Source organism: Cololabis saira, chromosome 15 (assembly GCF_033807715.1).
Source record: "Cololabis saira isolate AMF1-May2022 chromosome 15, fColSai1.1, whole genome shotgun sequence".
In the NCBI taxonomy this organism is placed as follows: domain Eukaryota; kingdom Metazoa; phylum Chordata; class Actinopteri; order Beloniformes; family Belonidae; genus Cololabis; species Cololabis saira.
Window position 1 is genome coordinate 38887516 of NC_084601.1, and position 53432 is coordinate 38940947.

Consider the following 53432-nt stretch of genomic DNA (forward strand, 5'->3'; position numbering starts at 1 on the left):
ATATATATATATATATATATATATATATATATATATATATATACATACATACACATCTATGTGCCCTCAGGTGGTCTTTGTGTCTAAAGTGGATGCAGGTATTTATCAAAAATCAGATGGAAAAAACGGAAAGGAGGCACAAAGAAAACACACAGGAGATAGAAAAAGACAGTCCAAGCAGATGCTGCCAAATGTGCAGAACTAACTGACACTCGTCCCACAGCAGGACCTTCACCAGCTCCAAAACCCCTGTTTTTCTTTTGTTTTTTTTTGTTTTTTTACATTTTTCATATCTTACCACATTTTACTTATTTGGGTTTCTAAAAAATTTTGGCTGCTGTCACTGAATTTATTATCACAACAAGAGGTTGTGCATTTGCAGAGGTAACACTTAATAACATCTTGTAGCAGGGCCCCGACCGACAGGACAGAGAGGACACGGAGTTTCAGTGCACAACCACTTTATTCACCAAACACCCAGGACACACGTGCTTCAGCTTCAGCAGCCTCTCCAACAGCCCCTTTGCTGCTGTGCAGTCCCTTCTTATGAAGGCAGGCAGGGTGGAGAGGTTGATGGGACACACCTGTGTCCCATCACCTGAGTGGCTGCTCCTCCACCCTGCCACACATCTGACTTTTAGAGAGACTTCCATTTTGACTGTATTTATGTGGTCAGCAGTGTGTTTCCCAGACACTTTATTTGACCTGGTATAGAGAGACAGTGCAGGTCCTGCATAGAGCTAGACCAGGACATCTCCTTACGGACGTGTTTTGGGAATGTCCAGCAAGGCAGAAGCCCTGAGGCAGACCCTGGACCTGCTGCAGGAGTTATATCTCGGATGGTTCGGGAACGCCTCAGTAATTTCCCAGAGGAGCGGGACGAGGTGGCCGGACAGCGGGAAGAGGTCTGGGCGTTGATCCTTTAGCTGCTTCACCCTGCGACCAAAACTCGGAAGTTTACAAATGGATGGATAGATGGAATGCTGGTTAATGTCCAAAACACAAACATGAACAATACTCAAATACCGTACTTTCTGGACTATAAGCCGCTACTTTTTTCATAGGTTTTCAACCATGCGGCTTATACAAAGGTGCAGCTATTCTGTGGATTTTTCTTCCACCTCTCGGGGCGCTCTAACCGGAATTAGAATCAAAACTAAGACAAAATAAATGCAAAGAAGAATACGCTACTTCTTCTTTAGCAGATAGAAGCAGGTAGAAGCAGATTTCAAACAAATAAGTCCCGTTTTAATCAGCAAAGTTGCTGCCGTGTTAAAAGACACTGTTAGGAAAAGATCTATTTTGGTACAAACATGTACATCATTTACAGTTCAAAGTCGTTCTGTACATGTATTAAATATCTAATCTAACAACATAAATATCTGCGGCTTGTATATCTTTTTTTTATAGTTTTTTTTTTTTTTTTTAAATAGAGCAGATGCAGCTTATATACAGGTGTGGCTTATAGTCCAGAAAATACGGTAGTCAAACTAAATATATTAGTCATAGCTGTTTAATTCAATTATTTTTATTCTTTTTTGTTTTTTTATATGTTGACTACTAATTTTCTTTCATTATTGTGCTTTAGCTTAAAAAACATGAAAGAAAAAATTATTTTACAGTTATTCTACAAAGAAAGTGCCTACAAAAATAAGAGATTTTTAATTGTGTTTGTAAAAAGTGAATTAATGGAGGGACTTTAAAGAAACAATAAATCAAAGGTGGCACCATCAGGTTATCTCTCTCTCTTCCTATCATTAGAGAATATTTTGTGCTCATGTTGACATGTACAGTAACAGGTCAAGTTTTATTTACAGGTCATTATTCAACAGTAAATAACAGTCACCACAATGCTTTTTTGAATACTATTGCATATATTTTAGAGCTTTACTGGGCTTTCTGGGGATGACTTAGCGTGACGGTTAAAACAATAACAGTTAGGCAGCTGGTAGTTCGTCTCTGTTGTGCCATAAACAGAATAACAGGGATCACAGGAGAGGAAAAGACCTGGATTTAGCTCGGCAGAGGGTTATGAGGTCAGCCTAACAGGATTATGAAACATGCTTACTGTAGGCAGAGCAAGCCCAGACCTGCATTAACCTGCTAAGTTTTCTGACGGCTATCAAGAGACCTGCATTTGACTCATGAACTGATGTCAACAGAAGCCCAAAACCCATGAGTCGGCCACAGTCGGCCTATGTGTCATTCCCTTAAGACGTGTTACAGCAGTAGAAGGACTTCTACTGCTGTACTGACTCAGGCAACAAACCACATATCTTGACTTCACACTTCCACACTTTCAAAATGTAAAATACAACCTGAAATGTCTGTGTCCAATAAAAAAATAGGTTTTAGTCAGTTTGCTTTAGATGAGCAGGTGTTTCAGGAGTAGGGTTGCCACCTTTCAGAAATAGAAATAAGGGACGCCCTGATTTCAGCAGCGCAGGAGCAAAAAAAAAAAGCCCCAAAACTTCTAAACTGAATAAAAATGTGTTTATTTTATATGAAAAAACAAAATGCTTTGATTTAAAGTTTAAAGTGCTTTAATAGCATTGAACTTTCATGACTGTAGAGACAGCCAACCATACTAGCAACTGAAATATCCTCCTATGCTACGTATGTCCACATCAGCCCAGATGTATAATATACATACAGGTGAAGAATATGGTGTAAAAGTTAATTTATTTCAATAATTCAACTAGAATATGGGGTAAAGGTTCATTTATTTCAATAATTCAACTAGAATATGGTGTAAAAGTTAATTTATTTCAATAATTCAACTAGAATATGGGGTAAAGGTTCATTTATTTCAATAATTCAACTAGAATATGGTGTAAAAGTACATTTATTTCAATAATTCAACTAGAATATGGTGTAAAAGTTAATTTATTTCAATAATTCAACTAGAATATGGGGTAAAGGTTCATTTATTTCAATAATTCAACTAGAATATGGTGTAAAAGTACATTTATTTCAATAATTCAACTAGAATATGGTGTAAAAGTTAATTTATTTCAATAATTCAACTAGAATATGGGGTAAAGGTTCATTTATTTCAATAATTCAACTAGAATATGGTGTAAAAGTTAATTTATTTCAATAATTCAACTAGAATATGGGGTAAAGGTTCATTTATTTCAATAATTCAACTAGAATATGGTGTAAAAGTACATTTATTTCAATAATTCAACTAGAATATGGTGTAAAAGTTAATTTATTTCAATAATTCAACTAGAATATGGGGTAAAGGTTCATTTATTTCAATAATTCAACTAGAATATGGTGTAAAAGTACATTTATTTCAATAATTCAACTAGAATATGGTGTAAAAGTTAATTTATTTCAATAATTCAACTAGAATATGGGGTAAAGGTTCATTTATTTCAATAATTCAACTAGAATATGGTGTAAAAGTACGGTACAAATCGTGTCCCATATTAGTTCAATACGGGACGCAACATTTTTTTCTCAAATAAAGGACAATTCCGTATTTTACGGGACGGGTGGCAACCCTATTCAGGAGGCAAAGCTGCAGGGCGCAAACTGCCACCGTTTGGTGAGTTGAATATCACAAATATTGTCAGGAAAGGTTTTAGTGAGGACCCAGATGCAGGAGAGCAGGAGGCAGGAGTTCCAAAAAACGGAGATTTATTGCTCACAAACAGAACCAAAAACGCTGCTAAGCAGGATACAAAACCCAGAACTTAAAACAAGAATCAAAAACCATGAAAACCTGAACCTGAAACATGGAGGGAGGAAACAGGAAGGCCGAGACAGAACTGCAACACAAAGACATGGGCTTTCAAAATAAACAGGAAAATGTCAAATCCTGACAAATATGTTCATCCACCATTCTGCTTTAGAATTATTACATACCATTGTTTCATATTTTGTATTTATATTGTACATATGCTATTGTACAATGTGCTATATTGTATTTTAACTGTTTGATTGTATTTCTTATGAATATTGTGCTGCAAATTTCGGGGAGCTACCAAACAAATGCAATTCTGTCTCTGATACAGTGGCAATGACGTACAGTATTAACTCATTATCTTACTTTTAAACATGTTTAAATTAGTAGTAGCTTTACATGACAAATATATGAATGTGCATGAACATGTAAAGAAGCATTTCAAACAATTTTAAGATTTATTTTGTTCTTGTTTGTATGCTAAAATGTGTTTTTTGCTTTGTTGGCTCAACTAGTTCAGACAATAGCATCATATGGAACTGCTTTTAGTAACAAAATAATGACCTCAGTCATTTTTCTTTGAACTTTTATCACCAACCAACACCCTGAGGAGATGGATGTAAGAACATTGTATGGGTGGAAGGAGCATGATTGAGAATGAGGATGAAGTTATTGCAGAGGACGATGCTCCACAGCTTCCCCCATGGAGAACCTCTCACAATGCACGTCAGTGTTTATACAGAATGACGAGGTCTTTCACCATCCTATGATATCATGTCCCCCTTTACTTCAGGAAGTTCTTCCCAGAGGATCTAGAGCAGGGGTCGGCAACCCAAAATGTTGAAAGAGCCGTATTGGACCAAAAACACAAAAAACGAATATGTCTTGAGCCGCAAAAAATGTCTTTTATAAGCCTTAGAATGAAGGCAACACATGCTGTATGTATCTAGTTATAACTGGGGGAAGATCTTTTTTTTCATTATGCACTCGAGATTAATGTTGAAGTAGAATCTCGAGAAAAAAGTCGAAATGTTGAGAAAAAAGTTGAAATGTCGAGATTAATGATGAAGTACAATCTTGAGAAAAAAGTTGAAATTTCGGAGAAAAAAGTCAAAATGTCGAGATTAAAAAAGGAAAAAGGAAGAAAAAAGAAAAAAAAGAAGAATAAAAGAGAAAAAAAGGAAAAAAAAAGAAGAATAAAAGGAAAAAAGTCGAAATGTCGAGATTAATGTTGAAGTACAATCTCGAGAAAAAAGTCAAAATGTTGAGAAAAAAGTTGAAATGTTGAGAAAAAAGTCAAAATTTCGAGAAAAAAGTCAAAATGTTTAGAAAAAAGTTGAAATGTCGAGATTAAAAAGGCAAAAAAAGGTCAAACATTTTTGAAAAAGCTCCAGGAGCCACTAGGGCGGCGCTAAAGAGCCGCATGTGGCTCTAGAGCCGCGGGTTGCCGACCCCTGGTGTAGCACCTTGGCTCTTTTCTGTTCTGGACGTTCTGTTATAAATCTATCGGCATCTTTAGGATCATTACCCTGTTGCTTGACTCATTTTCAGCCAAGATTTAGCAGCATTTTTTTCTTAGCTCTTACAGTTTGGTATACAGAGTTCATGTTCAACTCAGTGACTGCAAGGTGCCCACTTCGTGTGGCTACAAAACAAGCCCAAATCATTAGTCCTCCACCACCATGCTTGACAGAAGGTATGAGGGTTTTTTTTCTTCCAAAATGCACTGATGAGACCCAAGTAAAAATGTTTTTTCTTAAAGCCCAGTGCCAAAGGACATTGATGCAGATGTTCTGCAATTTATTAAACCAACGTAGAAATCTACACTGTCCTGCCAACATAGTAGAGAGGCCTTCACCTGGTAACTGTTTCAAACAATCCATACTTGGGAAGATTTTTTTTTCATTATGCACTTAGAGAAAAAAGTCGAAATCTTGAAAAAAAAGTTGAAATGTCGAGAAAAAAGTGGAAATGTTGAGAAAAAGTTGAAATGTCGAGAAAAAAGTCAAAATTTTGAGAAATAAGTTGAAATGTCAAGATTAATGTTGAAGTACAATCTTGAGAAAAAAGTCAAAATGTCGAGAAAAAAGTCAAAGTTTTCGAGAAAAAAGTCAAAATGTTGAGAAAAAGTTGAAATGTTGAGAAAAAGTTGAAATGTCGAGAAAAAATTTTAAATGTCGAGAAAAAAGTCAAAATTTTGAGAAAAAAGTTGAAATGTCAAGATTAATGTTGAAATACAATCTTGAGAAAAAAGTTGAAATGTCGAGAAAAAAGTCAACATTTTCGAGAAAAAAGTCAAAATGTTGAGAAAAAAAGCCAAAATTTCAAGATTAATGGTGAAGTACAGTCTCGAGAAAAAAGTCGAAATGTTGAGATTAAAAAGAAAATGAAAAAAAGAGAAAAAAAAAGAAAAAAAGGAAAAAAAAGGTCAAACATTTTTGAAAAAGCTCCAGGGCGGCACTAAAGAGCCGTGGGTGCCGACCCCTGATCTAGAGGCTAATATCAGAAATCAAATATCTATGCCAGTGTTCTTCAACCCTGATCTGCATCATTTAGATGTTTTCCTGGTGAAACACACACAATTACATCACCATTAGCTTCACAAAGCTCCCACAAGCCCACTAACGGAGAGAGTTTACAGGAAAATAGTAGATATTAGTGGGGAAAAGCATGTAGCAAAGGCCTCTTATTTTAATTGTGTATTTAGAGGATCTACTCTAAACCCTACGGATCACTTAAACTGTATTCTGCTGATGTCATTGTGCAAAGGAAATGACACCACGAGTTTGTCAACAACCAATCAGGAAAGTGGGACTTTTCCACTGCGGATGATCCGCCAGACGGATCCTAAGTCGCCCTAAATGATGCAGACAGATGGACGTTTGTGGTCACTGGGCCAAAGCAACAGGCTCAGCTCAATTTTTAACTTCAGTTGGACGTGTTTTACTGTTGAAACAGAACTGTGTTTCAGGATGTGACCTGGTTAAAAGAGATCAAGATGGAAATCAGATTCACATAAATTCACATTAAAGACTGATTATTCTTTGTGCCTTAGTTCAAAGATTTGAATCAGAACTTCTTTTCTATTAACATTTTAAAGATACAAATTACGACCACTTTATTTTACGACCTGGCTTTATCGGGGTGGAGTCTGCCACTCAACTTGCACCCCTTTTTTTCTTCTTGTGCACATCTTTTGATGAAATTAAGTTTATATATAAGTATATATATATATATATATATATATATATATATATATATATATATGTATATATATATATATATATATATATACACACATAATGATCGCTTTAAGTAGAAATGTTTCCCTTTTTATTCAAATTGTTTGACTTCTTGTTTTAAATACAGGACTGTCTCAGAAAATTTGAATATTGTTATAAAGTTCTTTATTTTCTGTAATGCAATTAAAAAAACAAAAATGTCATACATTCTGGATTCATTACAAATCAACTGAAATATTGCAAGCCTTTTATTATTTTAATATTGCTGATTATGGCTTACAGTTTAGGATTAAGATTCCCAGAATATTCTAATTTTTTGAGATAGGATATTTGAGTTTTCTTAAGCTGTAAAACATGATCAGCAAAATTAAAATAATAAAAGGCTTGCAATATTTCAGTTGATTTGTAATGAATCCAGAATGTATGACATGTTTTTATTACAGAAAATAAAGAACTTTATCACAATATTCTAATTTTCTGAGACAGTCCTGTATATATATATATATATATATATATATATATATATATATATATATATATATATATATATATATACTGTATATACTGTATATATTCTGAATATATTCTGAAAAAAGAACAATAATAATTAAACAAATATTTTAGAAACATAAACCTAAGTTTGCATAAACCAGGTTCAGTGACTAAAAAAAGTTTCGTTCTCCATGCAGAGGAGGTAAAATTATTCAAAGCCATAAAATTATGCATTATTATTGGCAGTTTCTTTGAGTGACAGCTGCGTAGAGGACTAGTTGTTGTTAAGTTTACTACCTACTGTAGCACTTCCAGCGGACTGTAAGCAATGACGTATTAGAGCATTATATTTTTTATTGTAATATTGCTTGTGGCAATGGTAATAAACAGATTCCCTGACCTGGAAGGGCTGAAGACTGCTGCTGGAACTAAACGGGAACATGGCCTCCCCATGCAGGGCTGCAAGGCCTGGCAGGAGCCAGAACCGTCAGCTCCTCAAGCTGAACCATCCTGCAGGTTGGACTGGATCCTTCACCAAAATCTCTGCAGGGACTGAGCTCCAATGGAACTCCGGGGATCCCAAGACGGCAGTCAGATTGAGCTTCAGCTCGTCGAGGGTCCTGGCAGGGCTCGATTGATGCTGCAGCTGGCTGCGTTTTAGCCTTGGCAGCACTTGTTTTGGATATCAGCATCGTGATCAGTGAGAATGGATGCACACATTCAATTCACATTCACATTCAAAAGAAACCCGCTATGACCTGAGGGGCAAACTCATGTTTGAGATGACGACAGCAAGAACTAAGATTAAAACGAGATGGACATCAATTAAGGCTAGAGAAATTTGGAATAGTTGTGATAACGACCTAAAAATGTGCAGTTCTATCTTCAAGTTTAAGGAAATGTTTAAAGAAAATACTGTAAATAAATATAAAATGCTATAATTATAAAGTATATTATCAAAAACATTCTAGAAAATGAAACGTCAATTTTATATTTTGTCTTACTTATTTTTGTCTTCTTTATGCATGGTTTGTTTCCACGGAGTAAAGCTAATGTCTCATATTTAAGCTAATCATAAGATAAAAAGGGTCGGCACTATAAGCTACGGCTTCAGCCAAAATAAAAGATTTGTTCGTTCGTTCGTTCGTTCGTTCGTTCGTTCGTTCGTTCGTTCGTTCGTTCGTTCGTTCGTTCGTTCGTTCGTTCGTTCGTTCGTTCGTTCGTTCGTTCGTTCGTTCGTTCGTTCGTTCGTTCGTTCGTTCGTTCGTTCGTTCGTTCGTTCGTTCGTTCGTTCGTTCGTTCGTTCGTTCGTTCGTTCGTTCGTTCGTTCGTTCGTTCGTTCGTTCGTTCGTTCGTTCGTTCGTTCGTTCGTTCGTTCGTTCGTTCGTTCGTTCGTTCGTTCGTTCGTTCGTTCGTTCGTTCGTTCGTTCGTTCGTTCGTTCGTTCGTTCGTTCGTTCGTTCGTTCGTTCGTTCGTTCGTTCGTTCGTTCGTTCGTTCGTTCGTTCGTTCGTTCGTTCGTTCGTTCGTTCGTTCGTTCGTTCGTTCGTTCGTTCGTTCGTTCGTTCGTTCGCTCGCTCGCTCGCTCGCTCGCTCGCTCGCTCGCTCGCTCGCTCGCTCGTTCGTTCGTTCGTTCGTTCGTTCGTTCGTTCGTTCGTTCGTTCGTTCGTTCGTTCGTTCGTTCGTTCGTTCGTTCGTTCGTTCGTTCGTTCGTTCGTTCGTTCGTTCGTTCGTTCGTTCGTTCGTTCGTTCGTTCGTTCGTTCGTTCGTTCGTTCGTTCGTTCGTTCGTTCGTTCGTTCGTTCGTTCGTTCGTTCGTTCGTTCGTTCGTTCGTTCAATCACAATGCATTTGAGGCAATTCAAGTTAGCTTGCTTGTGGTGAGTGAGGGTATAAATCAGTTGAAGTTGTTTCTTACTCCACAAAAACAGAGAAATTTGTTGTTTTTGTCGAGGTAGCAAAAACAAAAAACAAAGTTTATTCTGGCCAGGACATTTCAGACTTGATGAGAAACTCAAGTAGAAAATTGCTGGAAGCTCAGAACCCTCCGACTACGCCCCCTGTGTGCAGCTCATGAACAGGGTTGCCAGATTCTGCAAGAAAAGTAATCTGGATAGATGGATGGATAGATAGATAAAAATAATGATATCAGGTGTGAACTGGCATGCTAAGAGTTGTTTTCTCGTGATAGTCCAAAGTTTGGGTTTTAGCTGATGCTGATAAAGAGAAGAGGGAGGAGGCCACAACAGATAGATGACACCTTTTTAAATTAATCAAATGTAATTGAAACTGAAAATGTCATGAAGTTATGGATGTTGCCAGAAGAGAGATGTGAGCAGAGGTGTCAAGTAACGTAGTAAAGTACAAATACTTTGTTACCTTACTTAAGTAGAAATTTTGGTTATCTATACTTCACTGGAGTAATTATTTTTCAGACGACTTTTTACTTTTACTCCTTACATTTTCATGTAAAAAAAAAACTATCCAGTTAAATTGCTCCATCCGGATAGAGTGAATTTGGTTGTGGTTGTTTCAGATGTTCTTGTCCAGTTTTGTTCTTACATCCGTTCCCTCAGATTCCTGCAACTAAACTTGGTTCCAATAAAGGTTAGGATAAATGATAACATGCCTCTGAAGTTTGACTTTTTGCACCATTACAATACTTATAGGCAACTAGTCATCATATCTTCTGCTCTCTGAAACACATTGTCACGTCTGGGGGTAAGGTGTGGACCCAAAAGCAGGGAGAGCAGGAGTTCAATGAAAACAAAAGTATTTATTCCATAAAGGTAAAAACAAAAAGCACTGCTTGGCAGGATCTAAACTTAACATGAATGGGGATCAAGAATCAGGAGCACATGGAGGAAAGAACAGTACGGTCCGACAAGGAACAAGGGAACAGTGGCGTCAATTCAGTGGAAGCTAAGTTATGGCAAGGTTACGAGTCACAGAACTTAACTAGAGTATCAATCAACACGTCCAGCAAATACTCTTCACACAAGTCTATGTAGTTTATCTGTGTGGTCAAGAAAATTTGAACTTTTTCAAATGCAGTCTCGCTCACTGCAAAAACTAAAAAAAAAGAAATATTTGTCTTATTTCTAGTTAAAATGTCTAATTTTTAGTCAAAAAATCTCATTACACTTAAAACAAGAGTCATTACCAGAAAAATAACTTGTTATTTGACAATGTTCACCTGTTTCAAGTAAATTTTCACTTGAAATAAGTAGAAAAATCTGCCAGTGGGACAAGATTTATCTTCTCATTACAAGCTAAAAAAATCTTGTTCCACTGGCAGATTTTTCAACTTATTTCAAGCGAAAATCTACTTGAAACAGGTGAAAACTTGTCTTAAATGTAATGAGTTTTTTTTGACTAAAAATTTGACATTTTAACTCGAAATAAGATAAATATTCTTGGTAAGATTTTTAGTTTTTACAGTGTGTGCACTAGTGAAATCGATCATGTTGTTCTGATTTGCATTTGTAGTTATTCTATATGTATTAAGTAATAGAATAATCAATACAAATAGACAGAGTAATTCCATAAATGTATTAAAAAAAACAAACATTTACATTTTCCCTTGAAGCCAAGGTGTGGCGGCTGCCGTACCCAATTGACGCCCCTGCAAGGGAATGACAAGACCAGATATACACAGGGGATAACGAGACATGACGAGACACAGGTGCAGACAATCAGGGCAGATGGGACACAGGCGGGGCAAAACAAACTGAAAGTTGGGGGGAACGTCAAACCTTGACACAGATGTTAATGTTCAATAGTACACATCTATGGTTCTTTAATATATTTGCATTATACTAAGATACATTCATTTTCAATGGCTTTTATCCTTAATGGCTTTTCCCCCTTACATTACTTTTACTTTTATACTTTAAGTAGTTTTGAAACCAGTACTTTTATACTTTTACTCGAGTAAAAAACAGTTGATACTTCAACTTCTACAGGAGTATTTTTAAACTCTAGTACCTATACTTCTACCTGAGTAATGAATGTGAATACTTTGGACACCTCTGGATGTGAGTAAGACTGAACTAGATTACTCATGGAGAGAGAGAGAGGGAGAGAGAGAGTTAAAACGGTTCACCAATCCACGTATCCAATCCTTTTCAAGCTGATCAGTGTGCAGAATGGACTAACCTGCTCGGGCACTTCAAACTTGAAGACAGGTAAGAAATCCTTTGGTTTTTTTCTTTACAAAATCAACTGTTTTGGAGAATGCTTACAAAAAAAATAATAATTTCCAACAGAAATGTTATCCTCCCAGTCAATCTTGAAAACAAGTGCAGAGCTGAACTTCTGAGCGTGTTTGATTTCCGTCATGTAGAAGTGTAAACGAAACTCCTGCAGTCTGATTGAGATGGCTGATTTTTGTCCAAATTACTTTCAATTCCTTGAGAACACAACTTGTTTTCAGCATGTTTTATTATTATGAATTGTGAATCCGTTATGTATGTTGTCTAAATATATCTTATATCCTTACGTAATATAGAGTGCTTGTTTGCGTCCACAGCTTACCAGATAACCAGATCACAAGTCGTAGCTTGAGTTGATATTTAGGACACACTTCGGAGCTAAAATATCAGTTAATCATCAATCTGACCGATTGCTCAATAAAATTCTTCAGCAAAACTAATTAGTTTACTGATCAGGGCTTTGATCCTCTCAGCATTTAACTAAACAACTCAAAAAAGGTCTTAAGATGTATTTTTCTTTCTTACTTTTGCTGTCAAAGAAATTTACCTCATACAGGTAATTTATCAGCATACTCAAGTAAAGACGATTTATGAAGTTGTGCGAAAATATTATTATATATATTATATATATATATATATATATATATATATATATATATATATATATTATATATTACTGTATATTATTATATATATTATTATATTTACCTCCTTTATGAATGACTGTTATATTTACCTCCTTTATGAATGACTGACCAAATTTGTTGAACTATTTTTCATTAATTCCATTTTCTGATTTTTTTATTTTTTTTTTCGAGGGGGCTCCGAGTGGTCCCCTTGTTCCTGTTTCCGTCTCTGCACGTGTTTTCAGCCTCATAATTATCTGAGAAGTGTTCACGAGCCTCAGGTCACGTGCAGCTCAAATCTCAGCGTCAACCCAACGTCGTCTCACGCTCTCGTGTTTGAGCGGCTGATGTTTACACATCCACGTGCAAACATACCGTTACACTTCCCTCGGTTTAAAAGTGAAGCCACTTTGATTTAACTTTTATTGCTGCTTGTTGGGGTTCATTCTAAAGAACAGCTGTACATTTACAATAAGAAGAAAATACAGCAGTAGTACTATAAAATAACTATAAAGTGAAATGTTGGCATCTAGGGTTCTACTGTAAGTTTACCATTTTTATTTTTTTTTTTGATTGATTGAATTGTTTATTTCGAACACATAAGGAAAAAAATATAAGATTTTAAAACAAATTCAAAACATACAGGAAAAAATGTGCCATTATTTTTTTCTTTTTCTTTTTGAAATGACTGTTTATGTCACTATTTCAGCAATGCAGATACATATACAAGACTGTCTCAGAAAATTAGAATATTGTGATAAAGTCCTTTATTTTCTGTAATGCAAAAATGTCATACATTCTGGATTCATTACAAATCAACTGAAATATTGCAAGCCTTTTATTATTTTAATATTGCTGATCATGGCTTACAGCTTAAGAAAACTCAAATATCCTATCTCAAAAAATTTGAATATTCTAGGAATCTTAATCTTAAACTGTTAGCCATAATCAGCAATATTAAAATAATAAAATACTTGCAATATTTCAGTTGATTTGTAATGAATCCAGAATCCAGAATGTATGACATTTTTGGTTTTTTTTAATTGCATTACAGAAAATAAAGGACTTTATCACAATATTCTAATTTTCTGAGACAGTCCTGTAGATGTGAAGTACAGAGAAAGTTCTTTGTTTTTGTGCGTGTGTACCTGTTAGTCCTTGATCTCCGTCTGGCCGGCCCTGCAGGGCGTCGGGCCACGTGACGCACTGAGTCCTTCGTTTGACTCCTCTTCATTGGCTCGACACGGCTTACAGAGGCCAAGCGAAATGTGAGGATGATCCATCACCCTCCAGATCACGAATTCACCTGCAGACAAGCGTGACGCCTGCTTCTCACGGAATAAGCGACAGAGGAGATTTTAAACTAACAATGTGTTACCGTGGGAACCCGTAACATCAGCCCCTGTGTTGATGAAAATCTAAAATGTATCTTTAAGTCAGTTTCTTATTGCACTGCGTGAGGTATTCACAGAAGAAAAAAACAACCACAAAAAAAGTAATTCAACTTATGAGGGGCCGTATGGAACAAAATGCATTTTTAACCCTTACACACTTGTGAGGTCATGCATATACTACTATAATCACTAGCACATACACATAAAGGGCTGTCTCAGAAAATTAGAATATTGTGATAAAGTTCTTTATTTTCTGTAATGCAATTAAAAAAAATAAAATATCATGCATTCTGGATTCATTACAAATCAACTGAAATATTGCAAACCTTTTATTATTTTAATATTGCTGATTATGGTTTACAGTTTAAGATTAAGATTCCCAGAATATTCAAATTTTTTTAGATAGGATATTTTAGTTTTCTTAAGCTGTAAGCCATGATCAGCAATATTAAAATAATAAAATCCAGAATGGATAATGGATAATGAATCCAGAATGTATGACATTTTTGCATTACAGAAAATAAAGGACTTCATCACAATATTCTAATTTTCTGAGACAGTCCTTATTTCTAGTTAAAATGTCTAATTTTAAGTCAAAAACTCTCATTAGACTTAAAACAAGAGTCATTACCAGAAAAATAACTTATTTGACAATTTTCATCTGTTTCAAGTACATTTTTGCAGATTTTTTCTACTTATTTCAAGTGAAAATCTACTTGAAACAGGTGAAAATTGTCAAATAACACTTAAATAAAACTTGTTTTAAGTGTAATGAGACATTTTTACTAGAAATAAGACAAATATTCTTGTTATGAATGAATCCAGAATGTATGACATTTTTGTTTTTGTAATTGCATTACAGAAAATCACAATATTCAAATTTTCTGAGACAGTCCTGTATATCAACTCTCACACACACATACATACAAGACACTCCATATGCATGAGAGAGGTTTTACACGTTGATGTGTATGAGTCGATCAGGTTATACAGTAATCCCTTGTTTTTCGTGGGGGTTACGTTCCAAAAAGAACCCGTGATAAGTGAAATCCGCGAAGCAGCAACCTTTTTTTATACAAGGCTTCAAATTGTGGAGATCAGCCCCGCCCCACCGCGACCCAAGTAATTGGATCTGAACGGTAGAAAATGAAAAATGATTATGAAAAAAAATACAATAAGCTCAGTAGGACAAATTGTGACTGGCGCATATTTCACTGCTCTTCTGACGGTGCTGCTGCATCCTGACTTTACTCCGCTCTGTAGCGTCTTTTTCTTCTAAAGCTGCAGTACAGGGGTGTTTTTTCGAGAGAAGAACATAGTTACACTGAAAAAAATAAAAAAATCTGTGATATTAACACAATAATTAAAAATGAAGTTTGTTGCTTTACATGAATACTGTACATCTAGTTTTGAACTTAATCTGCATTTGTTCAAAAAACAAGAAATTGTGCATTTTTTCCTTAACAAGATCAAGAAATTCTAGTCTTTGTATGAACTACTTAATTTTTAGTATGTACAAAATAACTTATTTTGATAAATAAAGTAAACTTAACACAATTAAGTTGACTGTACTTGCAAAATGTATAATTTACATACAAAAAATTAAGTAGTTTATACAAAGACTAGTCTTTCTTGATCTACATAATAATCTCATGCAAAAAGTTGATTTATTTTTTTTAAGTAGATCAAGCACAATATTAGTATCAGTGTAGGGGTCATTGTTATCGCTCTTTTTTCCTCTGGGCAAAAAGATTCTTATAAACCGACATGCCACCATTGATTATATTTGAGACTGTAATGAACGATTCATCAAAGGGTCCCGTTCCTGAACTGCTGCTGAAGCTCATTGGTTGTTCTCAGCTTGTTGCTAAGCAACCAACGTTATTGACACAGGAAGTGAAGAAGCGGCGAGACTGTTTAGCCAATCAGAATGCAGAACACAATGCACAATGCAAATCCGTGAAGCAGCGAGACGTGAAAGGTGAACCGCGTTATAGCGAGGGATTACTGTATATGTGTATGTTATATATATGTGGCATAGTAGTATGAACTAGAACATTTCTGGAAATATTAATATGGGCATGCCCTACTGCCCAATTGTAGCCTCTTGCTGCTTTTGTTTGGGTTGGTTCTGGTTCTGTCTGAGGCGATTCTTAAATGTGTTTAAGGATGATTCATGTTGACCATTAAACCACACCCCTGTGAAGGAGGGGTGTGTGTAAGGGTTGTTAATAAACCACACGCTTGTGGTAATGTTTGGGGTTGTTCTGGTTCAGTTTGCTCATCCAGAGCGTTCTAAGGAGGAAAGACCTCGAGACAGAGTCAATTGTTATGTAGCCAGTAAAAAACTCCTTTGTTTCTTAACCCTTGTGCTGTCTTCGGGTCAAGGAAGGAGGAAGGGAAGAAGGGAGGAAGGAAGGAAGGACGGAAGAAAGAAAAGAATGAAGGGAGGAAAGAAGGACGGAAGAAAGAAAAGAAGGAAGGAAGGAAAGAAGGAAGGAAAGAAGGAAGGAAGGAAGGAAGGAAGGAAGGAAGGAAGGAAGGAAGGAAGGAAGGAAGGAAGGAAGGAAGGAAGGAAGGAAGGAAGGAAGGAAGGAAGGAAGGAAGGAAGGGAGAAAAGAAGGAAGGAAGGAAGGAAGGAAGGAAGGAAGGAAGGAAGGGAGAAAAGAAGGAAGGAAGGAAGGAAGGAAGGAAGGAAGGAAGGAAGGAAGGAAGGAAGGAAGGAAGGAAGGAAGGAAGGAAGGAAGGAAGGAAGGAAGGAAGGAAGGAAGGAAGGAAGGAAGGAAGGGAGGGAGGGAGGGAGGGAGAAAAGAAGGAAGGAAGGGAGGAAGGAAGGAAGGGGAAAAAAGAAGGAAGGAAGGAAAGAAGGGAGGAAAGAAGAAAGGAAGGAAGGGAGGGAGGGAGGGAGGAAAGAAGGAAGGAAGGAAGGGAGAAAAGAATGAAGGAAGGGAGGAAATAATGAAGGAGGAAGGGAAAAAAGAAGGAAAGAAGGAAGGAAGGGAGAAAAGAAGGAAGGAAGGAAAGAAGGGAAGAAAGAAGGAAGGAAGAAAGAAAAGAACAAAGGAAGGGAGAAAGGGAGGGAGGAAGGAAGGAAGGAAGGAAGGGAGAAAAGAAGGAAGGAAGGAAGGAAGGGAGAAAGGAAGGAAGGAAGGAAGGAAGGAAGGAAGGAAGGAGGGAAGGAAGGAAAGAAGGAAGGAAGGAAGGGAGGAAAGAAGGGAGGAAAGAAGGAAGGAAGGAAGGGAGAAAAGAAGGAAGGAAGGAAGGGAGGAAAGAATGAAGGAAGGGAGGAAAGAATGAAGGAAGTGAGAAAAGAAGGAAGGAAGGAAGGAAGGAAGGGAAAAGGAAGGAAGGGAGGAAAGAAGGAAGGAAGGAAGGAAGGAAGGAAGGAAGGAAGGAAGGAAGAAAAGAACAAAGGAAGGGAGAAAGGGAGGGAGGAAGGAAGGAAGGGGGGAAGGAAGGAAGGAAGGAAGGGAGGAAAGAAGGAAGGGGGAAAAGAAGGAAGGGAGGAAAGAATGAAGGAAGGGAGGAAAGAATGAAGGAAGTGAGAAAAGAAGGAAGGAAGGAAGGAAGGAAGGAAGGAAGGAAGGAAGGAAGGAAGGAAGGAAGGAAGGAAGGAAGGAAGGAAGGAAGGAAGGAAGGAAGGAAGGAAGGAAGGGAGGGAGGGAGGGAGGAAGGAAGGAAGGAAGGAAGGGAAGAAAGAAGGAAGGAAGGAAGGGAGAAAGGAAGGAAGGAAGGAAGGAAGGAAAGAAGGAAGGAAGGAAGGAAGGAAGGAAGGAAGGGAGAAAAGAAGGAAGGAAGGAAGGGAGGAAAGAATGAAGGAAGGGAGGAAAAAATGAAGGAAGGGAGGAAAGAATGAAGGAAGGGAGGAAAGAATGAAGGAAGGGAGGAAAGAATGAAGGAAGGAAGGAAGGGAGAAAATAAGGAAGGAAGGAAGGAAGGAAGGAAGGAAGGAAGGAAGGAAGGAAGGAAGGAAGGAAGGAAGGAAGGAAGGAAGGAAGGAAGGAAGGAAGGAAGGAAGGAAGGAAGGAAGGAAGGAAGGGAAAAAAGAGGAAGGGAAGAAGGAAGGAGAGAGCAGGAGGAAATAAGGAAGGTAATTTTGACCCAAAGACAGTACAAGGGTTAAGTGTTGCAAGGATGAATTCCTACTTTAAATGACATTAAACTGTTGTTTCTGTGCAGGTTAGAGGTTAGACCTTTCTATGCAAAATGGAAGGTGTGAGACTCTTCTCAGGATTTTGGTTAACTAGGTCATTAGATGGGGATTGCCCTGATTGCTCAGGTTCTGGCATAAACTTGAAGACTTTGGTTATGTACGATGAGATCATTGGCCCAGCCAACTGAAAAAGGTGACAAAGCCAGTTTAGTGTTGGGATATGAAAGGACACCATTTTCATTTTAGCCAATGTTTTTGACAGTGCACCAGAGACAGAGTGGTGAGCCTTGTTCTAACTGTTCCCTTTGTTTTAATAAATCTTTTTGGAAGAAATGTGCGCTTGGATAAACGTGCCTCTATTGTGAGATTACAAGAGACTTTTTCCAACTTTAGTGTAGAGATAACAGCATGTAATCATTGTTGTGGTTCCTCCAGTTGGCGACCTGTGTACTATTGATGCTTGAACATGTGTGGCTTAATTTCTGAACTTGTCATTGTTTAAAATGTAAGTAATCTCTCAGTTTTGTTCATGCTAGCTTGGCCTGGATCTCTGTGTCCCCTACCTGTTCAGTAGCGGGAGTTATGTCTGTTAAAAGACACCCTGCATCCTCAGAAATGTAACCAATCAGAAGACTTTTCATAGCCTTTCATAGCCTTCACCTGCTCTACCTACTGTATCTTCTTGTCAAACCCAAGTATGGATTGTTTGAAACAGTTACCAGGTGAAGGCCTCTCTACTATGTTGGCAGGACAGCGTAGATTTCTAAGTTGGTTTAATACATTGCATATGCATCAATGTCCTTTGGCACTGGGCTTTAAGAAAAAACATTTTTACCTGGGTCTCATCAGTGCATTTTGGAAGAAAAAACCCCTCATACCTTCTGTCAAGCATGGTGGTGGAGGACTAATGATGTGGGCTTGTTTTGTAGCCACACGAAGTGGACACCTTGCAGTCACTGAGTTGAACATGAATCCTGTATACAAAACTGTAAGAGCTAAGAAAAAAATGCTGCTAAATCTTGGCTGAAAAGGAGTCAAGCAACAGGGTAATGATCCTAAAGATGCCGATAAATTTATAACAGAACGTCCAGAACAGAAAAGAGCCAAGGTGCTACACCAGGGGTCTGCAACCCGCGGCTCTAGAGCCACATGCGGCTCTTTAGCGCCGCCCTAGTGGCTCCTGGAGCTTTTTCAAAAATGTTTGACCTTTTTTTGCCTTTTTTTGCCTTTTTAATCTCGACATTTCAACTTTTTTCTCAACATTTTGACTTTTTTCTCGAAATTTTGACTTTTTTCTCAACATTTCAACTTTTTTCTCGACATTTTGACTTTTTTCTCAACATTTTGACTTTTTTCTCGAGATTGTACTTCAACATTAATCTCGACATTTCGACTTTTTTCCTTTTTTTTTCTTATTTTTTCCTTTTTTTCTTTTTTTTCTCTTTTATTCTTCTTTTTTTTCTTTTTTCTTCCTTTTTCGTTTTTTAATCTCGACATTTCAACTTTTTTCTCGACATTTCAACTTTTTTCTCAACATTTTGACTTTTTTCTCGAGATTGTACTTCAACATTAATCTTGACATTTCGACTTTTTTCCTTTTGTTTCCTTTTTTTCTTATTTTTTCCTTTTTTTCTTTTTTTCTCTTTTATTCTTCTTTTTTTCTTTTTTCTTCCTTTTTTAATCTCGACATTTTGACTTTTTTCTCCGAAATTTTGACTTTTTTCTCCGAAATTTTGACTTTTTTCTCCGAAATTTTGACTTTTTTCTCCGAAATTTTGACTTTTTTCTCCGAAATTTTGACTTTTTTTTCAACATTTTGACTTTTTTCTCAAGATTGTACTTCAACATTAATCTCGACATTTCGACTTTTTTCTCAACATTTCAACTTTTTTCTCGACATGTCGATTTTTTTCTCGACATTTCGACTTTTTTATCGAGATTGTACTTCAACATTAATCTCGAGTGCATAATGAAAAAAGAATCTTCCCCCAGTTATAACTAGATACATACAGCATGTGTTGCCTTCATTCTAAGGCTTATAAAAGACATTTTTTGCGGCTCAAGACATATTTGTTTTTTGCGTTTTTGGTCCAATATGGCTCTTTAAACATTTTGGGTTGCCGACCCCTGTGCTACACAGTCCACACCTTAACCCAATAAAACGTGCTGTAATCTAAAGCAGCTATGTAAAGAAGAAATGGGTCCAAACATAACATTACACAGAAAACAGTTTCTTCAACTTATTGCTAGTACAAGTGGTTCCACAAGCACCTGTAGTTATATCCAAGCCTTTAGTAATCACTATATCTTTATGGGGGACTGAGTAAAGATGATATAGTCACTTTACAGTTTTTGAGACTGTATTGTGAACCTACCAGAACTATTACAGTGTGACTTGCATAGTTGCTTCTACAAAGCAACTATGCATGTAGCCTACGTAATTAATTATTTTCCCATGTTACACCTATGTGATTAATTAATTTCCTTTCAGGGATCAATAAAGTATTTTAATTGACTTTAATTGTATGTATATTGTGTGTCATTGTTGACATTTATGCTTTTTTATTGTAGCTTGTGTGGCTGTTTTATTACACCACTAAGTGGTGGTGCAGGTTCTTGGCTGCAGTGTTATGCAACAGAACAAATAGAGCATATCTTATGTGAGTTAAAACCAATAAATGTTGAGCATTTTTAAATTGCACCAATCTATCTTTGTACGCAGCTTTAAAATGACAGAGAAATAGCAAGACATTTAAAGAAGAATAAAAATAATTGTACCAAGTACACCAATCACATTTGTTGCAGCCCTTGTCGACCCAATGCATAGTTTAGTTTGTGGAGACGTGCACGTCAGGCTACAGTGTAGCTCACTGCATAGGGTTCACCCTTAAAAGAGAATTCATTTTTTCAATCAATTAATCAAAACTTTATTTATAAGGGGCCTTTACATGTCATAAGGCAACCAAAGTGCTGCACAGGTGAATAGAAATACAACAAAATAAAACCATTACATGCAAATAAAAGCAGTTGGCAATGACAATAATGTATACTATAAAAAACAACAGACAACGCAAGGACTGGCCTACTGATCGTGCTCACTGGAGTTAAAAGCCAGTATAAAATGCTGGGTTTTTAAAAGAGATTTTAAAATCATTGAGGGTTCTGGCAGACCTGACAGAAAGAGGGAGACCCTTCCAGAGTTTAGGAGCCGTAACTGAAAAGGCTCCGTCTCCCCTAGTCACAGGTCGAGTCCTGGGACCCACTAGGACAGGGATCGGCAACCCGCGGCTCTAGAGCCGCATGCGGCTCTTTAGCGCCGCCCTAGTGGCTCCTGGAGCTTTTTCAAAAATGTTCGACCTTTTTTTTTCTTTTTTTTCTTCTTCTTTTTCTTTTTTTTTTCTTCCTGTTTCCTTTCCTTTGTAATCTCAACATTTCAACTTTTTTCTCAAAATTTTGACTATTTCCTCGACATTTCAACTTTTTTCTCAACATTTTGACTTTTCCTCGAAATTTTGACTTTTTTCTCGAAATTTTGACTTTTTCCTCAACATTTCGACTTTTTTCTCGAGATTATACTTCAACATTAATCTCGACATTTCAACTTTTTTCTCAACATTTCGACTTTTTTCTTGAAGTGCATAATGAAAAAAAAAATCTTCCCCTAGTTATAACTAATATAGCTACATGCAGCATGTGTTGCCTTCATTCTAAGGCTTATAAAAGACTTTTTATTTTTTGCGGCTCCAGACATATTTGTTTTTTGCATTTTTGGTCCAATATGGCTCTTTCAACATTTTGGGTTGCCGACTCCTGCACTAGGAGCATCAGATCTTCAGATCTTCAGATCTCAGGTCTCTACAAGGACGATCAAAGGGATAAGGAGGTGCCAGACCAGATAAACATTTAAAAGCCAAGAGTAACTTTTTCAAAACAATTATATAAGAAACAGGCAGGCAGTGAAGAGAACGCAATACTGGGGTGATATGCTCACACCTTCTTGTACCCGTTAATAGGCGGACATCTGAATTTTGGACCTGCTGGAGATGGCGGAGGAGAGACCGGTCAATTCCACTATAAAGGCAGTAGTCCAGTCTAGAAAAGACAAATGCATGAATTACCTTTTCAAAGCCATCACGAGTAAGATGAGGCTTGACTTTGCTAATTAGTCTCAAATGATAAAAACTAGACTGGACTACTGCAATGTCTATGAAATTTAAAGTTTTTATGAATGAATGAAGTTTATTCAGTCATTGCAACACAAAACAACACCAAAAAAACATTGTACACAGTATTAACTTTTCATACAAAACCAAAAAAAATGTGTTGAACAATAACTGAAAAGGCATAGGCAGAAGCAAACTGCTTATAAAAGCCTATCCTATATTACCAACTTTCTATTTTTGGCTACCGACCTCCAGAAAACCAAAAAGAGAATAGAAAAGCAAAGAAACAACAAAAGGCAAAGAAACAATAGAAAAGCAAAGAAACATTGACAGATGGTCAATTGCACTTATAAGCTTCAAAAATAGCTTTACAAACCATTTTCTTAAATACAACAAAAGAATGACATGTTTTTAAATTTATGTTGGCATCATTCCAGAATTTAACTCCAACGATGGAGACACATCTCCTTTTCAAAAATAACCCCAAGATTCCTAATAAAAGGAGAGTTATAATAATCGAAGGGGCCAACAGCACTAACTTTTTTAGCATCTTGTAGACACTTCCGCAAATTCTCTACACACTGAGCTCCACCAGATTTTGAAGGTAAATAAATCTGGATGTCATCTGCATATTCAATGAGATGACGCATTATATATTTTTTTAAATGAAGCCAAGTTGAAGCAGGTCGAGAGAAAATAAAAGAGGGCCTAAAATAGAGTCTTGAGGTACTCCATATTTAAGTCTGAGAAAGAAAACTGTCCAGGTTGGACAGAAAAAATCCAGTCAAATAAATAGGACTTAAACCATTTAAGTGCAATGCCCTTCACACCAACTGACTGCTCGAGTCGTGATAATAAAATGTCATGATCCACTCTGTTGGATACGACGGAGTATTAGGGCCAAACAAAAAAAACAAAAAAAGGAAATTACGAGAATAAAGTCATAATGTAATGAGAATAAAGTCGTAAAATTATGAGAATAAAGTCATAATATAATGAGAATAAAGTCGTAATATTACGAGAATATTATATTATAAATATATAAATATAACTTCACAAGATGCTCAATATTCTTCATTTTAACACAGGGAGAAGATGCTCTTCCTGTTAGAGTTCTCATAAATTACCACTTTATTTTCATAATATTATGACTTTATTCTCATAAATTACCACTTTATTCATTACGACTTTATTCTCGTAATGTCACAACTTTATTCTCGGAATTTTACGACTTTATTCTCGGAATTTTACGACTTTATTCTCGTAATATTACGACTTTATTCTCATAATATTACGACTTTATTCTCATAATATTACGACTTTATTCTATTACGACTTCATTCTCGCAACATTACGACTTTATTCTCGTAATGTTACGACTTTATTCTCGTAATATTATGACTTTATTCTATTACGACTTTATTCTCACAACATTACGACTTTATTCTCGTAATTTTACGACTTTATTCTCATTATATTATGACTTTATTCTCGTAATTTCCAATTTTTTTTTGTCTTAGTTTGGCCCTAATACTCCGTCGTAGTTGGAAGCAGCAGGGAGATCGAGAAGGATTAAAACACCGGGAGCTCCAGAGCTAGAGTTAAAAGAAAATAATTTTATAATGTTGCCGGTCAAATTCAGACACATTTATTTGCCAACCAGGGAAAGATTTACCATGCAGTCAGAGCACGTGATATCTGGGCTGACTTGGGAAGATGAAGTCACGGTCTGCACATGAGGAGGAGGAGGAGGAGGAGGAGGAGGAGGAGGAGGAGCAGGAGGAGGAGGAGGAGGAGGAGGAGTTTATCTGAGCTGCAGCGAGGCCAAGACTCATGCGTGCCTGTAGCCAATTTGGATAATTGACTTTATACAGTGACAACTAAACTAAAAAGCTGAACATGTAAGCATACAGGCACTGTAAATAAACTTAAATACTAAATGTTAAACAACATTTTTGTTCCCTTTTTGTCACTCTTGTTTAAAAAAGAAAAAAGATATAGAACTTCAAATTATATAGTTAAAACAAGAAGTCAAAAAATTTGAATAAAAAGGGAAATATTTCTGCTTAAAGCGATCTTTATCTGGACATCACGTTCACGTTCATCTCCTGGAGTGACACTGGTGAAAGCAATGGCTAGACCAGGGGTCGGCAACCCAAAATGTTGAAAGAGTCATATTGGACCAAAAACACAAAAAACAAATATATCTGGAGCCGCAAAATGAAAAGTCTTGTATAAGCCTAAGAATTAAGGCAAATGGCGAAAGGTGAAATGTTGAGAAAAAAGTTGAAATGTCGAAAAAAAAGTCAAAATTTCAAGAAAAAAGTCGAAATATTGAGAAAAAAGTTGAAATGTTGAAGAGTCGAAATGTTGTGAAAAAAGTCGAAATGTCGAGAAAAAAGTCAAAGTGTTGAGAAAAAAGTCGAAATGTCGAGAAAAAAGTCGAAATTTCGAGAAAAAAGTCAAAATGTCGAGATTAAAAAGGAAAGGAAAAAGGAAGAAAAAAAGGAAAAAAAGAAGAAAAAAAGGAAAAAAGAGAAAAAAGAGAAAAAAAAGAAAAAAAGGAAAAAAAAGGTCAAACATTTTTGAAAAAGCTCCAGGAGCCACTAGGGCGGCGCTATAGAGCTGCATGCGGCTCTAGAGCCGCGGGTTGCTGACTCCTGGGCTAGACTATAGTGATGTAACTTTCTGGAAGACCCTGGACCCTGCAGACAATCCCTCATTACACAGTATTATATCCAACCAATCGCATTAGTCCATGAGTAGTTCATGCCAGGTGGCACAAGCGCCAGTCTCGTGTCGATCCATACGAGCAGAAAAGATGCTGAACAACCCGACAAACTGCGACTTAGGTTCTCTAAAAGCATCATTTTTAAAACTGAGTCAGTCAGGGGCAATTATCCTGTCATAGGATATCACACCATGTTTTAAATCCTGGCAGGATGATTCTGGTGTTCAGAAAGGAATAATTAATAGTATTGTGCATTCATTAGAGGAAAGTCCATGTTTCCTTATTGTAACTTTATGGCATTTCACCCAAAGTGGTTGTGTAGTAGCAAATAAAAAGCTTGAAATTGAAGGCCCAAAACAGAGAACATTTTTACCAAGACGTGCAGAAACAACTTAGATTTAAAATGTTTTTTGGAATATTTTTCTCTTTGCCTATAAGAGATGCATGTGGGATCACACTTAAACTTTTAATTCGCTCATATCAAGGTATTGTTTTAGAATATGGCAAACTCTATTGGTCATACATCGTGTTTACTAAAGGGTTGCTCGAGCTGATAAAGATCATTTAGGTTCTTAATGCTGTTTTGACTCTCGTGTGATGCCACGTGTCCCGCTGAAGTATAATGTCTTCTTAACCTCTGCCAATGTTGCCTCTAAGCATCAGACCACAGGGATCACTGTCAGATTAAGGCCCTCATGTAACGGCTGCACACATGCCAGTGAACACTTCATTAAAAGGTACTTGCTATACTGACTGAAAAAGTTTAGTTTAGTTTAGTTTAGTTTATTGTTTTGCACAGTTTTTAAAAAATATACAGGAAATATCAATGATAAACACTATAGGTGCAGGAAGAGGCAAAAAACCCAATGGGCTTATTTGAAGCCTCCACCGAAGATATTCAAATTTCATGTCAAGATTAACATACAAAAAAACAGAAAGTAAAACTACACAAAAGTGATGGCAAACTAATAATGCAATATAAAAAATAAAGAATAAAGACAAAAAATAATAACAAAAAATAAGTGTGTGTGAGTGTGCATGGGATATTGTTTTTACAACTTATATTATATTGACTCCTGAGCAAATAAGTACACATCACTATGAGTGAAACACAAAAAAAAAAAAAAAAAGAACATGGATACATAAACAACAATACATTGGGAAAAAAACATATATATATATATATATATATATATATATATATATATATATATATATATATATATATATATGTATGTACAGTATGTATGTGAATTGTTTTTGTACCGCATCAGATGACATTATATAATTTATAATTAATTATTTGTAATATGTTGCATAGGCGCTTGACTCTTGTTGCCTATGGTTACCTATTCTTACTCCCTCCTCACTCATGATTTTTATTTTTCCTCCTGACAGCATTTGCAACAGTATATTCCGCTGTAACGTCAGGTGTTCAGCTCTGCAGATGTTTAATTTGGGTCAGCTAAAGGAACTGTTATCCACAGCTAATTCTGATTGACATACCGTGGGCAAATTCCCAATGGCTTCCAGAGCAATATGAGCTTTAGAGCTCAATCCTTAAAAATCAAAAAACCAAAGGTTCATGTGACCTATGCTTTGTACATTGCATATATATATATATATATACCCAGATAGCAAAAGATGTTGATTCAGTGTCAAATTATTGTCAAAAAGGTTGACTTTTGGTTAAGGTCAATGATTGATGGTGGATCAACCATTAATAATAAATCTAATAAATGTTGATTCAATGCATTGTTTCTGAATGTTGTTCAAAATGATTTTTCCAAAAAGATTCAATGTTTCTGCCTAATCATATTTCAACGTCGATTCACTCATATTTCGCTATCTGGGTAATCAGTCATACTTTGAAGTTTTTAAGAGGAGAGTTCATATTCTTATTCTCTTATCGCGGATGTGTGAGTTATGGAAAGGTTTTCAATTAGCATGTTTATGTCTCATGATGTTAATCATATCTTTGGAACTAAATCTATAAGGGTTATTATCTCAAAATTAGAAAATCTTTAGAAAATAAATATGAATTTGCACTGTACTGCCAAAGGTGTATTGTGTTTGTAAAATAACATGCTATGCAGCTAATAACAGTTTTTTGTACCCAGGCTGTAAATATGTTCAATGTTCAATAGAGATTAACTCGATATTAGAGTCAGCCCTAATGTTCTGTAAAGAAACCTCACATTTCAGCACTTCCTGGATTGTGGCAGACTTGCAAACCAGATCCAACCCTTTATTCGTTACACAAACTTGCACTTTAAGTATGATCAAAACATGTCTGCAATCCAACGTGATTCCTTCTGGGATTAAATCTTCTGGTCAAAACATAAATAACCTTACACAAGAAAACCTGCATGCTTTGATTTCTTTAAAAAATAACAGAAAGGGGTGCTGGAGTTGCTTAAGCACACACATTAAACATTAAACAGAGGCTCTAGTCTCATACAGCCTAATGCAGCCGGCCCAAGTTCAGCCTGGGACTGTTTGCTATGTGTCTTCAATCTCTTGCCCTCTCTCTGACCTCACTGTGCCCAAGATTCTTAAGGTATCGGTGTAAATGACAGGACTCAACAAACATACTCACATTTCCAAAACAAAACCTCGACTTTGACAGCAAACTAACCAGCTGTTACCAAATGCAAGCAATAGAAACATCCACCCTTCATCCTAACATCCCCCTCTGTACTGTTTATCTGCCTACACATCACTAATCTTTGGCCCAGACAAGAGATTGGTGGAGTTTTGATAAATCCATAAATGGATACATTCAGGGTGTATTTCCTGTTGCATGTTTATACATGTTTTTAATTCTCAAGAAAACCATTATCTTAACCCAATTTATAGCTATTCATAGCCTCGTAAATCTGCATTGACGCAAATTCTCTTCTATTAATTCTATGTCTCATGTCTTTCCAGTTTCAACTTATGTTGTTTTAATAGGCTACAAAGTAGATTAGTCATGCTTCAAAATAAAGATAACGGTAAACAGGATCAATGTGTGTATATATACATGTATGTATATATATATATATATATATATATATATATATATATATATATATATATATATATATATATATATATATATATATATATTAGGGGTGAGGTCTGAACCTTTACTTATGCAAGTTTGGTGTAGAGTTAAGCCTTACCTTATTAAATTAAACCTTTTTGGGGTCGTGAGTAGGATAAACACGGGGACAACTTCTGCTGAGTTCCAGTGTACTTTAATGTCCCTCAACAGCGTAGGATTTTAGAACATCAACACAACACACAGCAATTATAGTCCCTGATTTACAGAATATAAAGAATATATTTATAAAATAATGAACCCTGAATTAACAAAATAACCTTCTTAACAAAAATAAATCTCCCCTTACACTTATAAGGTGAGCATGAATCAATCTTTTTTATTATGTAAAATTTTATGCATTTATTTACTTTTATTTATTTATTTAATTTTAGTTGTTAAATTTCTGGAAAAGAAAAAAGTCAAATCATACATGAGAGAAACTATTCAGTTTGTGGCAAAATATTTTTACTTGTATGAAACTGAAGATGCATAATGCAAACCTGACATTTACTTTTAGTTCATTTTGTGGAAAATGGTTGGCCTGATCTTCTCTTTAAAACTTAAACAGTTATAAAGCATTACAAACTGTAACTATAGGGCAAATGCACAGTATTGTTTTGTATTTTGTGTCTTTCAAATAAAAGACAATTTCCTCATGACTACCTCATTCAAGGTTGTTAAAAAAATACTGCTATAATATCGTATCGTATCGTTATCGTGACCTCAATATCGTGTATCGTAACGTATCGTGAGATTAGTGTATCGTTACACCCCTAATATATATATATATATATATATTGTATATTAACTGTTTTCTCTGCCTGCCCACTAGGTAACCGTACTGTTGGGTTTGGTGAACGGTAAGAAGCCAAAGTTAAAAGGATTATACTCAGCTGTTCAAGTCCTTGGAGCCAGGAGTGATCATTCATCTGGCAGTGGTCTAACACCTCACTCTCAGGACGGTAGAAGAACCTGTCAGGATACATCAGCAGAGCTCTCACAGCCTCTTAACTTACCATGGAGCCAAGGAACATTTTTTTGATTCTGCAAGGTTGTTTTTGAAGACAGATAAAGAATGTGGCAGTGGCCTTTGTGTGCTTCTGGAATTTCACTTTAGAATTTGTGTCATTTATCCTTTTTTGTGCTATCTGTGAAGAGATTTCATCTACAGATTTTTCCTTTTTTTGTGACATGCTTTGCCCGAACAACTGTCAATCCAACACAAATGACATCCATTCATGGTGTTCTTTATAGCAAAGCTAAATCCTGGAAAAAATATCAATTGTCAAGGAATTATTTGCACTTCAACCATGGCCGGAGACGAAAGTCTGAGTCTCATGCCTTTGTCTGCAAGACATCAGCAAGGTACCGGACCTTTTGTGGGACTTGTCCTCTCTTTTTTTCCCCTTCGTTCCCTAATTTTATATTATGTCCTGTCATGTGCAGCTGCAAGTAGTTTACCTGGAATAGAACATGACTATAGCATTAGCCCGAAATTTGTTTGCACCCCCATTCCCCCGGAAGCAGACCCTAGCTGCTATTCACCACCCAGTGTGCCCCATGGACCGAGCAGTAACCTTCACAGTAATGACCATAGTGGCGGCGGCCGTCGAGGCACGATGTCCGATGAGGCCAAAGCCACGATCTTGCACCTGCGTGAAAGTCTTGTGAGGCAGAAGGAAACCATCCTGGACCAGCGGGAGACCATTAGAGAGCTGACTGCCAAGCTCACCCTATGCGAAGGGTTTGGGGGTCACCATGGCATCGACAATCATGACAATCACGACAGCCACCATGACACCCATCATGGCAACCCTCGGGACAACCACAACAACCACCATGACGACCACCACGGACAGCACGGCAACCAACACGGGCCATCGTCACTGCACCACGCGACCCCAGCACATCACAGCAACGATCCTCACCACTCCGGAAACGGAAACCACAGATCGGATCATCATCCCAGGAAGGGCTCGTCGTACAGCAAACACAGCTCCTTCTCCCCAGAACAGACGGGAAAGACCCTGCAGACACTGAAGGAACGGCTGGAGAACTTGCAGGTGAGAAGGACATAATGATTGGCAGTTCTTTTCTGTTGTTAAGATTGTAAAGATTGAAAATGGTAGTGTTACAGTACTATGGACAAATTTGTCAAGATTAGGTGAATGGTCCGAGTCTTTCTGGGTAGCAAAGGGACCTGATGAGCCATGTTTTTACGTTAGGGCATTGGTCCATGCATCTGTAAAAGTTCACTATCTCAACTTAGAGGCACAGTATGCCATAATTACCACTCCAGGCCAAATGATGGGAGCACAAAAGAAGGAAGTTAATGTGTAAGCCCCTGGTGTAAGACACAAGTAGGTGCACTATAACTAAACCCCACCACTCCACAAGGCGTGTTTGTCTTCTCAACTCAATACTAGGACTGACAACATTTAATATAGATTGTTATGGCTAAAGCATTTTTGCTGGCATGTCTTGAGTCATATTTTATTCCTTAATTTGCTACGAGTAATCTCCATCAGGAGAAAGCAGTGGTAGTGTAGGCTAGGGCTGTTCGATTAATCGATTTTAAATCGTAATCGCGATTATGTAATTAGAACGATGAACCTGAAACTCGTAAAATCGATTTTTCACTTTTTTTTTTTTTTTTACCTTGTCTGCACATATTAATGATTGATACCATATTAATGATTGATGGAAATACCTCTCAATACCTGCAACAAGTGCCCCATCGGAGAGGCTCTTTAGTGTAGGAGGGGGCGTTGTAACATGCCACCGGGTAGACCGGCTCGTGTTCCTTGCAAAAAACTTGCAAATGTGAATAGCAAATGTAATGACTGACATTACACACCTCTACCTCCTTCATGGGTTGCATTATTATTTAGCATGCAAAGACCCAGTTTAGTTTAATTAGAAAAAGTCTTGTTTTATTTAATTGGAAATATAACTTACTGTATGTTTGCAAGTGCTGATTTGCTGATTTTTTTTTTCAGAGATAAAACTTTATATTTTATTATATTTTTTAAAACTTTTTTTCAACTTATTTTACAGAGTTTTGCACTTTATTCATTCATTTTTGGTTTAATAAGAGCAAAGTTTGCACTTAAAGCCTAATGGGGCAAATGTTCAATAAAAAAACAGCATATTTGAAATAATTTCTTTGCCTTTTGTCAATTCACAAAATAATCGTAATCGTAATCGAAAATCGGATTTTGAGAGAAAAAAATCGAGATTTTATTTTTGGGCAAGATCGAACAGCCCTAGTGTAGGCCCATGTTTTACCTCTTTTTATGGATGGATGGATGCACAAATGAAGACAAAAAGCCACCAAACATGGGGAAACTAATGAATTAGTGGCTACAGAGAGCAGGGGATGAGGATGGAAAAATTGACAGCATCTTACTTTTGCCCCAGTTCCCTTCCTTACAGTGACATCAGCCCATCCCTTGCTCCCTCATAAATTTCAAAGTTTATTTAGACGGGACAATGCATATTAATGTACACTACATTAAGCATTAGCATGCATGTTTTTGGAGCTTGGGAGGAAACCGGAGTACCCGGAGGAAACTCTCTCTCTCTCTCTCTCTCTCTCTCTCTCTCTCTCTCTCTATCGTTTATCTGTGGATCCGGCTGAAGATATTTAACCAGATTAGCTCTGTACCTCAACTCCCCCCTGCATGTAACCATCACATAGTTGTGTTTCCATGAAGCACATACACATTAAGCTTTAAGTATTAAATGAAATGAGTTGTCCCCATCACCCAGACATGAATATTCTGTGTGTATGCTGGCATTTGCATATACTGGCTTATCTTTAGTGTCCTCTTTCTCAGTGTATTTTTTTCTTTTCCAAGTTAAACCTTCCTCTGTCTGTTGTTTTTGCAGTGAAAATGTCACGGCACACTGTCATATGGTTTTTTGAGATTAAAATAAGGCTGTGGCCTTAGTTACGTTTAAAGTCAACATCACAACAATAACTCTCAACAATTTTTTTTACTTTTATATGGAATACACTCTAATCATGTAGAATATGTCAGGTAATTTGCTGCTCAAAATATGTCCATGAATCGTCTTTTAAATTCTCTCAAGTTTACTCTTTAAAAAATGTCCTTTGTATTATACAGAAACTAATTTAAAAATGAAATTCCTGCTCTGTTCTGTTGGGTTCATTGAAATAAATGACCTTTTATTAGGGGGTTGAGGCTGACATTCTGTTATTTTAAAAGATAACAAGTCAGAAACTTCAGGAACTTTGCATCCAGTCATCTAAAATTCTTTCACATTTAAGCTTAAGCTTTTTTAAACTGGTATATGTTGTGGAGGTAGTTGATTATTTCAAAGGACGTTTTTAATTTTGCTTCTTAGTTATTATTAGTGTACATTTTCAATGTTTCCATTTTGAATCATTTAAAACACCCACACACAAGCGTATGCTGTCCATCTTAACCCAGTGACAAGCTGCAAAAACTGAAACTCTACCCTCCGCTGATCTATGACATCCCAACTATTAATCAGGGGGGCTCACACAATGCTCAGGGAAAGTGCTTTTAGAAATCCCCTTCAATCTCCCAAGAAGTTGCGAGAGAAAACATAGGTGGAGTGAGGATTTATCCTCCGTCACTCCCTCCTCTAACAAGATGTGTACACCACCAGTCTCGAGTCATGCACCGAAAGGCGCTAGCTAGCCTCACCTTCAATTACTTTCATCCTCCCTGACGGGGCTATTAATCGTGACGTGTGTTGGGAGGGAACAAAGCCGGATTTACTGGTGAGGAAGGTGAGGATGAGCCAAGAGAAAGCGAAGGAAGTTGACAATGAAGATAGGGAGGGGAAACTTTTCGTCCTGTGGCTTTTGCAATGTGACAGGGCTTGGATTAGGGTTGCCACCCATCCCGTAAAATACGGAATTGTCCTTTATTTGAGAAAAAAATGTTGCGTCCCGTATTGAACTAATACGGGACGCGATTTGTACCGTATTTTCATTAACTTTTACACCATATTCTAGTTGAATTATTGAAATAAATGAACCTTTACACCATATTCTAGTTGAATTATTGAAATAAATTAACTTTTACACCATATTCTAGTTGAATTATTGAAATAAATTAACTTTTACACCATATTCTAGTTGAATTATTGAAATAAATTAACTTTTACACCATATTCTAGTTGAATTATTGAAATAAATTAACTTTTACACCATATTCTAGTTGAATTATTGAAATAAGTTAACTTTTACACCATATTCTAGTTGAATTATTGAAATAAGTTAACTTTTACACCATATTCTAGTTGAATTATTGAAATAAATTAACTTTTACACCATATTCTAGTTGAATTATTGAAATAAGTTAACTTTTACACCATATTCTAGTTGAATTATTGAAATAAATTAACCTTTACACCATATTCTAGTTGAATTATTCAAATAAATTAACTTTTACACCATATTCTAGTTGAATTATTGAAATAAATTAACTTTTACACCATATTCTAGTTGAATTATTGAAATAAATTAACTTTTACACTCTATTCTAGTTGAATTATTGAAATAAATTAACTTTTACACCATATTCTAGTTGAATTATTGAAATAAGTTAACTTTTACACCATATTCTAGTTGAATTATTGAAATAAATTAACTTTTACACCATATTCTAGTTGAATTATTGAAATAAATTAACTTTTACACCATATTCTAGTTGAATTATTGAAATAAATTAACTTTTACACCATATTCTTCACCTGTATCTATATTCTACATCTGGGCTGATGTGGACATACAGAGCATAGGAGGATATTTCAGTTGCTAGTATGGTTGGCTGTCTGTACAGTCATGCAAGTTCAATGCTGTTAAAGCACTTTAAACTTTAAATCAAACCATTTAGTTTTTTCATATAAAATAAACACATTTTTATTCAGTTTAGAAGTTTTGGGGCTTTTTTTTTGGCTCCTGCGCTGCTGAAATCAGGGCGTCCCTTATTTCTATTTCTGAAAGGTGGCAACCCTAGCTTGGATGCACATTCTTAATCTTGGAAGCAAAACAATATTTATGGCTTTAGGCTTTCGCCTTTATCACATGATGAAGTCACAACATTTTTACAACACATGAAATTGTAAAACAATCACTTTGACAGAAATTGACTGCTCTTTTCTGCACAATACGTAGTTTATTTAGTACTTGAACATGATTTTTTAACAATTACTTTTTTAATTGAGTGTTTTTCATGTGTCTACAGGCCAGGAACTCTTCCAGCTCCTACTCAAGCTCCCTAAGAGAGCTCCTCCAGAGAAAAATCAATGCTCTAGAAGAGCAGTTGCATAACTACTACAGGGATCACCGTGACTACGGTAACCATAAGGACCCTCACAGAGATAACCACGATGACCATCACCGTGATCGCCACGGCAGCGGCCACCACGATGATCACCATGACGACCACCATGATGACCACCATGATGACCACCACGATGATCACCACGATGACCACCACGATGACCACCATGATGACCACAACGCCAACGGCCACCGTGATGACCATCACGGCGGCCGCCATGGACCCCAAGAAAACCACCACGGCAGCCACAACACCAACCACCACAGTAACCACGGTTACAACCATCGCAGCGATCATAACAACCGCCACTATGACCACCGTTACGATTGGCACCATGGCCGGTATTATGGACACTATGGCAACCATCGTGGCAGCCGCCATGATGACCATCACAACACCCATCACGATGACCACAATGTTGGCATTCACCATGACGATCACCGTGACGAGCACCATGACGATCACCATGACGATCACCATGGACCTCAACACCATGATGATCATCACGATGATCACCATGACGACCACCATGATCCGGGTCATGACAACGATCATCACCCACCACAGCTGCCTTACACCAACAAGGAGACAAGTTCCCGGGGGACTGGACACAACAAGCTGGAAACAGTTCTCGGCCAACTGCACCACGGCAATGACCATGGTATACACACTCACACACACTCACACACATACACGCAACTCAAAGCTGCAAATCTGTAATTTAAGCAGACATAACGTTGTTTTTTAAAATGTCCTGTTCTTATATTTGGTTAGCATTTTTTTATTAGGGCCCGATCACTGACAGTGTGAAGGCCCTACTGTTATCTGTTGGAATTTTTTGTTTTTTTCTCGTTTTTATTTTTCAGTCGAAATGAGGGCCTTTTTTCCCCCTAAACGTGCCCCACAAGTCACCAAATTTTGCACACAAGCCAGGCCTGGCGAAAAATTTGATATTTAATGGTTTGCATTAATGGGCATGGCCTAATGGCTTCGTGCCTCAAGCCCCACAATACGGTTTGACGTACATGCACGACAATCGGTACACACCTGTATCATGTCGCAACTTAAAGAAAAGTCTCTTGGCGCCATGGCCGAAACCCAACAGGAAGCCGCCATTTTCAATTAATCGTGTAATTTTGGCGCAATTTATGCCATTTCTTTGGCTGTTTCTTCGCCCGAACCGTAACTTGCACCCAGGTGTATAACGTTATACATCAAAATGTGCATCTCGATCCTGCGACGAAGGGCATTACTTTTCTCAGTCAAAAGCGTTACCGTGGCGGCGATAGACGCCAAAAAGCACGTCCCCCCTTCATCTGATTGGTCCATATTTGATAGTTCCTACTTTCTGCCATAACTTTTGAATGGTTTGACATAAAGAGTCATGGGTGGTGTCATCGGACTCGGTTTTGAGTACTTGACCTTCATTGGCCTGAATTAGCCCCGCCCCTTCTTCTGATTGGTCGATATGTGATAGTTCCTATTTTCTGCCATAACTTTTGAATGGTATGACATAGAGAGTCGTGGGTGGTGTCATCGGACTTAGTTTTGAGTCCTTGACTTTAATTGTTTTTATTATTTATTAATTTAATTATGTTTAAAGAGCGTAATTTTTGGTCCTTTGAAAAGGTAGCAGTTTTATGGCAAAAAGAAAAATTATTTTCTTGTCATTATCACAAGAATATCTAGCAAGTCACTTTAATTTCCTGCCATGAAAAAAACCCCTTTGTGACATCATATCATTATACTTACTGAAGTTTAAAATGTAAGATTTGAGGGGAAAAAGTATAAAACTCTGTATGCTGTATTCCGGGCAATGTGAGCGCCGGTCTGGTCACAGAAGTTTAGTAATTTGTGGGAGTTAATCCTGCGTAGTCTAGAACATTTTTCCGCCCCAGATTGTAGAACTGTCGAAACCACAGCTATAGCATCTGTCTCAGAAAATAAATTACAGTCTAGACTTGATTGTTGTATTGTAACAGCATCTTTACAGGTCTACCCAAAAAGTCAGTTAGACAACTGCAGCTCATTCAGAACTCTGCCGCTCGAGTCCTCACTAAGACCAAAAAAGTAATTACATTTCTGATGCTGGTCTTTAGAGCTCTGAATGGTCCTGGACCAAAATACATCAGGCAAACTCCTGACCCAGTATGAACCTTCCAGACCTCTACGGTCATCTGGATCAGGTTTTTTATCAGTCAGATCCAGACATGGATATATGCTCCACATGTCTGGAACAAACTCCCAGAAAGCCTAATATCAGCTGCATTTGAATAAAAATCCAAATCTGCAGTTCCAAAACTTAACAACAATAGATAAAATCAGTAGTTAAATGTGATTATTTATTTCTTTTTTATTTACTTTTTTAATCATGCTTGTTATTTATGTTTTAATGTCTTTATAAAGCACCTTGTTGTTGAATTGTGCAAAACAAAAAAAGCTCTAAAACTCCTACAGGCCTTCATGGTGTGATCAGACCAAATGTGAAACCAACTGTGTGGGTTGTGTGGGTGTGATTAAACGTAGAGTTACAGTCATGGAAGGGTGGAGACAGACCTTATTTACATACATGCTGAGACGAGTGGACGTGAATATGTTTTCATGTGGGATGGAAGTCTCCGAGCTTTGTGGAAGCAGCCTATTACCACTGACCTTATGGCAATAAGAATCATTAATAGGGGTGGGTTAAAAATATCGATATATCGATATTTTATCGATATGCATGTGTAGGAACGATTATCGATTCATAAATCCAAGTATCGATTTATTTTTTTATCACCCAGTGCTCCTACCTAAGTCAGTCCTGGGCATTGCTCCATCTACCAACCCCGGGAGGCCCTGCACTGAGCTCAAGTCTCCTCCTTACTTGAGGAGTGAGCAGGCTGCTTCTTTTCACCAGGCAGGGTGGGGTTTCTCTGGCCGGACGTGGCGAGTGGAAGGATCATGTTATTCCCTTATTGTAACCAGAATATCGATATCGAATCGTATCGTATCGTATCGTATCGTATCGTATCGGAAATCGTATCGTCTTGGGACCTAGTATATCGGAATCGTATCGTATCAGGAGGTCAGTGATGATACCCAGCTCTAATCATTAATGGTTGTAGCTTACAAAGATGTGTTGCAGTTCTAGTGGTAGCTCCTTCACTAAGTTAGCTAAACCAGCTAGGTGGTGCTTTGTTACACGGTTCAGAACAGTAACACAATACGAAACATGTAGATATGTGACTGTACATAGTCTGGATGTCTGTATATTGGCAGATAGTTAGTTTTTTGTTAGTTTTTTTTGGCATTGTGAGGGTTTTTTGTTTTTCTTTGATTGATTGATGAATTTGGCATCAATAGTGGTTCTAAATGTAAAAAAAAATCACTACAACAAATGCCAATTATATTATCTAATTTGGTAGGTTATTATTTCAAGAAAACAAGTCGTTCGGAAGCACTGATGCAGCAATAAAAGGTCAACATGAAATAAATATGAAAGTAATTTAACTAATTTGCTCATGAACAAACTATAAAATTTACATTTTCCAACCTACAATATTTGCTATAGCACAAAACCTGTTCTATCTCTCCTTTCAATGGCTACAACACTGAATAGAATCAATTGTAAAGTGACTTGCAGACATAACTCCCTGATTCTGGTATATGAAACGATACACAGAAAAATTATATGTTTCTTTTTATTTAAAGGGCTTATTATTTATTGAAGAAATATCATCAATTTTGTCTTGAACTGTTTCCTACTGTAACTGCATAGGAGTGTAGTTTCGGAGTTTATTGAATTTATCTTGAAAAAGTTAAATGAACAAATTACCAAACACAGTAGGCTACAACATTTTTCAACAAGAGCATTGTGGAGTCACAGATTCACAAGATGTTTATTGTTTAAAACCAAAATTGTCCCACTGTCTCAACAGGAAACCACAAGAAGCTAAAGAGTCCCAATGCCTTCCTGCTCGACTTCCCCATGAGGACCAACTACATGTACGGCCGGATGAAGCGGACGGTGGTGAATGAGATGTTCGCCATGACCATCTGTCTGTGGCTGAAGTCCGGGGAGGGCCCCGGCCTCGGCACGCCCATCTCCTACGCCGTGCCTGGACAAGCCAACGAGTTTGTGCTCATGGAATGGGGCACCAATCCCATGGAGCTGCTAATTAACGACAAGGTGAGAACAATGCATTTAAGTCACAGGCAGTAACTTTAGCCATCAGATTTGATCTTAATTGTACCACCCTATTATTAGGGTTGCCACCTTTCAGAAATAGAAATAAGGGACGCCCTGATTTCAGCAGAGCAGGAGCCAAAAAAAAGCTCCAAAACTTCTAAGCTGAATAAAAATGTGTTTATTTTATATGAAAAAACAAAATGCTTTGATTTAAAGTTTAAAGTGCTTTAATAGCATTGAACTTGCATGACTTTAGAGACAGACAACTACACTAGCAACTGAAATATCCTCCTATGCTACGTATGTCCACATCAGCCAAGATGTATAATATAGTTACAGGTGAAGAATATGGTGTAAAAGTTAATTTATTTCAATAATTCAACTAGAATATGGTGTAAAAGTTAATTTATTTCAATATTTCAACTAGAATATGGTGTAAAGGTTAATTTATTTCAATAATTCAACTAGAATATGGTGTAAAAGTTAATTTATTTCAATAATTCAACTAGAATATGGTGTAAAAGTTAACTTATTTCAATAATTCAACTAGAATATGGTGTAAAAGTTAATTTATTTCAATATTTCAACTAGAATATGGTGTAAAAGTTAATTTATTTCAATAATTCAACTAGAATATGGTGTAAAAGTTAATTTATTTCAATAATTCATCTAGAATATGTTGTAAAGGTTAATTTATTTCAATAATTCAACTAGAATATGGTGTAAAAGTTAATTTATTTCAATAATTCAACTAGAATATGGTGTAAAGGTTAATTTATTTCAATAATTCAACTAGAATATGGTGTAAAAGTTAATTTATTTCAATAATTCAACTAGAATATGGTGTAAAGGTTAATTTATTTCAATAATTCAACTAGAATATGGTGTAAAAGTTAATGAAAATACGGTACAAATCGTGTCCCGTATTAGTTCAATACGGGACGCAACATTTTTTTCTCAAATAAAGGACAATTCCGTATTTTACGGGACGGGTGGCAACCCTACCTATTATACCACAACGCTTTGTGAGGTGTATATTAAGAAATCTATGAGAAACCTAAGGAAACTATTCCAAATATGTTCACATTTTGGTAATTCACTTTACCATTTTAAGAAGTTTATCATTTTAACTGTTAATGAAATGGCTATATTATTTCCCTAACATCTGTCTTGATTTGAAACAAAAGCAATGGATGGTTTATTCCTGAGAAGAATTAGAGGGGTCTGTAGTGTCACGAAAAAAAACAAGAAAAAAACTTTGCCTATCTAAAATTAACTAAAATTAATTAAGTTAATTTTGGGGGAAACATGCAAATGTTTTATATTTTTTTGTCTCGTAAAGTTCAATCCCATTAGAATTGCCAGTGTTTCTTAACATCATTACATCCATGCACTGTGTTGTCTCTTATCAGAGCCGCCTGGGAGATTTGCGAGGCCCTGTGCGAAATGGCGGGGGGGGTGGGGCCCTCAAAATTTTTGGGTTTTTCGGGTCGGATTGAGTGTCTATATGTGCAATTTTAACTCTCCAATTAGCAAAATACTGGATACCTTCCCCTGCCTCATCATCATCTGGGTTTGCCTCGACGCGGGGCCCCACGGCTGCTTGAGACCCGGTCGGATCGGTGATTTTTGTAACAAATTTATCAAACGAGCCTTTCAGAGAGACATTAAACTATTCCATTTTCTTTAGTTTTTTTCTTTTTTCATCCCCTGATGGAAATTTTCTGAATCTGTCTCGTTCTCTCGACATTGTGTGACAGTTTGTTCCAACTCCACCGTCTGGATCAGAGCAGCTTGTGTCTGCGCTTGGTCTGACGCAGTTGTATTGAACAACAGACACAGGCATCATTGCAGATATATTTATTGATATGCACAGACTAGTACACATTTAGGTCTGTAATGGAACGTGTCTGTTGATATTTATAAGGGAAAAAACGAAAAACAAAAACGAAAAAAAAAAAAAAAAAAATTGAAAAAAAAAAATTTTGAAAAAAAAAAAAAAAAAAAACGGCCCATAGCGCGAGGCCCCTTGGGGCGCGAGGCCCCGTGCGGTCGCACTGTTCACACACCCCTTGCGGCAGCCCTGTCTCTTATACACAAAAGCTATCATCTTATTCAGATCAGTATGTTGTTTTCTCCTGAATATGACCAATTCACCTTTAAGGGCTAAAATGCTGAGCATTTTCAAATGGCTTGATCAGATTTTACAGTATAATTTAAATACTGGAAACTTCAGATAGGGAAATGTCCACCTTTTTCTTCTAAATTATCTGTTTTGGAGGGTTTTTTCTCTCTTTTCCTAAGTGTCCCAGTTTATTATCAGAAAGTCTCTCATGTTTTTCTTTTATTTTTTATTTTTTATTATAGCCTTAGTAAAGCAACTCTTTGGTTCACATTTGTGTATAATTTGTTTTCGTGAATGGAAATTAGAAATGAACTGACAGAGAAGGAACATTTTACTACTTTTTGGTTGTTTCTACTGGAAAAAGATGGGCATGTCCCAGGGAAATGACACAAACCCACCTCTGCTGACCTAGAAAGTATACCATTATTCTCTTACAACTGCTCTAATCTTTTTTTATCTGCAAAGCTGATGCTTTTTTCCCTAGTTGGAGGACGTATAGCTGTCTGTTTCCCTTCCTTGACCCAGTACTGTGGGAGTACTGAGCTCAACAATCAAAACAGCAATGCAATTAATCTTGTTATCGTCTCTCCGGACTGACCTAATTGTCTGTAGAAGAGACTGACTGGATAACCTGTGGGTTTTCAGAGTCACACACTTGGCCATCGTCAAACTGGTCAATGACACTCTCAGAATAACAGCTCCTTATGACTACGTTCTTATTCTCTTTTCTTTTGTGCTTTTAGGCAGTGACATTGCCCATCACTATGACGGATGCAAAATGGCATCACGTGTGTGTGACGTGGTCGACGCGTGATGGCGTTTGGGAGGCCTACCAGGACGGAGTGAAGAAAGGTTCTGGCCAGAACCTGTCGGCCTGGCACCCAATTAAGCCGGGAGGGATCTTCATCCTGGGGCAGGAGCAGGTGAGCCACACAACATGTTTTACTAATAATGGGCAAATATCCTTAGCTTCCATTTCCGCGCGTAAAAACAACAAAATAATCATCTGATCTAGGGCTGTTCGATTTTGCCCAAAAATAAAATCTAGATTTTTTTTCTCTCAAAATCCGATTTTCGATTACGATTATGATTATTTTGTGAATTGACAAAAGGCAAATAAATGATTTCAAATATACTGTTTTTTTATTGAACATTTGCCCCATTGGGCTTTAAGTGCAAACTTTGCTCTTATTAAACCAAAAATGAATGAATAAAGTGCAAAACTCTGTAAAATAAGTTGAAAAAAAGTTTAAAAAAATATAATAAAATATAAAGTTTTATCTCTGGAAAAAAAAATCAGCAAATCAGCACTTGCAAACATACAGTAAGTTATATTTCCAATTAAATAAAACAAGACATTTTCTAATTAAACTAAACTGGGTCTTTGCATGCTAAATAATAATGCAACCCATGAAGGAGGTAGAGGTGTGTAATGTCAGTCATTACATTTGCTATTCACATTTGCAAGTTTTTTGCAAGGAATACGAGCCGGTCTACCGGTGGCATGTTAGTATATCACCATGGTTCCAACGCCTTCCTACACTAAAGAGCCTCTCCCATGGGGCACTTGTCGCAGGTATTGACAGGTATTTACACCAATCATTAATATGGTATCAATCATTAATATGTGTGCAGACAAGGTAAAAAAATAAATAAATAAAAAAAAGAAAATAAGTGAAAAATCGATTTTACGATTTTCACGTTTTAACATCGTTCTAATTACATAATCGCGATTACGATTTAAAATCGATTAATCGAACAGCCCTAATCTGATCATATTGGGTCTTGGTATTGACCATAAGCTTTATTCCATGGTTCCATAATTTAGAAAAGAATAAAGAGCAACAAAGAAAAGAAAAGAGAAAACCATGTGGGTAAAACTAAGTACCTCCATGTTTCTATAGCTTGTCAATCCAACTTCAGCAGTGTTAACTTGAAGTAGCGGTTTCCTATAGTATCACTGTATTTAAATTGGGCAGTAATATTTGGTGTTTCTGCTAAAATGCTATATCTGGTTTTTGCCAGAATTGGTATTAGCGACTAACACCAAACAACTTGACTTTGGTCTCATTTGTCTGAGACATTGCTCCAGAAATTGTGAGACTTGTTCAGATGCAGTTTTGGGAACATCAGTGATGATGTTCATTTTAGACAGAAGAAACTTTCTCCAAGCAAACCACACTTGTGTTCAGATAGGTAACTCTTCTCTCTGATTAATGCACAGTTTGATCTAGAGGTAAAAATTTGCTGTGATGTTCATCTCTTTAAAGACTGGTATCTTTATTGAATGCTTTCCACATGTGAATTATCATCATTATCACTGTAGAACAATGAGCTCCAAACTGCTTGAAAATTATTTTATAACCTTTTTCAGATTGACATGCAGCAGCAATGGCTTTATAAGACCACTGCTTATGTCTTTCCCTATTGAAATTGTGTTAACACACACTTAAATACTCCAGACCAGGGGTCGGCAACCCAAAATGTTGAAAGAGCCATATTGGACCAAAAACACAAAAAACAAATATGTCTGCAAAAAATTCTTGTATGTATAAGCCTTAGAATGAAGGCAAATGGCGAAAGGCGAAATGTTGAGAAAAAAGTCGAAATGTTGAGAAAAAAGTCGAAATGTCGAGAAAAAAGTCAAAATTTTTAGAAAAAAATCGAAATGTCGAGAAAAAAGTCGAAATTTCGAGAAAAAAGTCGAAATGTCAAGATTAATGTTGAATTACAATCTTGAGAAAAAAGTCGAAATGTCGAGAAAAAAGTCGAAATGTCGAGAAAAAAGTCAAAATTTCGAGAAACAAGTCGAAATGTTGAGAACAAAGTCGAAATGTCGAGGAAATAGTCAGAATTTCGTGAAAAAAGTCGAAATGTCGAGATTAAAAAGGAAAGGAAAAAGGAAGAAAAAAAGAGAAAAAAAGAAGAAAAAAGAAAAAAAAGAAGAAAAAAAGAAAAAAAAAGAAAAAAAAGAAAATTCTTGTATGTATAAGCCTTAGAATGAAGGCAAATGGCGAAAGGCGAAATGTCGAGAAAAAAGTCGAAATGTCCAGAAGAAAGTCGAAATGTTGAGAAAAAAGTTGAAATGTTGAGATTAATGTTGAAGTACAATCTCAAGAAAAGTCGAAATGTTGAGAAAAAAATCGAAATGTCGAGAAAAAAGTTGAAATTTCGAGAAAAAAATCGAAATGTCGAGAAAAAAGTCGAAATTTTGAGAAAAAAGTCGAAATGTCAAGATTAATGTTGAACTACAATCTTGAGAAAAAAGTCGAAATGTCGAGAAAAAAGTCAAAATTTTGAGAAAAAAATCGAAATGTCGAGAAAAAAGTAGAAATTTCGAGAAAAAAGTCGAAATGTCAAGATTAATGTTGAACTACAATCTTCAGAAAAAAGTCGAAATGTCGAGAAAAAAGTCAAAATTTCGAGAAACAAGTCGAAATGTTGAGAACAAAGTCGAAATATCGAGGAAATAGTCAGAATTTCGTGAAAAAAGTCGAAATGTCGAGATTAAAAAGGAAAGGAAAAAGGAAGAAAAAAAGAGAAAAAAAGAAGAAAAAAGAAAAAAAAGAAGAAAAAAAGGAAAAAAAAGAAGAAAAATACAATGTACAATGGTTGATTAAAAGAGGAAGGTACTGAAGTTTGTACGTGAATGTGCATCATCCTAAAAGTATGAGAAGACTATGTCACTTTTTTATTGACATAATCTATTCCCTTCTCCTCGCAGGACACAATCGGAGGCCGCTTTGACATCACTCAGTCCTTCGTGGGACAGATGTCAGATCTCCAGCTCTGGTCCAGGGTCCTCACGGCTACTGAGATAAACACCCAAGCGACATGTGCAGGTCACCTCATCGGTGATGTCATGTCCTGGTCCGAGGAATGGGTGGAGCTCCATGGAGGGCTTATCGAGGTTCCTTTTGACCCCTGCCAGTAACGGAAAACACTGAACCCCATCCAGCAAGACCTTTAGGAACAAGTGATTAAATGCCTGTGTCAAATGATGGAGTGGAAAAATACGAGTCGATTATCCGTCAAGGATGACGCAGTTGCCATTCCTTGTCTGATCTGTCTTCCTTTTCCACCTACACCTTTCCAATCCATGCTCGCAGCGGGACGGCTCTGAAAGCTCCAAACTGTGGAGCTTTTGGATTTAAATGCGGTCATGACTCCAAATGCTCTGAGGGGGTCCAATGGACATAATCGCATTTCCTTTCCCAACAACAGCTCCATTTGGCAGACGTTGACCAGCATCTTCGACGGAAACATGGAGACTAAAATTTGGCGGGGGGGGGGCTTTTTTTTAAATGGTGCAGGTCATATTTGACATGGTTTTAGTAAAAAGGGACAATGATGATTTTGCACATTATATTAGTATTTCATATTGAAAATCAAGTGCAGGCTTTTTGTTGGAAAAAAAAACATGCTTTTATGACATTTAAAAAAATGTAACGCATGCTTTTATGTGTTCCAGTAAATTTTGCATTCTGTCAATGCAGGTTTGAATGAATATATATGTACACATGTATATATATTTCCTCTGTCCTCTTGGTTAAGTGGATTACCACCAAAGACTGTTGTGCAATAGGAAGAAGTTCAAGCTCAGGTGTGTGACATGTTATGTCTAACCTGCCGCCTAACACCGTGAATGCAGGTTAAATGGACTTCAACATGTTAGCGAGGTAACGCCAGCATCTCCACATCAACCTGTGGCTTATGGTCGGATTTACCCGGGAACACCTGACCTAATCCTGCTATTTTCAACCAGCTCAAACCACATGACAAAATCAGACACCTCAACAAATCCAGACTCTTGCACATGATCGGAGAAGCTAAGCAGGCCGGACAGTTCTTGCTAAAGCTGCTAATAGCACCAATTTCAAGTTTTATAATTTTCTTTTCTTTTTTTTACATGTAAATCATATGAAAATAGCCTATTTTAAATTTAAAAAGGAATTTATTTCTGTATATATCACATTGTAAATAAATAAATAAGCACCATCTATATCTCTGTTGTACGACGGAGTATTAGGGCCAAACTAAGACAAAAAAATTACGAGAATAAAGTTATAATATTACGAGAATAAAGTCGTAAAATTACGAGAATAAAGTCATAATATGATGAGAATAAAGTCGTTAAATTACGAGAATAAAGTCATAAAATTACGAGAATAAAGTCATAATATGATGAGAATAAAGTCGTAAAATTACGAGAATAAAGTCATAATATTACGAGAATAAAGTCGTAATATTAAATATATTATATATATAACTTCACAAGATGCTGCTCAATATTCCTAATTTTAACACAGATAAAATTATTCATAAATTACCACTTTATTTTCATAATATTACGACTTTATTCTCATAAATTACGACTTTATTCTCGTAATGTTACGACTTTATTCTCGTAATGTTACGACTTTATTCTCGTAATATTACGACTTTATTCTATTACGACTTTATTCTCGCAACATTACGACTTTATTCTGGTAAATTTACGACTTTATTATCATTATATTATGACTTTATTCTCGTAATTTCCATTTTTTTTTTGTCTTAGTTTGGCCCTAATACTCCGTCGTACTGTTGAAACCTCTGTTTGTGTGTGAAGCAAATATTTGGCAATAAAATGCTATTTATCTGCTGATAATAACCATATCCTGTTAAAGTTGGACTACTTTGCGTTGATGTCCATTTGTTGACAGTCAAAGGAAATGTCGTTCCCAAGCAATAAATGGAACACAAACATTTCCAAGTTTAAGCTGTAAATATCTTCAGACTGTTTCTTTGTATTGCCAAGGTGAGCTGCACTTTGAAATTGTGTTCTGGTTTTTCTGTCATAGTGAGCCAAATGCACTTGAAATAAATTTCCCTCTTATTCACTAAGACTTATCATTACACACCTCGTTGCACCAACAAATTGTTTAGATTGTGAGCTTAATCTTCATATATAAAATGAGAACTATGATCGTTTAACCTTTCTTTTCTTTGCCTTTTGTGTATATTTGATCCTTTTATAGTGTTTGTTTTGTATATTCTTGTGTATTTGGCCCTAAATATACTCAGTATTAAACTCTACTCGCGCACCACTCCCTCCCTCGTGTGTAAGCCAAAATTATACATTTGTAAAACTTGAAAGGTGAAGAATATGTATAATGAATTCTGTTAAATATGTGTGTATATATATGTAAGGATTTTGAATAAAGTTCTGTAATATGCCAAGCCAATCTTTTTTGTTTCTTTTTTTTTGTTTCATACATAATTTGCTGGTGTTGGTCAACCAGTTCATAATATTTCCCTGAGGCTTGAATCAAGCCTCAAGGCCTTTCTTTTCTTTCTCATTAGGGTTTTTTAAACCTGCTGCCAGGTCTAGTGGCAGACGAGTTGGAGTCCGTACTCCGGTTTCCCTGCCATCAGCTTTCAGCCCAATGCAAACAAGAAACCTTTACTGGGCCAAAACATGTCCTTGCCATAGGTTATGTACTCAAAGTAGCCGCAAAAAAACCCCTCTGGGTTGGGGAGTTGTGTCAGTTTGATGCTGATTCTATTTTTTACAGCAAGGAGATAATCTTGTTCGACTACTTTAACATCCTTTTTGAGTGTGAATTGTGTCTTCTCATTTATAAACACCACTGCAGGGTATGCAAACAGAAACAGAGCAGCATGTGAGAGTTCTAGGTGTTATGATTGATTATATAAAGAATAGTTTAAAATCAAACTGAATATGTAAACTCCATGTGCTGTTAACTAAATCTTTCTGTATGTAAAAATAAGGTGCATTCCTCTGACTCTTTCACTGAGAGTACCATCCTGTACCAGACACTGATAAGGAGGGGGCCCCCAGCAATAAAAAACTTGGGCCACCCCTCTCCCCCCTTTTTCAGAGGTAATAAACATGTTCTCAGGACGAGAGACCGGCAGATCTGGCGGGACGATTGAACAAGCAGGCTGCAGGAGCGCTGCTCTGCCGATCTCCCTCATGAGGCCCTCTTTAATTATATCCCAGTGTTTTGTGTCTTTATTTACCTTTTCCAGCTCAATCAAAGAACCTGGGGTGATTAATTCGATCACAACAATTTGGGGGCTCGTCCGGGATTGAGAAACAGGAAAACATGTAATTATGAAAAAAAACAGCTGGTTGCGAAAAAGGCGAGGACACGGCTGCGCGCAAATTCAGGGTAAGCAGACCGTTTATCTGCATTGGATATCACTCAAAACAAGACCGTGTCCAAAGTCTAAAGTAAACACCCAGCTGCTGAATTTAATAACTGCTAAATTTAAGGAATGATAACTGCTGAATTTAATAACTGCGAAATTTAAGGAATGATAACGGCTGAATTTAATAACTGCTAAATTTAAGGAATGACAACTGCTAAATTTAATGAAAAAGGACAAAGCTGGAATAGAAATAAAGAGGAAATATATAGAAATTAAGAGGAAGTGTACAAAAGGTGTGTTTTACACAGAAAGGGTTTGAGGCCCGGAAGAATATTTATTAAGGGTTAGAGGCCTGTGTTTGCTGGGGTTTCGGCCCTTTTAAGGTTGAATACCGTAAGCATTCGCAAAGTCTCAGAGTTTTGGCGCTCCCACCGTGACACTGACGAGTGCACGGATTTTGCTGGGTTAGAGTCCCAGGATTGAGACCACCCAAATTCTAAGAGCTGCCAAAGAAACTTAAAAAAAAAAAGTTGATGGTATGCATTGAGGATGGAATAGGATTTTGGAAACTGTAGAGAGGTTTTAAAATGCCCGAGAAACTTTAAAAAGTTCACCGTGAAAAATACTGTAACATCTATGTTGACATGAGCTTGAAAAACAAAAATAGAGATGGTAAGATTGTGAAGTATGTAAAAATTAAGCAGTGGCTGCTGGCCTTGCTGTGAGAGAGTCAGAGACTGGGTGTGTATGTGTAGATGTGTGTTTGAGAGAGAGAGGGAGAGAGAGAGGGAGAGATAATGTGTGTGTGTGTGCCTTTGTGCATTGTATGTTATGTTCATGAGACTTTGTGAATAGCTGAAAGTATAATATTGTCATTCTAAGAGAAAGAAAAATATGATTTAATTGACTTCGTAGTTGGCTTTAAAATGGGAAATTGGTTAAAGACAGAAAAGTTGCAGGTTCAGATGACATGGTCGTAAAAGTCCACTCCTCTCCTCCTCTGTTCAGAAAAAGGGGAGGGGTTGGTTGGGCCTTTTTAGCAGGGACCAGACCAAGTAATGCTTTAAAAAGCTAGAGATTGTGTTGATAATAATCTTATTTAGGGGTTGAACAGGTGACGGATTTTAGAATATATTTGGATATTATAAGATAAAATGTTAAGAAGTAAAAGGTTTAAATTCATATGAGCCTCTTTCTGTTGACTTGGTTAAAATAATATGAACAATGAGCTTCTTTAAATGATACATTCTGTGTCTATAAAGGAGACTTTTTATCTGTTAAAAATACATGAGCTTCAGCTTCTCTGTTGACATTTTTTAAGATAACATTAACAATGAGCTTCTTTAAATGATGCATTCTGTGTCTAATAAAGAAGACTTTTTTATTTGATAAAACATACATGAGCTTCAAGAAGAGGACTTTTTGGGAGTTTGTTTGTTTAGGTTAAGAACATTTGTCTGTGTACTAGAGCGCCCCCCCTCAGCGAAATATGGTGAATTGGTTAGGGGCGGCTCATATTCCTTAAGTTTCAAGTGAGGGCATAATAATATTAACGTCTTAGTTGATATAAAGTGTTGATGAATACAGATTTTGGAACCTGTGATAGTGGAATGATGTAATTCTGTCTGTAATTTGTATAGTTGAGGTTACTCTCATTTTTGGGAAGTGGAAGTGCTTTTGCAATTTTTATTTCATTTAGGAAAAGGACCAGATCGAAATGATAAATTACAGATATGGGTTAGAGGTTTTACAATGTTATTTAGGACTTTTCTACGGTTATTATTATTAGGACAGTCAGTGGATAATTTACTTTTACATTTTTCAATAGGGTTTGTCACTTTCTGTTTACTGTATCTGTTGATGAGAGAGGAAAAATATATATGAGTAGGCTTGCTCTATAATAGTTTGCTTTATGTTCTGATTCACACCATTATCCTTGTTTAATTACCGGTAGGTTGTTCAGGATAACTCAAGTTTCCTTTTATATTGTGTTTATTTTCATGTAATAACTGTGTATAATATAGTTTTTTGTTAGGTCTTATTATATCGTTTAGTATATTTTGGTAGATTTTATATCTTGGTTCGGTTTCCTTGGGGTTACCCTTAAAAAAATATATAAAGATTATTTTCTTTTTACAAGCATTGGTTAGTTCTCCATTAGCGAACCAAGGACTTTGTAAATAAATTCGGATTTATTTGAACGAGAAAGAAGCCTAAGGACGCGAAAAAAGTTTACTAGGGAATTTAAAGGAGTGAAAACTGAAAAGCCACTAGGATAAGACAAGGGGGTCGAAAAAGATAACGAAGGAATGTAGGGGTACGGACAGACCAGTCGTAAAAAGCAAAAGGACTCCCTTTCTTCACTAAACCATGTCGTAAACATGTCGGGTGAAACAGAAAAAAAAAAAAAAAAGGGGGAACTTTCGGAGTGCCAGGCGCAGGGTCGTGGCTGAGGTCAAGCCAAGAGGTACTGGTAGTAAAATCAGGCATTAAACACACACACATTTTATGAACCACCTTGAGCACCCAAACCCTCACATGCCATTCCGCACACATAGGGATGGGTGGACAAAGGGGGAGGGGCCTGGGGGGTTTGGCGAGGGGGTTGCCATAGAGACCCAGGAGAGACACGCCCCACAAAGAGACAACAGGGGACTGGCTGCTTCGGAGAAAGAAAAACAGACTCAACCATTCACACGCCCCCTCAGGATGAGGGTGAGGCGTAAGCCCTGAGCTCCCTGTGACCTGATGGGAAGAGAGATACTATGACGATTCACTGTGGTCCTGATGGTTTGATGCTAACCTTTCTGGGCGGAGGTACACAACAATGCATGGGTTATCCATCCAGCGGACAATACATCTTATCTCCTCAGCCAGGTCTGGCTGCAGAAATACAGTATGTTGGACTTTGTTTGAACCACAAACATCGGTTACTCCTGGCCCAATATACGGTCTATCAACAGTGGCGCCCCTGAGTCGACACCTGGTGTCCTTACGCTGGTTCCCCCAATCCTTTACATATCACATTATTTAACGATACACCTAATGGTAACATTATGTCTTGCACTCACATTATAGACGACTAAGGTGGTATGAACTGACGGATGCGGCTTGCCCTCATGTATCATTGGCTTTGCGTCTAGGCCATCAGGCTAAGGATTTAATGCCTCCAAAGCAAAATTATAATTACCACCCAATAGTTGTACGACATGTTGAAACAACTAGGTGTTAGGGTTTAGATTTTTCTGTAACAGGATCATCAAGTGATCCTGTTTCAGAAAGGGGGAGTAAGGTTGGTAATTATGTGACGTGTAAACACGACCCTACAATGCATGTTCTCCCCGTGCTTGCGTGGGTTTCCTCCGGGTACTCCGGTTTCCTCCCACAGTCCAAAAACATGCAGGTTAACTGATGATTCTAAATTGCCCGTAGGTGTGAGTGTGTCTGGTTGTTTGTCTGTATATGTGGCCCTGCGATAGACTGGCGACCTGTCCAGGGTGTAACCCCTGCCTCTCGCCTGAAAATAGCTGGGATAGGCTCCAGCAGACCCCCGTGACCCTGCAAAGGATAAAGCGGGTATAGATAATGGATGGATGGATAGTTCTTATTATTGATTTTGGGAGGAGGTAAATAATAAATAGACAGAGGGGGATGGGTGGGCTGTGTATGGCCAGAGAGATATGAGTGAAACTAGTCTAGGGGTGGGTCAGTAAATACCAATGGAAGCTTTCTGTCAAGGAGGATGGAGTGTGAGATGGTATCGCAGGCCGTGCTCCAGTCAAGAAAGATCATGATGGATAACAGTCTGGAGTCAGCTGCCATTGGGAGGTCATTTGTAATTTTAAGGAGGGCAGTTTCCGTGCTGTGGCAGGGGACGAAAACCGGACTGCAGGTAATTGTTGGAGAGATGAGCCTGAACCTGCCACTGCCTATTTCAGTATTTTTCAGAGAAATGGCAGGTTGGAGATGAGACGAAGGTTATTGTAGTTGCTGGGGTTTGAACCAGGTTTTTTTCAGTATTGGTGTCACTGCAACAGATTTGAAAGATGGTGGGACAGAACCAGGGGTCAGGCAAGAATGGATAATGTCACTTTTCAAAGGCAGCAAAGATGGAAGGGAGGCTAAGGGAGGATGGCAGGGGGTCAAGTTGGCACGATGGATGGCGTGGATTTCCGGATGATAAATGTGCAGCAGAGGGGAGTTGGAAGCATGAGAGGAGTGCAGTGTGGGGGGAGTGAACTAGTGAATATTGGACTGCTGGACCATGATGGAGGTCAGTTGCTGGTAGGGTTGCCACCCGTCCCGTAAAATACGGAATTGTCCTTTATTTGAGAAAAAAATGTTGCGTCCTGTATTTAACTAATACGGGACACAATTTGTACCGTATTTTCATTAACTTTTACACCATATTCTAGTTGAATTATTGAAATAAGTTAACTTTTACACCATATTCTAGTTGAATTATTGAAATAAGTTAACTTTTACACCATATTCTAGTTGAATTATTGAAATAAATTAACTTTTACACCATATTCTAGTTGTATTATTGAAATAAATTAACTTTTACACCATATTCTAGTTGAATTATTGAAATAAATTGACTTTTACACCATATTCTAGTTGAATTATTGAAATAAGTAACTTTTACACCATATTCTAGTTGAATTATTGAAATAAGTTAACCTTTACACCATATTCTAGTTGAATTATTGAAATAAATTAACTTTTACACCATATTCTAGTTGAATTATTGAAATAAATTAACTTTCACACCATATTCTTCACCTGTAGGCTATATTACATCCAGAGGTGGACAGAGTACTCGACCCCAGTACTTGAGTAAGAGTACAAATACTACTGGTCAAAATTTACTCCGTTACAAGTAAAAGTAGCTCAGTCAAAATATTACTCGAGTAAGAGTAGAAAAATACTTGCTTTTAAAGGTACTTAAGTATCCAAAAGTAAATGTTTTTAAATTTACTTTAAGTAAAAGTAAGAGTAAGAGTAAGAGTAAATTTCTTACATTTCTTGACAAACGCAGGCTACTTTGGCGGTATCGTTTTGAGGAGGCTTGACGTATTTCCACTTTACGTACATCCCAGTGGAGAGCGTGCACTGTGATAGGTCTCCTCCTTTGACAAAAACAGCTTGTGTCAAATAGGATTTTAGGGAAGAAGAAAAAAGAGCAGACCTGAAAGTAACGAGTACTTTTCAGCCTTCCTAGAAATTTACTCGAGTAAAAGTAAAAATATTTGTCTTGGAAATGTATTCAAGTAAGAGTAATAAGTACCAAAGAAATCTAATACTCAAGTAAAGTACAAATCCTCTGGATATATACTTAAGTACAGTACTCAAGTAAATTTACTCTGTTACTGTCCACCATTGATTACATCTTGGCTGATGTGGACATACAGAGCAGGCTATTTCAGTTACTAGTATGGTTGTCTGTACAGTCATGCAAGTTACACGCTATTAAAGCACTTTAAACTTTAAATCAAAGCATTTTGTTTTTTCATATAAAATAAACACATTTTTATTCAGTTTAGAAGTTTTGGGGCTTTTTTTTGGCTCCTGCGCTGCTGAAATCAGGGCGTCCCTTATTTCTATTTCTGAAAGGTGGCAACCCTAGATGGAGGTCAGTTGCTGGTGGATAGTAGTTATTTTTGAGTCCAAAAATGACATCAGAGAGTTACAGTGGTCAGTGGAGAATGACATGGCCTGTAGATAGATTTGTTTTTATTTCCTTGCATATTTACATGTTAGCTGTCAAAACTTTACACAGCTTAGGCTAAGTCCCTCTTTTCCAAAGGGCCCACTCTTCTCTACATCTCATAAAAAACT

General features: G+C 36.9%; 1 protein-coding gene across 1 annotated transcript; it reads left to right on the forward strand.

The window, feature by feature from the left end:
- The first annotated feature begins 11554 nt into the window (after positions 1-11554).
- Positions 11555-45569, forward strand: LOC133460752 (neuronal pentraxin-2-like). Its single transcript, XM_061741498.1, has 6 exons — positions 11555-11611; positions 28626-29856; positions 34039-34798; positions 38058-38308; positions 41177-41356; positions 44158-45569. The coding sequence occupies exons 2-6, from the start codon at positions 29032-29034 to the stop codon at positions 44365-44367; spliced, it is 2226 nt and encodes a 741-aa protein (XP_061597482.1). The 5' UTR covers positions 11555-11611; positions 28626-29031; the 3' UTR covers positions 44368-45569.
- The last annotated feature ends 7863 nt before the right edge of the window (positions 45570-53432 follow it).

Bases quoted from the DNA above. Each gene is read 5' to 3' on its own strand.
- LOC133460752 (XM_061741498.1), top strand. From the start codon at position 29,032: ATGGTGTTCTTTATAGCAAAGCTAAATCCTGGAAAAAATATCAATTGT. The intron at 34,799-38,057 runs GTATACACACTC...CTGTCTCAACAG, and splicing joins GCACCACGGCAATGACCATG to GAAACCACAAGAAGCTAAAG. The intron at 38,309-41,176 runs GTGAGAACAATG...TTGTGCTTTTAG, and splicing joins AGCTGCTAATTAACGACAAG to GCAGTGACATTGCCCATCAC.